General features: G+C 35.6%; 2 protein-coding genes and 1 pseudogene across 2 annotated transcripts; all 3 read left to right on the top strand.

The window, feature by feature from the left end:
* Window positions 1-16,003: 16,003 nt before the first annotated feature.
* On the top strand, window positions 16,004-18,965 carry LOC121268311 (multiple organellar RNA editing factor 9, chloroplastic-like). The gene is given in 5 exon segments (XM_041172525.1): window positions 16,004-16,441; window positions 17,167-17,264; window positions 18,372-18,437; window positions 18,562-18,666; window positions 18,669-18,965. Coding segments are annotated over 5 exon segments (702 nt in total). The 5' UTR covers window positions 16,004-16,073; the 3' UTR covers window positions 18,734-18,965.
* A 16,882-nt stretch (window positions 18,966-35,847) lies between these two features.
* On the top strand, window positions 35,848-37,079 carry LOC121266751. The gene is made up of 2 exons (XM_041170559.1): window positions 35,848-36,351; window positions 36,825-37,079. Exons 1-2 carry the CDS (start codon window positions 35,946-35,948, stop codon window positions 36,878-36,880), a joined length of 462 nt encoding a protein of 153 aa, XP_041026493.1. The 5' UTR covers window positions 35,848-35,945; the 3' UTR covers window positions 36,881-37,079.
* Window positions 37,080-61,641: 24,562 nt separating this feature from the next.
* LOC121266715 lies at window positions 61,642-63,027 on the top strand (annotated as a pseudogene).
* Window positions 63,028-72,089: the final 9,062 nt, after the last annotated feature.

Here is a 72,089-nt window from a genome sequence, read left to right as displayed (position 1 = left end):
TGAGTCTCGAATAAGAATTTCGAATAGTATATTTTATTTTTTTTATTTTTTTCATGTATTTTTTTAATCATCATAAATGTTTTTAAAAAAATAAAAAATTTACTATATCATTAAAAAATACTTTCTTAATCACTAAACATTTCTCTTACTATATACACATTCAATTGATTAGAAACGATATTTAAAATAATAATAATAATAATAATAATAAACAACTTTCGCGTTAGTTACACGAAATCCACAAACTTCTTTGCAACAAAGAGCTATAGAGCCTAAAATATTGTGCAAAATTTGGTAGACTTGTATATATATAGATGCAAGTCAAAAGGCAGGTTAGGTCAGAGCTAGGCCATGAATTACTAATAATTTCCTTGAAAATGCAAGGAAGACAGCTACGTTTTCTCTTTCAACGTTGCAAAGCTGATCACTAATATTACACCTAATGGCCATAGCCAACTTATGTTTTCCAACCTATAATTAATACAAGAATTTTATCAGCAACCCACGTGTGGGAAATACTAGTTATATGTATTCATCATATAAAATTAATTTGCATGTGTACATGTATATAGCTCGTCTTAATTAGACCTTGTTTGTCATGTATTGTCAGATTATATTATTTTCTCAAATATTATTTAAATACAAAATATTTTTCAATTTTAAATCTTCAATTTTTTCATATAATCATTACTTAATCATTATAATTTTTTCAAACTTCCAAACAAACAACAAAAAATAGTACAACTTTTTCAATTTTTTAAATAAAAATAATATTATAAAATTGTATTCAAATAATAATTTTTGAACTTTATAATATTTTTATTCATCTCTTTTTTTAAAACCCAATAAAATATTTTAATTTAAATTATTTTACTACTATTCACAGATATTCTAAGATATTACAAGTGTCCAAACGAGTCCTTAATTCGTTGGTGCTGTTTGTGATATTTTACATAATAATTTATATGGACCACCACCTAATATATATATATATATATATATATATATATATATATATTCTACAATAGTCCTAGCTAGGGTCTAATTGGTCAAATGATAAAATGCAACATATATGTGACATATATATGTTTCTTTTGCTTTTTCATACTTTTTATCCGTTTTAATGCTTATTTGTGTCAAAGAAATAAGTTACTATAACAAAATAATATTGGTCAAGGCATAAATCTAAACATGCAGTTATGTACATATACATTTACATGTAACATATATGTGACCATGTCATTTTGTAAATATCTATATATATATATATATATATACACACACACACACACACACATATATTCATTAAAAGAAAATTTTTTAAGGTTCTTGGGAATTTTAAATGACTGCTTGTTTGGTAACATTTGATCAATAAATTTTTGGTACGTTTGGGTAATGAGATGAGAAGAAAAACTATCAAAACCTCTAACAATTTATTTGCCAAACATAACTCAAACGTAAAATACTTTTCAATTTTAAATTTTTAAATTTTTCATCTAATTATTACAATTTTTATGAACTTCAAAATAAAATACAAAAATCAATTCAATTTTTTCAAGCTTCAAAACAAAAATTATATTCAAATAATTTTTTAACTTCATAATAATTTTATTCAACTTTGACTCAATAAAACATTTTATTTAACTTTGACTCAATAATTTTACAATTTTTATTCAACTCTCACATTTCCCAATACCTAATAAAACATTTTAACTCAAATTATTTCACTGTTATTCACAAATTAATCATTTCACTACTATTCATAATTTCACTAAATTTTGATATATATAGTACTCCAAGTGTCCAAACAATCCCTAAATCTACATATCGGCAAGAAGAAGATATTTTGGAACGCATGATAAGGAATTCTTACATAATGCACATGATGAATAAATCAACTATGAGAATCTCAAATTAACTAATGGAAATTCAATATATTATATTAATATCTTAGTTATTTTCAAACGTCCGTTTAGTCATGAGCTTGAAAATTTTACGTCATTGAGAATGTGAAAAATAGGGACATTTTAGATTCTCCAAAGTACACGTTATGTTAATGGATCACAAATATATATATGTATATATATTATATGCTATATAATATGCACATAAAACTAAAAAGGAATTCATTTTGAGTACCCTTTCGTTTATTCTGTTGCAAAGACCATGAGAAGAAAAGGCCATGCTTATGACCTTAATTTATGTGTTAGCATGAGTAGTCAACATAGGACTCACATGGCACGCACGCATGTAAGACATGTTGGAGCTCCGCGGCTGAGAAGATCAACCAAAAGCATATTTTCTTAAAAAAAATGTTATTCTTCATTTTAATTGTACGTAAGTACGTATCTTTATATATCTCTCATGTAAATATGAGCAGCCCTTAAAATGTTATATGGAGGCGAGATGAAAAAATCTAACATGCATGAAGTACAACATTTTTTGTCCTCCAAATCTTTTGGCATGGCAAAAAGAATAATGCACCAGCACATATCATCTACATGTTGGTCACAAAGACATCCAAGTCTTCTTTATGCATTTTCAATGCCATGATCAATGCTCCTAACCCTCAATACTAAGATCAGTATTGGCATTGGACTCATCAAATGAGTGTTATATTCAAAATTTAATGAACTTGTGTTTAAAATCACTGCATGCGATTTAACATACACTAGAATCTTCAACTTTGAGCTACAGTATATATAAGTTAATCTCCAAATTTGAAGACTAAGGCTGCGTTTGGTTGCAAAACTCAATTGAGCTCAGCTGAGTTTAGTCTAATTTTAAGGTAAGTCTTACATCCAAACATCCAACTCTCAAATTACTAAACTCATCTCAACTCAAAATTTCCTTACACGTAGGACCTATAACTTTTTTTTTTCAACTTAACACATTTTTATACGTGAGGTCTACAACTTTTTTTAACTTCTCATAAAAAGTATTAAACTCATTTTAATATCTAAACACACTTTAAATTCATTTTAGATGGGCCCCACATAACTCTCTCTACTACTCAACTCACTATTATTCATAAATAATTGAGTTCAGCTTAACATCCAAACGCAGCCTAACCGTTCATACTCTATAACCATTATTTTATTTACTTAAATTATTATTTCTCAGTTTTGAGCCACAATATATTTAAGTTAGGAAACAATAATTTAAGTATCAAATTAGATTATTAATTAATATATAGTTAGTATAATTGTAAAATATGAAAAAAAATTAAAAAAATTATTTTTTAAAAAATAATATTATATTATTATTTTAACTAATCCAATAGTTAATCCAATGTGAGGTTATCATACCTAGGGATATTTTTTATTTATGAAAAATATGTATTTTTCATCAAATTTATTTATAAATTTGATGAAACCAACGTCAATACTCTAACGGCGTTGACATATACTCGACTTCTTCAAAACAACCATCTAGTGGGCTGCAGGGGGGCCAGATGATGACAGAGGATCGAGGTACAACTAGACCAATTAACGGTTCTATGAACATGACGTTAGCTTAATTTTTAAATATTCAAATCCCCAACACTAGAAAAGTCATAAATTATATATATATATATATATATATATATATATATAATCTGCAAGAAAGGAAGATTTGGTTGAGATTATATATAAATATGTTAAGTACGTGGTTAGGATAAGGCTAGGTAGGCTTCCAATGATTTTCCTAATACATTTTAAACTATACAATATGAATTCCTGCAAGAACAAATTATTATGTGAAATAATCCCGAAATTGATTAAATAAGTCCGGTATTATAATTTACTCCCGAATAGATGCAAGTCCAATATGATCAATGTAGATGGAAATTTGCCAATATTTTTACAGGAAAAACAGCAGTACCATCGTTAATGGAGTATTTGAATTTGAATAATGATACAATAACTATTTTAAGGACTGATTCTTTGTTTGAAGTAGTACTTAATTAGAGCAATGCAGAGAGATGATCAGAGAGAGAGAGCAGATTGACCTGCCTAATGATCTTTAGTACCAAATTATATCTGTGTCAAAATGGTCTTTTTCTCTCTATATTAGCACACGTAGCTAAGAGCTAGGTCACTCCTATCCACCCTTGGATGTTCTTCTTGTCCTCTTTTACATTTCGAATATTTCTTGCTGGACAAAAATGACTGCTTTATTATTGGACCCTACTCCTTATGTAATTTGTAATGACTTAATTTCTACGGCCATCATGCACCCGGGAGTTGTTCGAGCTTATCAATATCACTATATATATAAGGTGTATATATATGGTCATGTGTAAAATGTGGAGACCATAAATTAACCGGCCACCTAGCTAGCTGCAGCTAACATGCATTTACCAGCTTTGCTTTGCAATCTGATAAGTTTTTGTTGTAATATTAATGCACGCTTGCTGCCCTACATCATATATATGCACGTACATTAACGTCCATTAACCTTATATATATATATATATAAATATATATATATATATATTCCATGATACGTCGAAGAATTATACGTTAGTGATGTCATCCTTAGGTACTGATATTGAGGTGTGAAAAGAATTAAGGAAAGGAAAAAAAGGGAGCACTAATAAGCTAGTAATTAGAGTTAGAGAGTATGGCTACTGTAGAAAAATGGACAATAAAAATGGACAAAAATTGAACAAAATTTCGGTAATATGGTGACACTCTCTTGAGAGTATTTGTCCCACAAATTGGTGCTAGATAAAAGGGAATTAAGTGCTTTCATTGTACACCAATGACCCCTATTTATAGGCCATGAGACACTGGTTGGCAAGGGGCACAACCATTGGTAATACAATAGTTGACAAAGGACACAACCATTAACAAGTGACACAACATTTTGACTAAATCAAAAGGTTGAGTCTCTTGTTAGTCAAAATGTTGTGTCTCTTGAAACTTAATGTTGTGTCTCTTGAAACTTCCTCAACCATCACCCCATGGGAACATCACCATGGAGATAGTGTCATTCCAAGGGGTACAGTGTTTGGTAATCACACCCCTTAGAATTATATCTCCCACTTGATGAGATAAAACAGTAGTGATCCAGTTGAGTATTTTACTTTGGTACCAATGTAAGCTTTCCACTACTCCACTCTCATCAGCATACTCTTGCAAATCGGCGTCAGATTATGACAAGCCTCTACGTGCGCACGTTTTTGTCATTACCTTATCTGATCGCACCCTCCAACATATGTACTTCCACTGACCACATATAAAGGGTGACTTCATTTCACTAAAAAATATTTAGTGAACGACATCAATTCTCCATGACTAGATCACTAATCAATATTCCTATCACAATTGATGACTTCAGCCAAATACATAACACATGTATTGACTTGCGCTGAATTTTTATAAAATGCTTTCTCTAAAGATTATTCACGAGGTTTTCCCTAATTACCTTATCAGTGATTTTACAAATGATCAATCAATTAATTGGTTAATCAACCTACACTGAAATTTTATTAAGTATTCACTCTAAGATCATTCCTGAGGTTTTCCTTAATCACCTTATCAATAACTTTACAAATGACCAAAATTTTCATTTGAGTATCACCATAACTTCAATTTTCTAGGCGTCTCCAAAATTTTCCGAGTTATACATGTCGTCCATGAGGTTGCTTCAACTAGGTTTCTTTTAACCCCATTCTAATCACATGTTCTCTGAATTTCTCTAGAGATAATCCTTTGGTCATCGGATATGCATCCATCTCGGTCGAGGAAATAAAATTAACATTGACTTCACTTCTCTCCACTATATCTAAAATATAATGATAATGCACATCAATGTGTTTTCCCTTAAAAATTTGTGTTCCATTTTTTATTAATGAGATGATAGACTGATTATCACAAAATACATTGATTGGTTTTGTGGATGTACCCAAACTTAAGCTTTCAACAAAGTATTTCATCCACACCGCATTACTCATTATAATACTACAAGCAATATATTCTGCTTCCATTGTAGACTTAGTCACACAGTCCCTTTTCTTACTTAACTAAGAAACTATTGTTCAACCAAATAGAAATATATATCTAGTTGTAGATTTTCTATCATCTACATCACTTCCAAAATCAACATCACTATAGTCAATTAATTCTAGATCACTGATCTCAAAGCACAATTTCAAATTTTTGGTACCTCGTAAATACCTTAATATACGCTTCACTGCTTGCCAATGTTCCTTACCTGGATTGGATTGATATTTGCTTACCAATTCTACTGCATGAAAAATATCTGGTCTGGTACTTGTCATTGCATACATGAGTCTTCCCACAGCTTGAGTATAGGGAACTTTAAGCATTTCGCTTATTTCCTCCTCGTCTTTTGGGTACATACTTTTATTTAAAGCATGACCGTTTCAAAAATGTGTATTTAAGGATCTACAATTTTCCATACCAAATCTTTTAAATATTTTTTCTAGATATTTTTCTTGATCTAAATGCAACATTTTTGAATTTCTATCTCTAGAAATTCTTATACCAAGAACATAGACAGCTTCACTCATGTTTTTCATTTCAAATTTTGACTTCCAGAATTCTTTTGTTTAATTCATCATATCTAGACAATTACTTGGCAGTAATATATCATCAACATATAATAATAATAATGTTAATTTATTATCATTTTTCTATATGTATGCAGAGTGGTCTAGTGGACTCATTTCATATCCCATTTTCAAAATGGCTTGGTGAAACTTCAAGTACCAATGTCTTGAAGATTGCTAAGTCTATACAGTGACTTTTTCAACCTGTAGACTTGTTCTTCATGTCCTTTAATTTGGAATCATTCTGGTTAAATCATAAAGATACCCTCCTTTAATTCACCATTAAGAAAAGTTACCTTTACATCTAATTGATGTAATTTCAAATTCATCATATTAACAATAGACATGATAATCCTTACAGATGTGAACTTCGTCATAGGCGAATACGTATCCACAAAGTCTACACCTGGTTGTTGGGTATATCCTTTGGCCACTAACCTTGTTTTATACATTTCCAAACTACTATCAACTTTAAACTTTATTCTGAGAACCCATTTATAACCAATAACTTTTATCTTTTGGAAGATCTGTTAACTCTTAAATATTATTTTTGTTTATCAATTCTATTTGATCTTTCATGGCCTCAAGCCATTTATCTAAATCGATACTATTGATTGACTCAGAAAAAGTTTTAGGATAATTTTCTAAATTTTTCAAACTGGTATTTAGTGCAAAATGGTCTTGAAATAATATCGATGTTCATCTGGTTCTTTTACTCCCACTGTCTCCAACATCAATGCCAGAAGATTGATTTTCATCTGACTTTCTTTTATTTTTATTATTTTCTATCTGAATAATATCAGAATTTTCATTGTCACACTCTATGGAGATATGTTGATTCTCTAAATCATTTAATAAATCTATCAGATCAACTAAAGTAATAAGATTTATATTTTTCAAGAAAATGGCATCTCTACTTTATATTAATCATTTATCAGAATGATAAAATCTGTAACTAATTCCATTTTCTACATATCCAATAAACCTATATTCCTAGATTTTACTTTTCAATTTATTCCTTAGTGGCATTGAGATAAGTATTTATGCCTTACAACCCCAGACTTTGAGTTTACGTAAGTTTGGTTTATGTCTCGTCCATATCTCGTAAGGTGTAAGAGTTTTACTTTAGTTTCAACTCTATTTAATATATATGCCGAAGTCGATAATGCTTCACCCCAAAAATATGTCGGTAGATCATCATATGCCATCATCGATCTCTTCATATACAATAGAGTTCTATATCTTCTTTATGCAATGTCATTTTGTTAAAGTTTATATAGCATTAGTATAAATGTGTCTTATACCATTCAATTTACAGAAATCATCTAAAGTTTCAAATTCACCTCATCTATCACTATTCAAACATTTAATGGGCCTACCCAACTAGGTTTCTACTTCTACTTTATATTATTTAAATTTCTCAATTGCCTCATAGTTTGTTTGAGTAAATAGATATGCCCATGTTTTTGTTTGAGCTTTGTCCACAACATCAAAATGTATAATTTCAAGTAAATCTATGAATTTTTATCTTTTTGAAAAATATTTACTACTCATTTTTCCTTTGATACATGGTTTACATATATCAAAATTATATGAGTTTATTTGTGGTATTAATTCACTTTTACACATTATGATCATCCTATTTTTATTTATATGACTTAATCTTAAATGTCATAAATATGCACAATCAGTAGACACGTTCAAATAATCATGAGAAATAGATACTTCATTAATATAAACATTCAGTGCATACATATCGTGATCTTTCACACCTTTTACTTATACATTACCCTTACTTATTACAACGGTTTCGAACTTAAATTCAACTGTGTAGCCTTTCTGATCTAGTATAGGCACTGATATTAAATTCATACAAATACTAGGTACATATAATATCACTAAGTAAAATAACGAAATTATTCACTTTAAGTTTACATATAAATTGCCCCAAGACATCGCAATATATATTGTTGACCATATACACTCTATGCTCTCCTGTTTGTTTATCTTCAAAGATCTTTGTTCCTGCATATATGTCTTGTTGCTGCAGAGTCAACCCACCATAAAACTGACTCTGGTTCCACGAGCATTACTTCTGAGACTATCATTACAATTTCTTTGTTTTCTTATGTTTTTCCCTTATTCGAATATTGTGATTTGTAATGCCACTTCCTCCCACACTTAAAACAGTTTTCAGTAAATAGTTTACTTTGTTTCTTTTTCAACTATTTCTTTTTCTTAAACTATTTTGGCTTCATCTTGTTCTGTATAGAACGCATGTCCTGAGCCATCAAAAAATGGATGATTCACTATCTCTATTCCTCATTTTCATCATCTCTCATTCAAGTACTAAAAGTACTGGAAGCGATGTTATTATTATTTCATTTCCACTATGTGTTAAAGAAGTAACAATGTGATCCTAAGATGAAAAAAGACTATTTAGTTTGGTTAACTTGCATTTTATCAGTGGGAGGATGACCAGCATCATATAATTCTTTTGCAGTTAACTCCATTTGTAGTACATGATTGCCAATGTCATCATTCTCTTTCATACAAGTTCGGTTATACTTATTAAATAATAACTGTATATAAGTATCCAACCTTAAACCATACTTTCCCTCAGCTGCATCTATAATTTCTTTAGCAGTTTTATCATCTTCAGATAAAGGAATGATGTTATCATTCATACATTGAAAATTAAAGCTTTTGCCCCTGCATTGTGTTCTTCCCATTTATCTTCACTTGGTTCGTTGCTCCCACCTCCATTCAGCCCATTTTCTAAACTTTCTAATGGCTTTGATGTTGTTAATATGTATAAGGTCTTTTCATATGTTAGAAGAAAAGTTAGATACCTTTTCCAATCCCGAAAATTTCTTTCATTCAGTTTTTCTATCCCCTAGGGATCAATATTTTTCTTCGGTGTCATAAATATTAAACCTTAAAAATTAACAACAAAAAGAATATAGAAATAATAAATGTGCTCTATTGTAAATAAATTAAATACAATAGTTCAATGTGAAAAATTCAAATTATTACAAACTCAATAGTAATAATAATCCTTGGATTTAATCTAAGGTGGCAGCCTCGAAATTCTCATATTATATTTTAAATAAGAAGAATAATGGAAGTGACATCCCGATCAAATATTTCCACGAGCTTTCCTTGATATTTCTCCCTTTTCAAAAAGGCTTTGGCAAGAATCTCAACCAACAGGTGCTCTGTATTGATTTGACACAAAATTTGGAGCACAACGACTGTTGAATGGACCAAATCGGACTTGAAATGACCCCGAATGACCCAAAATATCAAATTTGGCCCAAACCGGTCCAGAAAACCGAGTCAACCAGTTCAAATAAGGTCCAGGAGAAGAAAATTGGTCGTTTGTGGCTTGGTCAAGACCTGGTCAACGGCTTGGAGGGTGGCTCTGTCTTTGGCTCTGTGCACGGCTTGCAATGATGGGTTGACTTGTGGGCTGACAACTTGGGCTTGGGCTTGATACCAACTCTCTATGAGCCCACGAGCTTTTGTAAAATGAGCTGGAGGCCAGATCCGAATTCTAGCCATTTGAAGTGAGTCTATTCCAAGTGAAAAGATGTCGTTCGATTTGGCTGAAACGATGTAGTGTTACTTTTTACGGGCCTCTTCAAACTTTCTCGGAATAGCATCGTTTGGACACTTGCTCAAAACATCATCATTTGATGTAATCTTTTAAACCTCAAATGTAGCCATTACGTTGTTTTGGTCATTTTGTTCCTCACTTGGATAGCCCAGAATAGTTTGAATTCTCCTGACTGTTTGTCGAGAGTCGAAACGGCATCGTTTCGACCAAAGACCTTGTATTCTTCTTCCTCGAGCACGGACGTTGTAGACTCAGAAAATGTCTTATCCTGGCTTCCTTCTAGTGAATTGGTCGTCGATGACCAAGGTTCCGACGTGTCCTCGACTATATTATTATTATTAGGTAATTCTAGGCCAGTTGGTTGTGGTCAACCACTAATTTTTCTTGCTTTTTGGGTATGGGTACTAACATTTTTGGTGAATTGTCGACTTTGAAAGTTCGTTTAACATTGTGCTATAAGCTGAGTATCACTTATTTTATTATTGAGATCGATTCTCTCATTGTGGTTAATTGGTTTAATAAAAGTTTTTTCCCCTAGTTTCACTCAAACATTAATTGTGATGGGACATACTGTAGGTTTTTCATCTCTTCTTCAACTCCTTATGCGTATTGTTACTTTGTTCTCTCTCGGTTGTTTATAAACTCTTTCTATTCGGCAATAACCTTTATAGGTTATTTCATATTCTCTTTGTAATCTGTTTTATTATGTCTTTATTTTTTAGGAACTTTGTTTTAGGACTTTATTTTTCTAACTTTGTACGTAACCTCTAAGTCCTTTATTTTGTATAAAATATTCATTCGCCATAAGTGAGCTGTGTATTCAATAAAATTAAGATACCGTCAGCCTCTTCTTTAAAAAAAATATATATATATATTGTGGGCAATTATAGTATAAAGAGTAATTCGGTTTTCTTTCAAACTTCCCCCGACTCTCAAATTCAAATTAGTGTGTAATTGGGTATCATACATACATCCAAAGTGATATATGTGTGTATTTATATATGCGATCATGTCATTTGTCGTTTGCTTTGTGTACTTGTGGGAAATCATGTCACCAGCAAAATTAGTCTACCCGGTGTGACATGCCAATGGCTCTCGTTGATCACAAAAACATTCTTTTAGTCATAATCATTGTTCCTTATGTCCCACGTTTCTTGAATTCTTAGAAGATATATAGGTGTTTGCATGGGACGATCGACATTGATTGACTGAAATATGCTATTTTACAATAAGCATGGATCTTTTAGTAGTACTCTATTAATTATCTAAGGAGTGATGTTATTATGTCTATAATTTATATCATTTACTTAGTCTCTTTGATGTATGATGTCACGTAGTTTATAAAAAAAATAAAAATATATATATTTAAAACAAATTAAATGACTCCTGAAAATATAAAAAGTGGAAGACTAAAATTTTAGATTCCTTCTACATATCCTATTATGTTTGTGTTTTGAATTTTTTGAATAAGTCACGTGGTTCCACATCGAGGAAGCATAGTGAGTGGTATAAATTTGGAGATATATATATATATATAGTAGCATTTTCCTTATCTTAGTCTTACTGTAGTTAGAACAAAAAATTGTTTTAATAATTTTATTTGAATTGCTCTAATAAGACTTGTCGCAAATCACCACGGATTGAATTGATCTAACCAAATAAATATAGATTTAGGCTACATTTGGAATATGGAAGCAGCTGAGTTCATTTGAGTTGAGTTTAAATTTAAGTCTAGTCCAATATCCAAACACACGGCTTTCAAATTAATCACTAAACATCGCTCAACTCAAGATGTTTTTACATGTGTGGCCCACAATCTTTTTTAACTCAAAACCTTTTTACATACGAGACCCACTAACTTTTTCAACTTTTCATAAATACATCTAAACTCATCTTAACATCCATACACATCTAAAATTATCTTGGCTAGGTGTGCCCTATAAAACTTACTCCATCATCTCAATTCACAATTATTTATAAAGAATTCAATTCATCTCAACTTAACTTCCAAATGTAACCTTACAAGAACCGGGGGCATCAATTACAGCTAGCCATGAGGCATTAGTGTCAGCTTGCAGTTAGTACTACTAATTAATGCTCCATTAATGTCGAACATTTCATGAGTCATTATTAAACAATGAAAACTGTTGCATGCACGTTTGATTAATCCACTCATACTCCTAATTAATTAATGTCGGACATTAATAATTACTAAATATTGCATGTTTTAACATGCGGCATTACATAAGGAAAGTGCTACATATCATACGTACGTACGAGGGTAGGGTCATTGCATGACATCGTTTTGACATCATACGATCGAGAGCCATTTTCTCTAATGTCGACTCCTCCCTACTGATCTCACCCTCACTCGGACAGAGATTGGAGTTGTACGGACAATTTGGTGAAGGAGTTGGAATGGTTAAGTAATTATTAGTACTTGCCAACCTAAGCTTTTGTATTATCTGATCAGTTTGGAGAGAGAGAGAGAGAATGGACTATGGAGAACATATAGGAACAAGATTAGATAACTTGTCAAGTATGATATACATACCAGTTCAAGTTTAAAAAATAAAAATAAAAAATAAGTGAGATCACAGCCTGATATTATACATACTGCTCTCCTAGCTCCAACAACTACGTTACCCAAAATCTAATATATATAAATATATATATATATATATATATAGGAAGTTTAAACTGCTCCTCATGTTTAGTACGTACAGTCATATATTAAATTTGTATATTTTTTATTATGAAATTTGTATATAAATTTATATCTTAAGGCTTATTATATGTAACAGCTAGCTTGGAGTTTTAACGAATTTAGAGTAGGAAAGATATAGACACGTACCTAATAAATGTCTTACAATGTTTTTTTAACAATATTTAATGTTGTAGGATCTACTTAATTATTTATGTGTCTATCTCTCTGCAACAAAAACAAAGTCTTAGCTAGAATTGAAGTGGAAATTAACTTTATATAAAGAAGATCCAAATCCATATGAATATAGACATGTAAATGGAAAGAGTGATCCATATATATATATATATATGTGTGTGTGTGTGTGTGTCAAAGTTCTCATAAAAACTAGTGGTTCAATTAAATGATTTGGTCTTTTAGCATGCAATAAAGTTCTCCATATGCACCTGATGGCTGATACCAAATGCTAACCAAATATACATAAAGTACTAATGCAAAACCCCTCAAGCTTAAGAATATCCAAAGGTTGGACTCTACAGTACTAATTAAGAATAAGGTATAGATATGCTTGGATTATATATATTTAAAAAGGACGGTGCTACACTCACCGACAAATTCGATCTATCGAGAATTTATTTAGATAAGGTTATTTGGCTTTTTTTCATATATACTTTTTAATATTCTTAATATTTAAAAAAAATTAAAATATCATTAAAAATTACTTCTTTTAAGTTAAAAAAAAAATATCGAGATCCACTATCGGAGCATATCGTCGGGACACCAAGCATTTTCCTATACGTAAACGATCCCAGATTGCAAATGCAAAGGCGAAAAAAAAAAAAAAAAATTGCAAATGCAAAGTCTCGACTCAGCCCAATTGAGCCCACCAAAAAATGGACCACAAGCACCTTTCCAGCTTCTCCCACCACCATATCAGTCTACATAACAAAATTTGCTTCTCCCAACTAAGCATCTGCCATTGAGTTTCCATTCGCCCCAAAGAGTCCCAACTCTAAACAAGTTTTGACTTTCAAAACATAGAAATCCAAAGTCTTTTCAAAAGGAAAAAGTGTATTTACAACCGGCTAGGAGAACTGCAGGACACCGCATCCCACGTGGCCAAATTAAAGTTGTTCATACATTTACCCTCTTTTCGTCTGCTCCTTCAATTCCAAGACAAATAAAACTCTTTCCGTCTATTCCTTCGTACCAAGATCTCGAGGTTTTGCACGGAATCGGCTTGCAATGAAAAGTGTTGGCAACACCACAGTTGCTACTTTTTCTTCTTTACCAACCTTTCGATCTTGGTCTATATCTTCCCTATCTATTTCTCCTACCGGATCCATTTTTAGACTCGGCCTCTGGATCATTGGTCTACAATTTTTGTTATGAGTCTGTAATTGTTAATAATGATTGGCAATGTAGGGGGGATTATAGGATTGATGGATACAAGTGAGAGAAGAAGAATGGAGAAATATTAGCTGGGATTTTTCACCCATCAAACTGAGAGGATGCTTATATTGTGTTTATGGCAAATATCGAAATGGAAGAAAGATTTTGAAGGGAAAGAGATTAGTGTACGCGATCTCTTCTTCCAGACCCAAAGACACGACGCAGAGATCTACGTTTTTTTTTCTTTTGGCTTCTGAAATCTAAATTCTTCTCTCTCATCTGTGTTTTCCTCTTTTTCCTTTTTTTATTTTTTATTTTTTATTTTTATGGGTTGACATGGCATGCCGAATCCCCCTCGATTTTGCAGGGCGGTTGCCTGTAGCAGGGCTGTTTCAAAAGACAATTAATTTGAATATTTTAGAGTATCTTTGGTTTATCAGAAATTTTGATATTTGTAAATATTTTTTTAAGATTATATTTTAGATTGAAGTTTGTAAAAGTGTTCATAAGAATGGGATTTAATTTTAAAAACGAAAATCGTCATCTGATGTTTCACAATGAAGTCAAGTATTATCAAATTTTTAATTTTTGGTAAATCTCTGGTGATGGCTAAAAGAAACCCCTAACTATGTCACATCATCAAATATAGTTAAAATTAATAAAATATAAGATTAAAAAAAAAGTAACATTAATTGCCACTCCGATGTTTCTCGGAAAAGATTTGTTTGGATAGCAAGATGGTATAAGATGAAATGTTTTTTAAATAAAATATTATTTTTTAATATTATTATTATTTTAAGATTTAAAAAAATTAAATTTTTTATTATATTTTATGTGAGAATTTAAAAAGTTGTAATGATAAGATAAGATGAGATGAGATGGTTTTTGTATCTAAACTAGCCCTAAAGAGACATTTTTTTGTTGGATTTTATATCTTTTATTATTTGGAGGCATTTACACCACACAATTTATATGACATGATTTAATTTGTAAAATTCAAATTTAAAATTTATCTTCTAAATTAAATTATGTTGCGTGATTGATGTGTGGCATAAAAGCATTCAAATATAATTATTCATATCTTTAAAATCCAAAATGACGTGGTTTCATAGATGTTAGTCAAAAGAACAACGCCATTTCAATTAGACCCCGCCCCAAACTAAGATTGTGTTTGAATGTTAATTTGAATTGAGATGAGTTAAGTTCTTTATGAATAATAGTGAATTGAGATGGTGGAATAAGTTTTATGGGGGCCACTTAATATGAGTTTAAATATATTTGAATGTTAAAATGAGTTTAGATATATTTATGAGAATTTGAAAAAGGTTGTGGGTCTCCCGTGTAAAGAAATGTTGAGTTGAAAAAATTGTAGGTCTCACTTGTAAGAAAGTTTTGACTTGAGATGAATTTGTTACTTTGAGAGTTGGATGTAAATGTTAGATTCAATTTAAAATTAAACTCAATTTAGACTGATTTTAGTGCAGTTCAATAACCAAACGAGCCTAAAGGCTCATTTATTTTCGCAGATGAAAGGAGATGAGTTGGGATTAAAGTTAAAAAGTTGAATAAAGTATTGTTAGAATATATTTTTTAATATTATTTTTATTTTAAGATTTGAAAAAATTGAATTATTTATTTTATTTTGTATTAAAAATTAATAAAATTGTAATGATAAAATAAAATATTTTTTTGTAAACAAACAAGGCCTAAATCTACTTCTTCGCCTTATCCTCCGAAACCCCAAAAATCTTATTACCATTTCTCAGGAGAGAATAGTGTGCCCCAAAACCTTCTTTTCAATGGCGACTTTTACCCTCTCTCTCCTTCCTAAGACCCTAACCCCTCTTTCTCTGCCCAAAACCTCCAGTTCCACTTCGACTTCCACTCCCACCCCGCTGTCTCGTGTCCACTTCGGTTACCCTAGCCCGCTCTTGAACCTCTCCACAAAATCTCGGCCGTCTTCAAGCAGAGCAGCAGCAGTTGGTGGGGACTACTCGGCCAAGAGAAGCAGTGGTAGTAGCAGCAGCGAGCCCAGGGAGACCATCATGCTCCCCGGATGCGATTACAATCATTGGCTGATTGTGATGGAGTTCCCCAAGGACCCTGCGCCCACTAGGGAGCAGATGATTGATACTTACCTCAATACCCTCGCCACTGTCTTGGGCAGGTCCATTCTGTTTTCTTGCTTTTCTTCTTGCTGATTTTCTGTGTTTTTCAGTTTGGTTGTTGAGAAAACGTAGGGAGAGTAAATAAAAGTGGAGGGGAAACTTGGTTTATTTTTGTGTTCACTCCAATTTGAGCAGAGGTCTTTGATTTCTAGGGTTCAATTGAAGAATATGTGCGCTTTCAAACGGAGTTTATGAGTATGGTTGAGGTTTGTTTGATGGGTGCTCTTTGCATGTGACTAAAATTCAAATACTAGTAAAAGTTACATTGGGTATATATTCAGAAAAAAGGTGTTACTGAAATTATGGATGATTGGATGAGTGATGTAGTTTTATTTCCAAGTGATCATCTTGAAGGTAATTTTCTGTTCTGAAATTAATTTTCTGATTTGTAATATGTATAGAGAATGTTACTTCTCAAAAAAAAAAAAAAAATGTAGAGGGAATGTTGCTTTTGAAATTCTATTGATCTTCGTATTGGTGGTCCGTTTGGTTTTTCCTTAAATTATTTAGTTGCTTTCCTACACCTAAAAGTCCCAACTTTTTTTGGTTTTGCATCGAAGGAAGATCATTATAGTCATGCCATTAAGATGCACATTCTAAATAGGGCTATTGGTACATAAAAGTTATTATATTGTTAGTGGTAATTTTATACTTGCAGATGTAGTATTTGGCATCTATTCCATTTCCATTCTCTTATTAACATGGCATTTTCTTCTTGTGTCAGCATGGAAGAAGCAAAGAAGAATATGTATGCTTTCAGTACCACCACCTACACTGGATTCCAGTGCACAGTTGATGAAGAAACATCTGAGAAATTCAAGGGTAGAGATCTTTTAAATATTTTATTTTAGAGATATCAGGAGGCTTGAGATCTTTTAAATCAATGGGTGAATGTGATTTGAGAATTATGGAAGCTTTAAATTGTCCGTTGGTGCCCATTCGAATAAAGCCACCAACGTTAATTGCTTGGAATCCTCCTTCAAGGGGGTTTGCCAAACTTAATGTGGATGGTTGCTCTCTTGGCAATCCTGGGATGGCTGGTTGTGGTGTGAGGGGGGGTGATATGGAATGTGCAAGGGAGGGTGCTTGGAGGTTTTGCCCATTGCTATGGTCAAGCAACAAATACCATTGCTGAATGTAGAGCCTTTGTGGATGGCCTTCATCTTTGTCAACAATTGGGACTGCGAGATGTGTTGGTGGAGTCGGATTCTAGTGTAGTGGTGGGTTGGTTTATCACAGGAACATGTAAATATTGGTATTTGTGGGATTTTTGGGAGGAAGCACAAGCTATTATTTCTTCTCTTAATGTTCAGTTTAAACATGTGTTTAGGGAAGCGAATATGGTTGCTAATTTTTTATCGAAACATGGAGCTAGTGGCGTAACTTGGGATTTTGTTGGAGAAGAGGTGGGTCCGGGGAGACTTAAGGGGGTTTATACGTACGGATAGATTAGGTTTACCTTATGTTAGGCGTTAGGAGTTTTGGTGGTTTTTTTTGGGGTTTTATTGGTTGTAATTATGGTTATTCCTCCACCTTAGTGAGGGTTTTTTAATAAAGTATGGAGGTGCTGTCCTCCTTTCTTTAAAAAAAAAAAAAAAAAAAAGAAAGAAAAAGAAAAAGCACTTCTTCATGTTTACACTTTTTTTTTTTAATTAGCACCAGGTGTCCAAAACAAAGTCTTGAATAATCCTGGGGGTGCACGTGCCCCCAGCGTGAAGTTTCCCTCAAGTGCAACTTGGGTGGGTAATTCAAGGGAAATTCACCCTATCCGATAAGCCTCTAGAAATTGTTTGCGCCCAAGGGTTTGAACCTTTGACCTAGAGAGAGCATACCACCAAGAACAAGACTTTTACCACTTGGGTCAACCACTTTCTCGGTTCGTTTGTTTGCATTCTTTATTCTAATATATCTTCGACTTCATCATTGTAGGATTGCCTGGGGTGCTCTGGGTGTTGCCAGATTCATACATAGACGTCAAAAATAAAGACTATGGAGGTGATTCATGTGCTTCATTCCTGGACTGAAAAATAGTTTTTTCTACTTCTATTTATCCTATTGATGCCAGGATGATGTCTCCCATCTTTTTTTTGACTGTATTCTTTCTTCTGGTTCCTTTTAGGGGATAAGTATATCAATGGAGAGATAATTCCCTGCAAATACCCTACTTATCAACCAAAACGTAGCGGATCAAAATATGAAAGTAGAAGGTACGAAAGGAAGAGGGATGGCCCCCTCCTGAAAGAAGAAGACCCAGACAAGAGGTGTCTACTTCTGATTCAGCCTCTGGATGAGGTACTGGGATTTTGTGTCATACTATGTCTTTTTTTTTAGATTTATTCCAGACTTTAGATTTCTTACTGCTGGATGAGCTATCAGAATTTCATTCTCCATAAAAGATTTACCTGTAGGAGTATATTTTTGTACTTGATTTTGAGTTCTCCCCACACGTGATCAATCTTATTGCGTCGAACTGGATTAGTTTATCTTTTTTAACTGTTAATTTAAAGATTCCTTTCATGATTATCTATTTATACTATTTTTTAAAGCTATTGTTGTCACATGTTTTTAATGTTAGGTTTTAATGTTGGGTAAGAGCCTGATGGGGTAGTGCTGGTCTATATAATCTTTTACCGCATATCTGTGAACAGTACATCATGGATAGTTCAACATGAGGCGAGCAAAACATGCTTATGAAGTGTCTGGTCAGACGCATTGTTGCTGTATCTGTCTGCAAGATTGTCATCGTCATCTCAAGGAAGATGTAGCTTTGACGTATGAGTATGTTACAGAAAAGGGAATTTTAGTTAACTTTTACATGCTTCATATGAATTTGCTTATTGGAACTATGCGGTTGGAACTTTTTTTTGTGACATTAAATTTTCTCTCCTTTCTTTTATCTTTTTAACCTTATGAGCAATCCTTTCTGATAATCGCATGGGGTATCCTTGATATCTTGTAGGAATGGATCATTCTTGCATTCTTGACTATTTTCGGACATTTAATAGAGATGAAGTGATTTTATATTTGTTTTCAAATGTGCCGTAGGTAAGTACTAATCCCATAAATGCGGTTGTCACTCTCTGTTCATAATTAAGTCTTATAAGCACAGACAGATTCCTTTGTTGCAGCAGTTTACTTGTGAGGGTTGCAACTTATTAGAAACATTTTGTACTGGTACAAGATCTGACATGGACTATAAGTTGGATTCCGGATGAGTCTATTCAGGTTATGATGCTCAATTACCAAAGGGCATTTGCGATCTCTGTGACAGAGTCCATTACCTGTAGGGGTGGGCAAAACTCCCGACTGCTTTGACTCCAGCTGACGCCCCTCGGACTCTAACTTTGAATCTGGCGGAGTTGGAAAATTGGAGTTCGAAGTCGGAGTTACTCTGAAAAATATGGTTGAAGTCGGAGTTGAAGCTGCTATCGGCTCCGACTTCTGAACTCCGAATCCAACAACTAATTCTGAAAATGATAACATATTTAATAATCTAAACAAGGACAAGTTTAGGGCTGTGTCTGTTGACTTGGCCTTCGACTTTGATTGGAGTCAAGGTCAGAATTGGGCTTTTTGACTCCGTAGGAGTTGAAGTCCAACCCTAATTACCTACTCTAAATCGTCCAAGGGTGCAACTGACCTGACCAATCTGAGTTAAAGGCTTTGATTCGAACCAAACCATTTATATATGAACTTGCAAAGTTGAACCAGCCCTACCAAATACAAAGATGCATAGAACGGTTTTGGTTGGATGCATGGTTGGGTCGGGATGTGGCAGATTGGAATAAAAGGCTATAGAGAAGGTGATGGTTGAGTATGGTCGTGGCGGATGGGAATGGAAGGCAGGAGCTGCAAATCGGGCTGAGAAGATCAAAAGATGTAAGGGGGGCTTAGCTTGGTATTGGCTAGGGTTTGAGATTTGAAATTGAATTATAAAAAGTGGGTTGAGAATCTCGTTTTAAATTCTATTCCGGTGGTTATTTTGATTCAAGTACTGGAACGGAATATTTCAGTACCGTTGCATTCCGGTGTACTGTTTGGAGCTATATACATATTCTATATATAAGATTTCTAAAATGAATATGCATTGAAAGAATTAAAAAAAAAATAGAGATATTGGTGTCAAATTATAATATTAAAAATATTACAAACTTGAGTTGAGACACAAGAAAAAATGAAGAAAAAAAATGAAGAGCATAGAAATGATTAAATTAGAAATAATGAGATTAAAAAAAACAAAGAGAATGAGGGGACATATTTAAAGTTACAAAAGAATTTAAATTATATAAATCCCTTTTAGATTTAGAAATTACATTAATGCCATCTAGATTTAGAATTTACAAATTTACATAAATGCCATCCAAACTCAAAAGAATTACAAAATTGCCATTAAAACAGTCTAGAATAGAATGCAGTTTGGAATTTGTTGGAATGAATCAGAATTTGGAATGAAACGAAAGAAGAATGTAGAGTATACCAAATCCTACACTAGAACAGAAAGTTTTGAATAGAACATTATGGAATTCAAAACTATGGCCGAGATAGTTGGTTTAAGGAAATACATAATCTAGGTTCTTGAAATCTTTTGATGAGTTCTTCTATATGGCCTCCTGCGTGTCATATTTTTTTATTATTATTATTATTATTAAAACGTGCATTTTGGTGTTATTCTAGCCCCCTTTCAAAATTTTCTCCGACCCTCCTTCCGGTGAGTGCCAACACCCACCTTTGCTAGGCGGGCCAGATTGGGCTTAAGCAAGCGACCCGGATTTCTGAAGGCCAATACATTTTACCAACCTACCCATATTTCGCAGGTTTTGTGTGTGTGTGTGTGTGTGTGTGTGTGTGTGTGTGTGTGGGGGGGGGGGGGGGGGGGGAAATAACACTTAATTGTAATTGAAATTTTGGAGTTTGCAAACCTGGATCATTTTGATGGGGTGTGATGGGAGTTCAAGGCGCTTGCTTAGTTGTCGTTTCTTCATTGGGGGAGATGCCCGGGAGTTGAAGTCAGGTAGTTGAGATACTGGACCCGCACTCTTTAGGAGAGAGATCAGGATGCCTTAGGCTAACTCGCCTCTTTGGTTCCCCTAGAGAGGTAAATTGTCGAATAGCTGAAGAGCTAGTCCGCTCTTCGCCATGACGGGGGTTAAGGTGAGTCGTCCTCTTCCGCGAGAGGGAGAACTCGATCCAAGTTGGACTCTCCATTTAGTTCCTTACGGGGAGATAAGTCGAGCAGTCTGACACTCGACCTGCTCCTGCCTATTGACATCACAGGAAAGATAAGTGTTGGGTAGATTAACGCTAATTCACTCTTCACCGGCAGAGGTTAGGGTAAGTTGCCGAATAGTTTAAGATTGGATCTGCTCTTGCCTGTTGACACCCAGAGGGAAGGTAAGTGTCGGGTAGCTAAAGGCTAGACCTGCTCCTACTTGTTGACTCTCAAGGGAAGTTAAGTGTCGGATAGCCAAAGGTTGGACCCGCATGAGGAATAAAGCAGCCTTTGGGTCCCACAGAGAGGTAAGTTGTCGGATAGCTAAGGAGTTGGGTCTGCTCTTCGTCGTGATGGGGTGGTGCCCCCACCGGCGAACCCTCTTGCAATGGTTTTGATCTCGCCCCAACGGGGTGATTTCTTGGGGTGGTGTTCAGGGGCGACCGTGAGGTAGCCTCCATTCGGCTGCTCTTCGTCTCGGGCTTCCTTCCCTCCTTGGCTTTTTGGGCCTTTCTACACTCCTCTACTATGACCTTCTTTTATGCTCCTGCTCTAGTTTCTGGCTAGGAGGGTATTGGAGTCGCGATCGTTCAATCTCCTATCTCCCCTCCTTCAAGGAAATGCAATCTTCTGTGTTGTGGGTGGTGGACTGGTGATAGGTGAAATGACAACGATTATTGCTCCTATAGCCCACTTTTCGAGCGGTGCGCCGGTCTTCTTTAGATAGTGAGTGCTTCCCGGTCGAATCAAAACCTCAGGCCTCTCGTGGGGGCTTCTTCTCTTCTATTGTCATGTAGTCTTTTTTTCGTCTTCTTATGGGCCTTGTTCTTGCCCCACGCCTTCCGTTTTCTATCTGCCTGCACCAGTTCTTTCTTTCTACGCTAGGTCAAGGCCCTGAGCGTGTCCTCGGCATTGATAAAATTGTTGGCCTGATCCATAAACTCTTGCAGCGTGGCAGGAGTTTTCTTGGCTAATTCTGCCATGAACTGGGACCAAGGCCATACTCCCCCTAATAGTGCTGCCAAAGTTATGTTATCATCTTGGTCATCTGTTGTCATGCGTTCCTTGTTGAACCTACTCAGGTACGCCTTTAGGCCCTCATCTTCCCCCTACTTGATGGTGAGGAGATACATCGCGGGGCGTCTCCTCCTTCAACTTGCCATAAACTGTGTAAGGAACAGGCAGGCCGACTCCCCGAAGTTGTCTATGGATCCGAGTGTTAAAGACCCAAACCATACTCTTACTGGTCCCTCAGAATTAGCGAGAAGGCCCTGCAAGCTACTTCCCCTGGGAAACACCATGTAGAGTCATGTGGGCTTGGAATATCTCCAAGTGTTCAAGGGGGTCCTTGGTCCCGTCGTACATGTCCATGAGGAGAACTCGGAATTTGGGTGGTAGCTGCACGAACATCATCTCCGTGATGTAGGGCAGGCAGTGTTGGTGAGCAACTTGTCCATTGACGATGACGTACCCATCCTTTTCTCCATCTCTTCGTACTTCCCTTTGAGGTTACGCAACTCACTCTGCATATTCCTCTTTTCTTCCTCTGTGTCACCTCCTCCTCCGTTTCTGGACTGCACATGTTTGCTATTGTTGGGTTCCGCGTGGTTTTTCGGTCCATTGGTGGCTACTCTGAGTGTTCCATTCTCTTTTCGGAAGGTCTCTACTTCGGTAGTTAACTTTCCCACCAGTTGCTCCATCGCCGTGAGTCTCACTTCCATGTTCACTGATGTTGTTTCTTCTTGTTTTCGAGTTGTCTAAAAATAGGTTGTCCCAGGCATATGAAGGACACGTGAAGTCTATAGAGATCCCACAGACGGCGCCACTGTTAACATCGTGTTTCGTACGCCTTTGGGTCGGATTCCAGCAACTCGGGTCTAGGTCTTTATACCTGCACACTCATGAAAGCAGGGAAAGTGGGAGCCGGGGAGAAGCCGGAGAGTCTCAGATACTTAAGTCAGTATATCTCCTTAGTAGCTTGTACGAGAGTGCGAAAGCTTAGAGTCTTCTTCATACCTAGGGGTCGGTTTTTATACGAGGTTTCTAGGGGAGATATCTTGTAGCTTGCCTTAAGGGGCTCATGTCACTTTGACTATTATTTGGTCAGAATCATTGAATGTGGCATGGCTCATGGGGTGGCACCATTAATGTGGCATGGAGGGTGGCACCATTAATGTGGCATGGAGTCTGAGGAGTGGCGCCATTAATGCAGTGCGGTTCCCTGACTAGACTTTAACCTACGAGTGATCATTGTCGAGTCTCTCCATACCTTATGTTAGGAGATCGAGAGTCCTTTGCATTTCTCGCCCACCTGTCTGTACAGGTTTTCGAGGGCTAGGTGTCCATTGGGAAGTGTCAAGATGGCGAGTCTCATTTGTCCCTACCATTCGTCTTTCTCACGTGAGGGTTACTTCACGGGTTGGTTTTGCTTACGGATCGAGTATTCGTAGAAGTCCAATGACTTATTTTTAGAGGAGGGTTGTTAGGCCGGGTTGGGCTATCCCCCTTCTCCCGAGATCCCCCATGGGCTTGTTACACGTACCTGGGGGAGAGAAAATCCCCTCACATTGGGTGCTGGGGTCTAAATTTATTTGCAATGATACATAGAAGGGAGGAAAAAAAGGTAAGATGCCTCCAGTACTGCAAATTTGAAGTGCAACATAGAGAATCTAGTTCATTGTCCAAAATGTTAAACAAGCTGTAGTTGGGAGAATCTGTAGCTGAAGCACAGTAATAAAAATCTTAAAAAACAAAGTAGATAAATGTCTATGATGAAATAAAAAATTATATACCATGATTAGAAAAAAAAAAAAAATTATATACCGACATCAAGGAAGCTTACTCCAGGCAAAAGAAAGAATCAACACTTTATTATTATTATTATTTTTTTAAGAGAATCTTTGTTTGGATAGTCATTTCATCGCATCATTATAATTTTCTTAAATTCTCATATAAAATATAATAAAAAATTTAACTTCTTCAAATATCAAAATAATGATAATATTAAAAAATAATATACTAACAATATTTTATTTAACTTTCAATTTTTATATCAAATCATTTCATCTCATTTTACTATCTAAACTGCACTTAAATATTTTTAAGTGTTTGCAAGTGCCTTTGCCAGAGTTTCTTGATATATCTCCGAACCTATAAAAATTCAATTAAAATTGTCTCATCCACAGGATCAGGAAGGGAAAAACAACAAAACGCCCAAAAATTGGATTTATATAGATCCAATTAATTCATTGTTGCACGATGCTGCTGACGAAAGCTTGGGTGACTCGGAAGATTTTTCAAAAGAGGAGAAGATAGCTAAGGGGAAGTCGAAGGTTGATCGGTAAGTGAAACTCGGGTTGATCGCAAGAATCGGGATCGCTAAACCGATTAGCCACGTCAGGTGTGCGGTGCAAATCCTTGAACCGGATGCTAACTAGATTCTCACTAACATTACTCTTTGAGTAAATCCGATATTTGTTGGGTTGGATCGTATCAGCATTGATTTTTTTATTTTTTTGCACACTGCTTCTAAATTTCAAAGATAGTACTAAATCTATAAATAGATTATATAAAATAAAATTTATAAACCGACCTACGTGGAAGAATCCAGGAGGGCGAGAGGCCCTTCGCCCCAAATTCTGACATTTTCATTAATTTATTCAAAAGTTATGTAAAAATAAATAAAAAATAAGTGTGTAAAATACCACGACACACGTGGCTAATTATTACTTTGCCACTCGGTTGTATATAGTTAGTTAAGATGATATAGTTTTATGAGTTAAATAAATTATTATTATATTATTATTTTTTAATATTATTATTATTTTTAAATTTAAAAAATTGAATTATTTATTATATTTTGTATGAGAATTTAAAAAAATTTTAATGATAAGATAAAATGTATTAAAAGTATTTTTATATCCAAACGATACTAAATTTCATATCAACCTGTAAAGCCGTAACCCATTACATTTTACCGACTTACCCATATTCTAGAGTTTGCAAGCCTGGATCATTTTGATAGGGTGCAATGGGAGTTCGAGGCGCTTGCTTAGTTGTTGTCTCTTCGTTGGGGGAGACACGCCCGGGAGTTGAAGTCAGGTAGTTGAGATATTGGACCCGCACTCTTCAGAGGAGAGATCTGGATGCCTTAGGCTAACTTGCCTCTTTGGTTTCCCTAGAGAGGTAAATTGTCGGACAGCTAAAGAGCTAGTCTGCTCTTTGCCATGACGGGGGTTAAGGTGAGTCGTCCTCTTCCGCGAGAGGGAGAACTCGATCCAAGTTGGACTCTCCATTTGGTTCCTTACGGGGAGATAAGTCGGGCAATCTGATACTGGTCCTGCTCCTGCTCCTACCCATTGACATCACAGGAAAGATATGTGTTGGATAGATTAACGCTAATTCACTCTTCACCATGGCGGAGGTTAGGGTAAGTTGCCGAGTAGCAGAGAGGCTAAACCTGCTCTCCATTGTGGGAGGGATAAAGCAACCTTAAGGTTACTCATCTCTTTGTGTCCCGTGAGGAGGTAAGTTTCCGGATAGTTTGAGATTGGATCTGGTCTTGCCTGTTGACGCCAGAGGGAAGGTAAGTGTCGGGTAGCCAAAGGCTAGACCTGCTCCTGCTTGTTGATTCTCAAGGGAAGGTAAGTGTCGGATAGCTAAAGGTTGGATACGCGGGAGGAATAAAGCAGCCTTTGGGTCCCACAGAGAGGTAAGTTGTCGGACAGCTAAGGAGTTGGGTCCGCTCTTCGTCGTGATGGGGTGGTGCCCCCACCTGCGAACCCTCCCGCAATGGTTTTGATCTCGCCCCAACGGGGTGCTTTCTTGGGGTGGTGTTCAGGGGCGACCGTGAGATGGCCTCCATTCAGCTACTTTTCGTCTCGGGCTTCCTTCCCTCTTGAGCTTGTTGGGTCTTTCTACACTCCTCATCTGCGACCTTCTTTTATGCTCCTGCTCTAGTTGGCTACGAGGGTACTGGAGTTGCGATCGTTCAATCTCCTCTCTCCCCTCCTTCAAGGAAATGCAATCTTCTGTGTTGTGGGTGGTGGACTGGTGATAGGTGAAATAACAGCGATTATTACTCCTGTAGCCCACTTTTCGAGCGGCGCGCCGGTCTTCTTTAGATAGTGACTGCTGCCCAGTCGAATCAAAACCCCAGGCCTTTCGTGGGGACTTCTTCTCTTTTGTTTTCATGTAGTCTTTTTTTCGTCTTCTTATGGGTCTTGCTCTTGCCCCGCTCCTTCCGTTTTCTATCTGCCTGCACTAGTTCTTTCTTTCTACACTCGGTCAAGGCACTGAGCGTGTCCTCGGCATTGATAAAATTGTTGGCCTGATCCATAAACTCTCACAGCATGGCGGGAGTTTTCTTGGCTAATTCTACCATGAACTGGGATCGAGGCCATACTCCCCCTAATAGTACTGCCAAAGTTATTTTATCATCTTGGTCATCTGTTGTCATGCGTTCCTTGTTGAACCTAGTCAGGTACGCCTTTATGCCCTCATCGTCCCCCTACTTGATGGTGAGGAGATACATCGCGGGGTGTCTCCTCCTTCAGCTTGCCATAAACTGTGTAAGGAATAGGCAGGCCGGCTCCCCAAAGTTGTCTATGGATCCGAGTGTTAGAGACCCAAACCATACTCTTACTGGTCCCTTAGAATTAGCGGGAAGGCCCTACAAGCTACTTCCCCTGGGAAACACCATGTAGAGCCATGTGGGCTTGGAATGTCTCCAAGTATTCAAGGGGGTCCTTGGTCTCGTTGTACATGTCCATGAGGGGAACTCAGAATTTGGGTGGTAGCAGCACGAACATCATCTCTGTGATGTAGGGTAGGCCAGTGTTGGTGAGCAATTTGTCCACTGACAATGACGTACCCATCCTTTTCTTCATCTCTTCGTACTTCCCTTTGAGGTTACGCAACTCACTTTGCATATTCCTCTTTTCTTCCTCTGTGTCACCTCCTCCTCCTCCGTTTCTGGACTGCACATGTTTGCTGTTGTTGGGTTCCGCGTGGTTTTTCGGTCCATTGGTGGCTACTTTGAGTGTCTCATTCTCTTTTCGAAAGGTCTCTACTTTGGTAGTCAACTTTCCCACCAGTTGCTCTATCGTTGTGAGTCTCACTTCCATGTTCACTGATGTTGTTTCTTCTTGTTCCCGAGTTGTCTAAAAATAGGTTGTCCCAGGCATATGAAGGACACGTGAAGTCTATAGGGATCCCACAGACGGCGCCACTATTAACATCATGTTTCGTACGCTTTTGGGTCGGATTCCAGTAACTCGGGTCTAGGTCTTTATACCTACACACTCACGAAAGCAGGGAAAGTGGGAGTCGGGGAGAAGTCGGAGAGTTTCCGATACTTAAGTCAATATATCTCCTTAGTAGCTTGTGCGAGAGTGCGAAAGCTTAGAGTCTTCTTCATACCTGGGAGTCGGCTTTTATATGAGGTTTCTTGGGGAGATATCTTGTACCTTGCCTTAGGGGGCTCATGTCACTTTGACTGTTATTTGGTCAGAATCATTGAATGCGGCATGGCTCATGGGGTGGCACCATTAATGTGGCGTGGAGTCCGAGGAGTGGCGCCATTAATGCAGTGTAGTTCCTTGACTAGACTTTAACCTGCGAGTGATCATTATCGAATCTCTCCATATCTTATGTTAGGAGATCAAGAGTCCTCCGCATTTCTCGCCCACTTATCTGTACAGGTTTTCGAGGACTAGGTGTCCATTGGGGAGTGTCAAGATGACAAGAGTCATTTGTCCCTACCATTCATCTTTCTCACATGAGGGTTACTTTATGGGTTGGTTTTGCTTACGGGTCGAGTACTCGTAGAAGCCTAGTGACTTATTTTTAGAGGAGGGTTGTTAGGCCAAGTTGGGCTCTCCCCCTTCTCCCGAGGTCCCTCATGGGCTTGTTACACGTTCCTGGAGGAGAGAAAATCTCCTCACATTGGGTGCTGGGGTCTAAATTTATTTGCAATGATACATAAAAGGGAGGAAAAAAAGGTAAGATGCCTCCAGTACTGCAGATTTGAAGTTCAACATAGAGAATCTAATTCATTGTCCAAAATGTCAAACAAGCTGTAGTTGGGAGAATTTGTAGCTGAAACACAGTAATAAAAATCTTAAAAAACAAAGTAGATAAATGTCTATGATGAAATAAAAAATTATATACCGACATCAAGGAAGCTTACTCCAGGCAAAAGAAAGAATCAATACTTTTTTTTTTATTATTTTTTTTAAGAGAATCTTTGTTTGGATAGTCATTTCATCACATCATTATAATTTTCTTAATTTCTTATATAAAATATAATAAAAAATTTAACTTCTTCAAATATCAAAATAATAATATTATTAAAAAATAATATACTAATAATATTTTATTTAATTTTTAATTTTTATATCAAATCATTTCATTTCACTATCTAAACTGCACTTAAATGATTTTAAGTGTTTGCAAGTGCCTTTACCAGAGTTTCTTGATATATCTCCGAACCTATAAAAATTCAATTAAAAATGTCTCATCCACAGGATCAGGAAGGGAAAAACAACAAAACGCCCAAAAATTGGATTTATATAGATCCAATTAATTCATTGTTGCACGAGGCTGCTGACGAAAGCTTGGGTGACTCGGAAGATTTTTCAAAAGAGGAGGAGATATGCTAAGGGGAAGTCGAAGGTTGATCGGTAAGTGAAACTCGGGTTGATCGCAAGAATCGGGATCGCTAAACCGATTAGCCACGTCAGGTGTGCGGTGCAAATCCTTGAACCGGATGCTAACTAGATTCTCTCTTACATTACTCTTTGAGTAAATCCGATATTTGTTGGGTTGGATCGTATCAGCATTGATTTTTTTATTTTTTTGCACACTGCTTCTAAATTTCAAAGATAGTACTAAATCTATAAATAGATTATATAAAATAAAATTTATAAACCGACCTACGTGGAAGAATCCAGGAGGGCGAGAGGCCCTTCGCCCCAAATTCTGACATTTTCATTAATTTATTCAAAAGTTATGTAAAAATAAATAAAAAATAAGTGTGTAAAATACCACGACACACGTGGCTAATTATTGCTTTGCGACTCGGTTGTATAGTTAGTTAAGATGATATAATTTTATATGAGTTAAATAAATTATTATTATAATATTAATTTTTAATATTATTATTATTTTTAAATTTAAAAATTAAATTATTTATTATATTTTATATAAAAATTTAAAAAAATTATAATAATAAAATAAGACGTATTGAAAGTGATTTTATATCCAAATGTTACTACATTTCATATCAACCCGTAAAGCCGTAAGCCCATTACAATGGTTCCTCTGTGTGAAAATTTAAGAGAAATAGCGCAATACTTACTTCTTCTATCTAATTCTTTCCAAAACTTGTTAAGAATTTCAAGATTTTTTAATAATAAAATATAAATTTGTCGGCTCTTAAACTATCGAAAAAAGAATGAGAAGATTTTTGTAATAAAAGAGATTAGATGTAAAATATTTTCAATATCAAATATTGAGAAGGAATGCGATAATTAATAGCCTTTATTTGTTGAATGAACGTTGAGATCAATTGTATATTAATTATTTTTATTTTTTATTCTACATTTAAACTTGAAACTTACTGTACATATATGCATGCTTTTAAGTAATCTTTAATTTTTGTTACCTACAAACTTTTATGTATCCTTTGCCTCCCCCCTCTCCCCCACATAAATCTGGGCTTAAGCCAGTTATAAATGAACAAAACGGTTCGGGAATAGCTTGAGCTCGGCTTGTGTATATTTGGTTCAAATTCGTTTTTTTAAATAAATGAAATATTTGTAAATACTAATATAAATTTAAATATTAAACGAACAAAACTCGTAAAATTCAACTCGACACAATTTAGACTCGTGAATAAAGTTCGTATAAGTTCGATTTGGCTTGTTTGAACTCGTTTTGAAGCTCATAATATGTTATATATGTATTTGTTTTATATTTTATATACTTAATTATATATTATTAATTTATTTATAGTTTACGTTAGTTAATATATTTATTATGTTCCCAAAGTGTGAATAGGATAATTTGTATAATAATATATCATACAACTAAAACTTTTGACTTATTATATTATCTATATATATTAAATAGTTTAATTTATTACATTTATCTTATGTATTATTATTTTTTAATTATAACTATAAGTTAATTTATTTTATAGAAAGATATACCATATCAGAACTATTTGGTTGAATAGTTAAATGGTTAAAGTTTTTTTTTTTTTTTTATAAAATTTATTTTTTTTATCAATCAAAAGGTAAGATTCAAAATTCTTTTTTCTTAAAAAAATAAAGTTCGAGCTCGAGCTCAAATCGTTTGTTTATTTTTAGTCAAGCTCAAACTGAATTCGAATAACATTAATAGTTAACAAGCTGAGTTCGAACAAAAATATTCGAGTTCAAGCCGAGTTTAAACGAGTAAACATGCTAATTGAGCTCGATTGCGCTTGTTTGAATTCGACTCGACTTAGTTCGTTTGCAGCCCTGGACTTGGCTTATTCTATATTGACTTAGGCTTTGTTTGGATCTTGAACTACTCTCAACTCATCTCAACTCATCATTACAACTTTTTTAAATTCCAACACAAAATATAATAAACAATTCAACTTTTTCAAATACTAAAATAATAATAATATTAAAAAATAATATTCTAACAATATTTTATCATCTCAACTCAACTCAACTCAACTAACTTCAACATTCAAACACACTCTTAATTTAATGTAATACACAGGTCTACTTTGTAATAAAAAGAATTTTATAATCTAACGTACCATAACAAATTATATTAATTTATAAACTTCATTTTATAAGATCTTTTGTATACCAAGCATTTTTCACTTCCTCATGCTAAATATTAAAAAACTGTAGGTGGCCCTTGCTTGTTTGGTAGAAAATTGGAGTTAAAGAGTTTTCTAATTTTGCATTGTGATCTATGAAAGCGGGTAGTGAGAATGAAAAAATTTTTGGATAAAAGTTTTTTAGATATCTTTTGTATAAGAAAACTACTTATTTGTGACCAGTTAATTCCAGTAAAATAATTATTTACAACTAAAATTAGTTACAAATAATCTTTTAGTTGCAATAAATTAGTTACGAAAATCCGTTTTTCTTGTAGTTAATTAATTAATTGGGTTTTGTAAATGTAGACTATGTTGAATGCAAAAGTTTTTTTTTTTATTTTATATATATATATATATATATAATCAAATTGTTTTGTATTGGATTTTATAAAACTTGTTTCTCTTTTTATGTTTTTATTTCCAAAAAAAAAAAAATCGAGAAAACACAGACAAATGATGAGATGAATGAGGAAAATTTTGTCAAGTGTTCAAAAGTTATTTATAAATAAATAATAAATATATGTGATTATTTCAGGACTTGAAGATCGAGTTCCTTTGTAGCTACGTATTACTTATTGTTATGCAGGCATGCTATTAGTACTCTATTATATAGGTGTAATCAATTAAGCAGGTTTTATGACTAAGATGCCCTTACTTAGTGGCTGATCGTGATGGCTGAATTCATTCAGAGTGGCTTAATTTGTAATTCCAGCTTAAAAGATGTTCTCTGATTTTTCCAAAGAAAAGATTACTAAGACATGAATTTATGATTGTCTTGGATCCCACTGATTTGCAAGCATCTGCATACTAAATACAGAATTAAAAAAACAGTTATTTTATGTGATTTATTTTTTACTATATCAATAAATAAAAAAACTAATATTAATTCATATCTACATATTCCAATAACTTATTCTGTTCTTTAGGTTTACAAATTTCAATTCTGACCCCAAACAAAAGTTCAAACTGAATTACTTATGTTGACGAGGTAGTACCACGTCAACCCATTACAAGAAAATTGCTTAACTGTTATCAGTTATTTCTTGTCAAAATGATTATTTTCTATCAAAATGAGTCTATTTCCGTCGTAAATAATCTGTCATAAATATACGTATTTCTTGTAGTGACCCGTGTAAGACTTCGTGTATATAGCAGAAATCATATTAAAATTGACTCAATCCTATCCTATTTTTACCAATTGCTCCCTATCCGACATTGGTGTCTAATTTGGAATCAAGAAAAGAATCAAACTCTTTCTTGAACCGAGTCGATTAAACCCTTAGATACTAATCTTTACACAATTTCTATTTTAGGTTTGTAAATAAATTAGAGTAGTATTTGAAAAAATAAGGGATGAAATGGGAAAAGCGAGCTGAGAAAGTAAGGTCAAAGACAAGATGAATTGATTCCAATTAATATTTGTACGGAAAATGACATTGGGGGAAGCAGAAAAAGTCATAAAGATAAGTGGTTGTCCACGACATGCCTAAGTAATGTATAATGTTGTTCACTGTCATGTTGATGGATCAATTTATATGTTGATTAAGATACAAGTATGAGCTTTACCAAAAATTTAAAAAGTATTTGATGCTTTCATGAGGATCCACATGCCCGCAATTTAAGGGTTTCTAAATTTAGGTAAAGACAAAAAAACATACAGAAAAAAAAAATGACTAAGGTTATTGTTCGGATAATGAGTTGAGATGAGAAGAAAAATTAAATAAAATATTGTTAGAATATTATTTTTTAATATTATTATTGTTTTGAGATTTAAAAATATTAAATTATTTATTATATTTTGTGTGGGATTTAAAAAATTACAATGATGAGATGGATTGAAATGGAGCGTTATCATATTAAACAAAAAAAAAACAAAGATAAAATAAACAAAACATATATTGAAAATTTTTTTATAAAAAAAGTGGATCTTATATTGAAAAAGTGTAAAAAATCATTATTTTTTAGTGAGGCTTACTTTTGTACAAATGGCCTACACATGACGTATCTAGTTGGAGCTTGCACTACTCTAAAAGAATTTAGGAAGAAAAGATGTTGGTTTTAACATAATTTACCTTATGCAAAAACTTAAAAAATAATTTTTAATGATTTCTTGAGATTTTAGAGGGCTCTCAATATTAAAATGTTCAAATGCCATGGTAGGTCACATAAATTGAATATAAGATGATGTTTGAGCAAATTTATATATTTTAGAGCTGTTGCATTCTTAAATCAGTATATACAGGATATCATTTATAATATTTGAATATTAAAATTTAAATTTAAAAATTTATTTTTTAAATCAAATTATAATATGTAAGTATTTTGTTAAATATGTTCTACATAATGACTTAAAAATATAATTATTCTATATTTTATAATAAAATATAAGAGTCGAATTTAAATAATTGAAAACTTACAATGGAAAATTACCAATACAAATAGATCGTTGCACCAAAATGTTGTTTGATGATGTCTTTGAGAGTGAAAGGTCCGTATTCGAGGTATTCTTTATAATAGATAATATATATATATATATATTTTTTATTATAATATGTGGTTATTTAATTGTGAATAATAAATTTTATTATTTTTTCGTTAATTTTATTTTTATTTTTCTGTTAAGTCATATTTTACCAAAATACTTTTAAAACTCTTGACCATTTGACGTGTAATTCTCTTGTAAAATTTAATAAGGATTCTGTTTTACCAAAAGATTCTTAAGACCATTGACCATTTGACGTATAGCTTTATTGTAAAATTTAGTGAAAAATCATGTTTTAACAAAATTCCCTAATAACGTCTCTTTTTCATATCTTTTTGTTCTGGTAATGTATTCATTTTTCTTTATTTTTATTTCAATTTTTTTTAAATAAAAAAATTAATAATATTTTATTATTATATAGAGAGTAAATAGATAATCAATATGGATGCAGATCAATACTTATACTTTGTTAAAGTTTGTATTTTTTTATCTTAATTTTTTATCTTTCTATAATTTTATTTTATTTTTTCAGATAAATAAGTTACTGAATTTTTTATTTATTTTTATTTAAATCATTATATCTTATGTACTCTGCAATTAATGCATCCCGAGCTGTTTCTTAGTGTGTATATATATATATATATATATTAAAAGAAAAAGAAAAAAAAAGAAAATGATGAATTGATTTAATTTTAAATGGAAATTAAAGTTGCAGGGCTGGTGGTTTTTCAGTTCACACGAGACGAGCAGCTTCCCTTCCTGTATTATTCTGACACACTACTGTTTAGCTCGTGACATTCATGGGATTCCCTTTCGGCCTTTTCACTTCAGTTCTCATGCACAGCGTAACCAATTGTCTCGCACGAAATCAGCAGGGTTTTGTCTCGTCCTTACTCATTACTATCCTCCTCTCTTCATAACTTATCAATATGCAAAACAAGTGATTAATATATAAATTAATATGATTTGAAATAATATGTTAGGTTCTAAAATTATTTTATTTTAAAATAAATTTATAATATCATGTAATTTATATAAATTTATTTTTATAAAAAAAATTTATAATTACATCACTTCTCCCGTCATTCTAGTTTACGATTTACTCATAATTACCCATAATTTTGTGATACAAATATCTTTTATATTTTGAAAATTGATATATATATATATATATATATTTTAGTACATTAATTATTGTTTATAGATAATATAGATTTTAGGATTTAATACAGTGTGATTCATGTATTGTGCCTATCTCTTTTCAAATTATAGAATATATTTAGATAAAAAATGATCATGCTGCCATATCGCCCAACGTATGTTCCTAATGTAAATTGTAATTTTTTAAAAATATTTAAAAAATCAATTCACCAATAATCAATTCTTTAACTTTTTTTAAAAAAAAGTACTACAACCATAAAGAGATTATATAAAAATAATCATATAAATTGATGTGGCTTTTTGTGATCTGTCAGATTTACTTTACAATAAAAATAATTTTATAATCTAATAAACTATATCAAATTATATCAATTTGTGAGATTAATTTTATATAATTATTTTATGATTAGAATATTTCTCTTAAAAAAATATACGAAATATCAAAATGAAAAAATAAAATCACGGGACGTACTATCATTTTCCAAAAAAGAAAGAAAAAATTACATGGTAAATTGCTATAAACTCGTAAGACATTTCGGTGGTGGAAACATCATTTTCTTGAACATTTTATAAAGGTAATTTGGTGTCCGAGGTGGGTTGCCAACCTATAATACATACATTCCATTCAATTATGGCCCCCACTTCACATAATAACCTTCGAAAAACATAAACATAAAATCACTTTTAAAAATACCTAAACCTAAAGCCTACTCCAAGGGCCAAAATCATACCCCAACTCTGTGATCAGTACAATTGCCTCTGACCGTCATGTCTTTCCTCACTCTCTTTCTTCTCCTCCTCCTTCCTCCCACGGCCATCTCTTCCCTCCACGACCTCCTCCAAAGCCAAGGCCTCCCACCTGGTCTCTTCCCAGAAAACGTCAAAACATACAGTCTTGACCAAACTGGTCTTCTGGAGGTGCACCTGGAGCAGCCATGCTTGGCTAAGTTCGAGACTAGAGTGTTCTTTGAAAGCATAGTTCGGGCTAACCTCAGCTTTCGTGGGCTTAAAGGGTTGGAGGGCTTGTCTCAGGAAGAACTCTTTCTATGGCTTCCGGTTAAGGATATCATTGTTAACGATCCATCTTCAGGGCTCATTTTGTTTGATATTGGTGTTGCTCATAAACAGCTCTCCCTTTCTCTCTTTGAAAAACCTCCAGTTTGTAAACCTCAAGGTACTCATTCATCCTCTGATTTTAATTGGTTTTTTTTTATTTGTTATTGATTCTGGTTCTGGGTTCTTCACTGTTGGGCAACCTTCTTCTGGGTTTCTTCTGATTTGTTGTTCTCCTCTGTTTGGCTACTGCAAAACCAGAGGTTTAAAGAATTGGAAAATGAAGGGTTATACTGTTGATTATTGTTTGGGGCCTTGAACAGAGGAAATTGATTAGATAGCCTGTTCGAATTTCTGTCAAATTATTTTTGCTCTACAGTTATTTGTTCCCTTCATTTAATTTGCTTTTTAAATATTTATATATAATGAAAGCATAAATAAGCTTTAAATTTTTCAGTTTTATTTATTTATTTATTTTTTGCAGCCAGACAGTGATTACTATTGCAATTTTCTTATTTGTGAATCTTCGTCTTCTTTCTGAAAATATTATACATTGAGGATTCTGTGACTAACACCTATAAATTTGGAGTGCAGACCTGGTATTGGAGAGGGATGGGAAGAACAAGATGGGATTTCAAGCTCAGAGATGAAAGATGAGTCTTCATTTGAGAGATGGTGTCCTCTTTCTTTTTGTTTGTTTGTTTTTTTCTCTCGGGAAAGAAAATTTGGAGTAAATTTCATACCTGAAGTTAGGGCTGTAAAAATTGAGAAATGAGTGTAAGATTTTGGAATCGAAAGGCAGAGTTTTCGGAATTTTGAAGAAGTTATTGATTGTGATCGTGTTTGTAACTTGTCTTCTTATCTATAGGGTGGCATGCCATTCTCTCATTTTTTTTTTTTCTTTTGTTAATTTGTTCCTGAAGGCATGTTATTAAATATATCCGTTATCAATTATAGTAACCATGTTTGTTTATTATGATGAATCGATGTAGTTTTAGAAAAGAGAAATGCCTTGACTATAAAGAAATCGATAAGATTTGATCTGATACGTGAGATTATAAATTTATTTTTATTATAAAATAGATTTAATATATCCCATAAAGCTATATCAATTTGTGAGTTTACTTTTATAAAATTCTTTTATAGTTACGGTACTTTTCTTCACAAAATCAAAAATAAAATTAAATCGGTTGCATTAATTTCTTTCCGAAACTGGGGATGAAGTTCTTTATACAGCAGTTTGGTTTGGGACGTGGCATTTGGAAACCTTAAAAAAGACAAACAAAGAAAAAAGTTATGCAAGAAGGAATTGGAATGCCTAGAATGTTATTGGAACAAAAAATTCTTAGAATGTCTGAATTTCAACAAGCAGTTAATTTAGGAGGAAATATAGAGAGGGCAACATAAGAAACAATATTGACACTCCCATTTGTTCTAGATACCATTAATGATCTCTTAAATCAACTCCCTAGCTAGTATCCTGGACTGCAGGTTTTTCACCATAAACTCCCTGAAATTACAAAAAGAGTATACAATAAATAGATGAAAGGAGTAATATCTAGATACAATCATGAATTATGTAAGAATTGCATTCTTATTTTGAAAAGAGTGGAGCTCACTTTAAAAAAAAATACTTTTTTCATGTAGACCTCATTTTTATTCATTTTTTTAAAAATAATGTGAAGCGCTTGCATTACAAATATCATTTCTCATGTTATAGATATCTGTTAAAACTTGTGAAAGTACATGTACAGATTGAGGAAAATTGCAGGACAAGTACTCATATATAGTGAGTGGGATTACATTCTGCCATATTGAGCAATCCTCCAATTGTACATTGTTTGGGTTGTTGATTCTATGTCTGTTTACATAACATAGCTGTAATACTCTGATGCTGTAGTTGTTTATGAGTTTGTTTTGATCATATCATTGATAGTTGTACCGAGGAATTAGAAACATGTTACCTTATCCAAGTTTTATAGCAAGAGTTATGTGAGATACTATACTCACATCCTACTTTAATTATATCGTGCTAATGTGACATTACCACATCCTTTTTTAAAGCCTCGTTTGTTTTCAGGGATAAAATCTAAAACTATCAAAACTTTTCTAAGTTTTCATAAGGTTAGATAGTTTCTGAAAACAAACACTCATTATATCTCCGGAAGTTTTCATCTCACTCGGTCTCTCCTTTCTTCAACATTGTTGACTAATTTTCAAACCCTACCGGCAGAGCTAGCCGTGCGAATCTCCCCTGTTCTTCTACCCATCACTCAACGATTGCAGCTGCTTCCTCTTCTCCCCTATCATTGCTCCAAACTCCCTACATATAAGACATGTTGAAAGCCAGGAAAAACCACCTAGAGACCACTACGGTTAAGTGCAGCAACCGTCGTTTATCTCTCAAAAAAGACTACCATAAATGCTCCCTCACCAATTCGACAAGCACCACGGGTTCGAGAACGAGGTCATACCAGGTATTCCATGGTACCCTCTAAGGTGGTTTTTTTTTTTTTATATATATATATCAATAATTTGTGCAAATATGTTTTTATTGTTGATATATATATGCACATTGAGACTGATTTGTTTGTGGCTGTGGATCGATTAGTGGAGTTCTTTGTGTGTTTGAATGAGATGTTTCCTTAAGTTAAAAGGATTTGCTTACTGTAGTTGGCCAGCCTTTAGATGAATTAATAAATAGCTACTTAAGTTTGGATTTTGATGGTCTTTGCATTTTTTGTTTCCTGTTCATTCTCTTTCTAGAACGCTTTGAGGCACATTTTAGAACATAAGCGCTTAAATTGATAGACATAAAATGCATATTGGTTATAATCAAATCAGTTGTACTATATTTGTGAGGTTAATTTTTGCATCCCTATCTCGATTTCAATCCTTAGTGTGGCGCCCGCGACCCCCATGTATAGAAACTCGAGAATCGAGAGGTCCGGATGATGACAATACGGTCACGTATTTCAATGATAGTGCCAAGTGTGTGTACATGCAACAGTGTACAATAAACAACGCAACGGATAATTTAAGTAAGTCGACTAAGTATCAAAATTTTTAATACAAATTTACATAAGTAAAACATTTAAAAAGAGTTATATAGTTATCCCGAAAAATATAATACAAGTCCAAATACATAAACGAGTGGTCCTATATCATTCTTCCGGCAGAGCCGAAGCCTCATGCTCACCCTCAGCATCATCTGCATCAAAATTTGCATTACCATAAAATGGTACTGCATGTAAATATAATCCAAACAACCCTCGAGAATAAAAATGCATTAATGTAACCAACAATTATGCATGCATATATGATGAAATATGTATTAGATCCAAAATCTCATTTTCTTCGAAAATGAATATTTTCTAATGCACATCAAAATCCCATTTGATCCAAAATATTTCCATAAAAACATTTGTCCGCCATTTATCCAGAAAATGGCCCAAATCAACAATCTACAATTTTTCCAGAAAATGACCCAAACAAATAATCCATTTTAACCGTATGCACCATGATCTCCCATAGGGATCATCCGCACACCCTGGCTCCCTTCTTCACACCACGGGTAACGATCTTGCGAGTGACTTCGTAATGAGCGATGCCCAATTCTGCGCACAACGCGTTTATGGCCAAGCATCCTCTAACCCCCGCAGCAGAGGGGCCACGGAGTCGGCACGAGAGCGTTACCATCCTGTCCGATCCCGTTGTCACCCAATGACAACCCAGAGGACGTCACTTAGTATATTCCTCTCACGAGTGAACAGAGGAGCTCCACCGAGATAATGATCCATCTCGACTTGGGGTCGTGATATACACGCATCCAAAAATCATTTCTCACATGAAAATCCAGTTTTCAAAAATACACATGAACATGTATGCAATCATATTTTATTTACAAACATAAACGTGCGTGCAAATATACAATGTACATGATACGATACAATATCTAACAACCAACAATTCACAACACAATCCAATCACACAAACAACTCCATCCTCCAGTCCATCTAACTCCCGTATTCCTCGAACTCAGTCCGGCACAACTAACCAGATCACAATAAAAATGGGTTAGTGCAAAAATACATTTAAATCATGAAAGTTTGTGGGAAAATACTTATAGTGTTATAATATAATTTTTGAAGGATCACGGAGGTGCTAGAAGTGGCGGCACAACAACGTAACATTGAAAAATGTACTATGGCCGTGGGTCTCAAAATGCTAGATTTTGAACGGAGACAAACGAAGACTTAGGATTACAAGGAAATGACAGGGGAATGTTAGTGAAGCTAATGGTTGTGGTGGTTGGCCGTGGGTGGCGGCGTAGAGGGCAGTTGAAGTCCAAAAAGTCCAAAACGGAAATGGAGTTGGATGGACTTCATCTGTGGTGGAACGGAGATGAGGATGGATGGGTTAGGTAGCTGGGAGATCGATGGTGGTGTGGTGAAAAGATGACGGCCAATGGGTTAGGTGCGTGGAGGAGATTGGTGGCGCGAGAGAGGCTGGGAACGGAGGGGGTGGTCGCCGGCTAGAGGGGAAGAGATTGGGAGGGGCGGTGATGACCACGATGGCACGACAGCACTGGGTGGAGGATGACGCAATGGACGGGGGAGAGAGAGACTCGTGTGCGGGAGAGAAGAGAGAGAGAGGAGAAAAAGAAAATGAGGAGAAAAGAAAAGAAGAAAAAAAGAAAAAGAGGAAAAAAAAAGAAAAAAAAAAGTGAGGGAAAGAAATGAGGTATAATCATCACATCTTGGATCACACAAATGATCCAACGAAAAAGATTTCAAAACAAAATGAAAATAAAATAATTAAATCCAACAATAAATTAATTTAAAATGATGAGCAATTTAAATGCATAACAATAATTAATATTAAGAAAGCATATCAAAATAATTTTCATAAATTAAAAATCATAAAAATAAACCAACTAAAAATCTGATAAACTTAAAACAAGAGAACTAATATTTAAATTAATAAAAATAGTCATTCAATTAAAAATACACTAAAATACAGGGTGTTACACTTAGTACAAACGAGGCCTTAGTACTTTTGATGTATCCACAACTCGGTGGAAATTATGGTCTTCAATAATTAGGGCCTGTTTAGCATAGTGCGTATATATTGCAAAAATGCATGCGATGCCCAATATAGTTTCAAAGGTTGTTGAATTGAAGGGAATATTTTGAGACAAGAACTTCTTGGTTCTTTTTCAAGCAAAAGACAGAGAGAATACTATCATTTAGAGATAGTATTGGTTACTAGAAAGAGATGGATCAAGCATCTTCTGCCTTAGTATAGAAAAACAGACCAAAAAAAAAAAAAGCTATATGGTCAAGAGAACGCTATGGAAAAAAAGGCAAATAAGAGGAACTTGTCTTGAGAGGAGCAACTCCTCCCTCCCCCTGGTCAAAAAATTGGATGAATGACTTGATTTTTTAGAGATCAGGCAGATAAAAAGTTTTATTTTTTAGAGATCAGGCATATAAAAAGTTTTTAGAGTGAGGGCGTGTAGCTTTGCCTTTTCAAATGGCACTAGGTGTCTGTTAGTAAGAGTGTTTTCATCATCAACAATGGCATATGAGTTATTAACAACAATGCTTATTGAAAAATGTTATTTGTCATCATCTTTCATTATCATCTCTTACGTCATATTAAGTGACTGGAATATAAGTAGGAGATGATAAATAACTTTTTAATAATTTAATATCACATTAAAAGATGACAGTTAAATGGATGGTTCAATGCTTAGAGTATTGATGCATCGGACCGATAACAAAAAACAAAAAAGAAGTACACTATCCCAATTAAACAGTTGCCTTTCCTTCTCTTCATATTGTATTTATTATGTGATCAGTTGACATGTATCAACTCAGGAAAGGGAGATAGCTGTTGCATGCTCTATTTGCTCCTTTTTGGTTTTTTTCTCTACATTGTAAGCGTGTAATTTCATAAAATGCAGGCACCAAGCAATATTTTTCTGAATCTTATGACCTTGACCTCTGACCTATGTTTTAGCAAATAATTCAGGCAGATAACTAAGCATTTAAAAGAATTTTTTCTATCTCTTTTGTTGAGTCTAAATATAATCTAATTTCACTCCTCGTCTCAAATCATCTCCTCTCTTGATAAATTTTGTTAATAAAGTTTAATATAACACAAGCAAATAAATGTAGATGGTTTATTTCAGGGTAATTAACAAAACCTACATCTATGACTTTCCTCTATTGGTTATTATTATACTTTTATCTCTGGTACTATTCAAACTTCCAATCCTTTTTTTAACTTGCTAGTTAGGGTAATTCACCGTTTCATTTTAAGTTGGGAAGAGATTTATAAATGCATCCAAACAAAATAAAACATTCTATTCCTTCAGTTTTTTAATTCCAAAAAATCGGATTCACCCAAAATTTATTTATTAAAAAAAATCATTCTTTTTTTTTAACTATTAATAATTTGTTTACTAATATATAATAACATTTTTCATTTGTTAGCATTATTACCTACGCTCCTCTTGACTATATCACCCTTGTCAGGTATGGCTCACTTCTCCAAAAAATAGTTTGGATTTCATTTATCATTTATGTTACCACGTATGATATACATGCCTTTTGCATACATATTTCATATCATATTATTAGCATTTTCACATGAATCCTGTTTTCGACATTTTACATGTTTATCGTGAAATATGGGCGGATGGAATGTAGGACGTCTTCATTGACATGATGTTAGCTGATGCCCTTAATGGTGCACTGAGGGCTAGCAAGATCACTTCTAGGGACCACGCTTCCCCATGCTACACGCCTTACTGCTTTGGGCGTAAGGACATATGATCTTCCCAAGTTAAGGGAAAAATACATAGGCTCAAGATGATGCAAAGACTTTTCACCAACCTAATGCACCAACCCGGTATGGGATGCGACCCCGATACAAAAACAATTCTAGGGAATGACAAACATTGGGGAAATGCCATTAGGGTAACGAAGCTTTAACTACACCATTTATAATATTATACAATATTCCCTTTCTCTATCTCATTTTTCACCTTAATCCCTCTCTAATATATATATATTAAAATCTTGACCAGGCCAAACCACAACTGAAGAAGTTTTGTACCTTGGGCTGCCCACGATATGCAGACCTATGTACTATTTTTAGCACTTTTGTTGCCACGGGCACATTGCACCACTCATCCACCGAACCACCACCATCTTCAGACGAGGAGGAGTGTCTTGATGTTGAGATGCAGCGTCGGGGCCTGGCACTTGGCACCCAAGCCGATCGGGATTTTGTTTATGATGGCCTGTCGTAGTTTTCCATGGACATGGGGTCACCATCGACTCGCTCATCCCGACGTTGTCAGAAGGGAGGGCAAAACAACTAGTATGATGAGGAGATATTGAACATGGTTGCAACGATCACGCGTTCCTATGAGGCACGCCGAAAGTGTTGTGAGGGTAGAGGGGAAGCATCAAGGGTAAAGTGTAGTAGAAGACCCACACATGGCCTGGACAGTGATGACGCTTGGCATCCTTTTTCACACTGTGTGGCCTTGTTACAGGCACTTCAGCCCCTACTACTGGACGATATTTTCTCCTGTGCGTTTGATCGATTAATGAATCCCCTAGCTCAACGAGGATTTCTGACGATGGATGATGTCCATAGGTGAGCGTGGGCTATGCATAGTTGATTAATGACTAGCTTGTGCATTAGGTTATGCATAGTTGCTATGTTGAGTTGTAACTTTTCATTGGTGGTGTTATGTATTTTTATATCTTATGTGTGCTTTGTTGTTGTTAATATTTGTTGGTTTGGAGACATCTTTGGAATTGAAGGGTATGTTATTATTTAAAAATAGTTTGGTATGTTGCTTTTACATCTCTTTGGACCTAGTCGTATTATGTTATGCTTTTACTGTTTGCTCTAAGTTTTCTACTACATTGTGGGTATTATTTATTTTTTGTTCTTGTAACTGTTATTAGAGTTTGTGGAGTCCTCCACTAAATTTAGAGATTACGAAGTCATGCCTCTTGAATTGATAATTTGTTAGATAGTGACAACTTGTCTTGTGTCGTATTTAAATTTTATATTCTTATTTCTCTATTTATTGGCCAATGGGCAGCTGTAGGTTTTGATCAAAATCCAGAGGGCATCAAAGGCATCAAATTCTATCAAAGGTAGTTGATGTAACAATAAGGTTATTCTATTATTCTCCTTCCATTCTATCATTTTTGTTTATTTTTCTGCATATATATCCACTACAACAACATTGTGCTTGCTAAAGTTGGTGCTATCTGGTTGCTGCTCGAGATGCCTTAAGAATTTTTTAAGCTTTGATGTTTGCTGTTTTGAATCATTGTTATGCTGCTATCTTTGGTCTAAACTAGAAACATATTGCTGTCTTTGGTTGTTGTTGTTGTCATTTCTTACCCAGGTACTATTACTACTTGAGTTGTTCTTGGTTTCTACTTGCTGCTACTAGAGTGGGATTTTTCTGAAGCTTGCTAAGGTAACCAACTGAATTTGCTACCCGAGATGCTGCTTGTGCTAGCCAGCCATCTTATATTTTCTTCTAGGCTTCCCATTTACACTACTAATTACTTTTTATCAGCATATTTCTTTAATTTGAATAAAGAGAATAAAGACTGTTAATGTAAAAATGAGTGTGTTGGCATATTCTGCTGAAAACCTTTGTAAAATTGTGTTGTAACAAGTGTTGAAGTGTGTCAAAGTGAAAAAGGGGTCAAATGAGCTCAACGAGGATCGAGCAGAACACATACAGGAAATTCGTTCGACATATGCACTCGACACAGTGCTAGAGCGGAAGACAAATAGAGAGTTCACTCGACACACGCTCGACATGGCACTTGAGCGCATGTCACACAGAGAGTTTACTCAATAGACGCTCAATACACGGCTCGAGCAGAACTTATCTAGAGAGTTCGCTCAATAGGCGCTCGACATGGTGCTCGAGCGAAGGTCATCCAGAGAGTTCCCTCAAGCCTTGCTCGACCTGGCGCTCGAGTAGCTTTAGAAGTGAAACGTGCGCTCGACATCTGCTCGAGCCAATGTTCAGAAAACCTAATTTTTCCTAGGGTTGGAGCGTTTCAAATTTCTTGGGAGGTATAAATAGAACATTTTGTTCTACCCTTTAGCAGTGGTTAGAGAGCCAATAACAGAGCCTCCTTCCAAGAGCACTTGAGAGAAACTCCCCTCCATATTCAAAGTTGAATATCTCTTGGAAAATATACCTCCACCATATCACCCTTAGATTAAACACAGTTGAGTCCATTGGAGTGGACATGTTAGTTGGCCGGAAGGTTTCCCTCATCATCCATTTAGCTTGACTAATCCCTCATCAAGTATAGAAAGGATGATTACCCACTAACGAATCAAGAAAAGAAGAGTAAGGAAACTACTTTGTTTGGAAGACCTTGTAAAACAAAGATCCTGATTACCCATTTAACTGTTTAAAGCAACTCATAGAATAAGCTAGAATGAATTGTGCTTGTGCTAGCTAGCCATCTTATATTTTGAATCTTGCCTATACTTATAGTATAGTTCATCTTCCTGTGTTAGAGAATGGATTATAACAATCTTTAGAGTGAAGAGAGTGATAGTGATGATCCGATGGAGGTGATGGATATCATGAATGTAATTAGGATACTGTCCTGCCGATGGAGGATAAATCACCCAATGCCACAACATAATATAGGCTTCCGAGGGCATGAATATATTTTAAGAATTTTAAATGGCCATCCACATAACTGCAGGGATATGTTTCTTCTGGAGGTACCTACATTTCGTTGTTTATGCGCATTGTTACATAACAATCACTTGTTACATGATTCTAGAAGAGAAGTGATGGTGGAGGAATCTGTGGCTATGTTTTGCCTTCTTGTGGCCCACACAGAAGGCCAGCAAATTGTTGGGGACACGTTTCAACATTTGACACAAACAATTAATAAACACGTCAGAAATGTGACTAACGCATTATGTGAGGTTGGAAGAGATTTGGTTGTGCCAACACATAGGGACAACGTGCACCCTTATATTTCAAGCAACCGTCATAATTATCCTTGGTTTAAGGTAAGAAATAAAATTCAAACTTTGTTTACAAAATAAAATGTAAGAATCATTTCATCTAAGAGGTAGTTGTTTATTGACGGATTTATTTATGACTTGACAGGGATGCACTGGTACGATGGACGGTACGATGATACCAACTGTTGTCTCAGTTGAGTTGCATGAGGTATATCGAAATAGATTGGGGCGAGTTGCCCAGAATGTGCTGGCTATAGTTGACTTCGATATGATGTTTATATTTATTTACATTGGATGGGAGGGATCCGCGTATGACGTATGTGTCTTCCACCTTGATGGCAGTGATCCACGAGCCCCTTTTCCATGGCCACCAGAGGGTAAACATTTTTTTTTTGGAAACTTTTTCAAATATTTTAAAGTTGGAAATGATATTGTTTTTCCCGTTATTTTAAATGAACTGTGTGCTTTGAAAATAAATGGACTCTTAGGTTAGTATTATCTTGTGGATTTAGCTTATCCATGCACCACGGGATTGCTACCCCCTATCCAAGAGAACGTTATCACATGAGTGATCGTCACAACCAGAGGCAATTTCAGGAGTATAAAGATTATTTCAAATACCGTCATTTAATAATTCGTAATATTATAGAATGAACTTTTGGTGTTGTAAAAGAACGGTTCAAAATCCTCTCGTTAATGCCTGCATATTCGGTTGGGCGGCAATGACTCATTATTACTAGAACGGTCACCCCTGATGATTGAATATTTCAGAAGTGGAGTACGATGTAGCTACCAGTTATTGAGCCTGCAGTTGGTGATGGGGCATCCTCATCTCGTAATGTAGTCTTGACGACTAAAGCATAAAACAGTATGGCTACGATTAGAGATGAGATTGCCATTTCTATGTCATGAGAAGCAAGGGGTGGCCATTAATGGTGTAATTTAAGGATCAACGTGTATTTAATACTGCTATTTTATTGTTGGCATTGAAATTACCCTTATTTTGGACAACTAATGTATTTTATGTGAGCCATGAATTTAAATGTGTTACGATTGTCGCTGTGGATTGCTCAATATTTCATTATGCATCCTATTTGATTATTTATTTAATAAGAAATGGTAGATGAATTGAAATTTTGGATTCAATTATTTATTTATTTTTACTTGTTGGGTTTTAGAAATGTATTTTTTTAAATCAGGTTGTGTTTAATTTTTTTAACAAATATTTCTAATGGGTTGCAAGTTTTTTGATAAAAAGTAGGATATAATAACCATTTTTTGATAAATAAAGGGAAAAAAAAAAAAACGTTTCAACCAATTCCTAGGAAAAAGTCGAAAATGTTCAAAAAAATAATTGTTTTACTGTTCAACGGTATTTAGCGGCTTGGGCTTCAACGGTTTTAAGCAATTCTTTATTATAAAAAATAATATAATTATTTGTGGATCCTACTGGTATAAATACTTCAAAAATGGTGTAAAAAATGTGAATTCTGATCTAATTATTATAGCAAACTAATTGGTAAATATATTTTGCTTGATGGAAATACTTTTTTTATTCTATCTAATTTCATATTATTTAAAGATTAATACACGTTGATGTTATGTAAAAAACTGATTGGTATTTACAATTTTTTTAAAATTAAAATAGGTTTCACGATAATTGGTGTCTTAACACATTAATTTATGTATAACAAAACTCTAAAATCTCACAAGAACAATATTAAATATTAAAAAAAAAAATTATTCATCATTCCTACATGACACACTTATTTATTTTTTCTTAACAAGTGTATGGTGTAGTAATAATGAGTAGCAAAAATCATTACAAAATATTAGGAGTGACTTTGTAAAATATTTGATAAAAAGAATATATTTTAGGAATATATTTTAGGAATATTTTAGCATAATATTTTTTAAATGGGTTGTGTTTTTTTTTTTCTTACAAATATTTTTAATGACTCAAGCAAAATATTTGATAAAAAGGAAAAATAATTACACATAATTGATAAATAAAGGAAGTAGAAAAAAAAAAGCAAAACGTTTCACATAAGCGCCCATGAAAACACTGAAAAGGTATGTCAAATCAGTTGTACTGTTCATGCACGGGCTTCAAGGGTTTCTGCATTTACTTGATATAAAAAATTAATATAATTATTTGTGGCTCCCACTATTATAAATACTTAAACAAAAGTCAAATTAATCTTATTTCATCTCTATAAACAAACACACATTTTATCTTATCTCATCTATACTCAATATATCTCAATACTATTTACACATCTCAAAAAATCTCATTTCATCTCAAAAAACAAACGAGGCCAAATTATATCGTCTAATGTGACATTACCCGTTAACTATAAATCAATTCTTAACTTTAAAAATAACAATTCAACAGTTGATGGATGATTAGACATCAACATAATAAGAGGAGAATGAGTAGGCGAGTGTAGTATATAACATTTTTCTCGTTAGAATGGTGCCACCAAAAAGCTTTTTCATGCTGACCTTAACACAGAATGAAACTAGCATTAATCCTTAAGAGGTAGTGACATTTGTGTTGACTAAATGCAATACCAAAAGGACTATGTACTTGATTTGCCCCGTCTCTCTTGAACCCTTTAAACCCCCGTCTCTCTTGAACCCTCTAAACCCCCGTCCCTCTCGAACCCTCATCACAGACCTGTCTCGAGGGGTTGGGAGCTTCGGCTCCTTCCCCTTCCCCCCATCCTCCACCGTCCCTGTTGCGTAGTGCTCTGTTTTTTCTTTTTTTTTTTTGTGTTTGTTGTGTTTGTAGGCTAAATAAGGGAGAATCTCGGATCTTGGATGTCCGGGGACTATAGATCAGTACGCGCCTCTCCATGGCGTTGCCCAGCCGCTGATCTTCAAGACTTCCAAAGGCGGCGCCAATCGGAGCGGTGAGTTGCTCGCACGAGTGGCCAAAAGATCTCAGAGACATTTGGCGAGTGGCTCTCTTGCGACGCTAGGAGGCCCTCTGCCGTCGTCACGCGCGGCGCCATTGGGGTTTATGAGTCCGGATCTTCCAAGATCAGTCGACGATTTTCTCTCAGGGTGGCGCGTATACTGCACGCGCCACCGTAGCCGCGTGGAGCATTGTTCTTTTCTGTTTGCTACAGTAGTTTTTCCATTGTATTTTATTTTCGTGTCCTGTTTTTCTTTTTTTGAAAAATAAAAAATCCAAAAATGTTGTCCCTTCGGACCTTGGTCCGAACGGTGTGATGTCCCCTCTCCGCTTAGGCGGTGTATGGGGTTGGTGCACCCTACTCCGCATAGTCGGAGTATGGGTTTTGTCGTTTGGTTACTATTTCTCTGTCGGGGACAGAGTTTGTGCACGACAGATCCTTTAGACCTGGTCTTTAGAGATCTGTCATCTGGACTAGACCATGTCAGCCACGGAAGTGTGCTGGGGAGCTATTAACGTTTGTAACTGACTTTTTTAAGTCAAAGTTGTATATTTTTTATGAATGAAATGTGATCCCTTTTATAAAAAAAAAAGAAAAAAAAAAGGACTACATACTACTCATGGGCTCCATCAGTCTAGGAAACCCATTTGTTTGCTTCTCAATGATTATCTTGACCTAATTTTAGCCAGCTCAACCTTTGCCTAGTGATATCAAATGAAACATCAAGCTCAAGTTATATGTATCAAATACTTTAATACCTTTCACAATCAATTAACCATTAATAAACCCGATTTCCACTTTTCTACATCTCTTTTGCATCTTCAACCTCAAATTTACTTCTTGCGGCTTTGCTACCTCTTCAGATGATGCTTCAGTTTTGCAAAGTTGTTCTTGAAGAATCTTCACATTCTTCTGCAGCTTTTGAATATATGTAGTTGCATCCTCGATCGATAATATTTGTTTTGTTAATCTAGAATTGAACAAAATAATCATCTTAGAACCTACATTGTACGTTGTTGGCAAACTGACGTGACTTGACTTGATCATGTGGTATACGTTAGATTCTAAACCTACTTTTACTTTAAAGTAAACTTAACATATCATATGAAGGTATGTCAGTTTACGGATTTACTTTTGTGAGATCTCTTTGTTACCGTAGCTCTCATCTAATAATAAACAACTACTCGTTAATACGAATTTCATACAAAATGTTGTTTTATTCATAACTTAGATTTATTACAAAATATTCCTTGGGACCTATTACAAAAGTGATTTCACTAGTAAAAAAATCCAGGTTAACTACTGGATCACTTAGGGGTGGGTAAAACTCAAAAACTATAACACGTATGAATTGTGGATTAAATAAGTCTTATATTAGTCTTGGGCCCATAATGGAATAAGCCGAAAAATATTAACACATGAGGAAATTCCTTCTTTTACACTAAAATAATAGAATTAGCCCATTGATTCTATCATTCCTGTTGTTAGAGCAAGGGGGAAGTCTCTCCTCTCTTAATAAAACCACCACTACCAACACCCCATTCGAGTGCACGACGAAGATGCATTCTTCTAGTCAACCATTTTACTTACACATGCTATGGACAAAATGAGCTAGTTTGAGTCGAATTTTCTAACTTAACAATCTTGATCTCCTTCTTCATACGTCATATTGAAGTCAACACTCAATGGAAGTCAACAATCAACAATATTCTTGTTGTTGCTATGGGCTTTATTATTGATTATGATTGGATATCTCTCGTATACTTGTAAGTTGTCCAGATGACAGGAGATCAACGTCAAATTATATATTCATGATGGCAGGAGGGGCTGTTACTTAGAAAAGTGTCAAGCAGACAATGACAACTTCCTCAACTATGGAGGCGGAGTATGTTGCTCGTGATGAGACTACATGCTAAGCTATATGGTTATGGAATTTTATCGCAAGATTCAGTATTGTGAATACCATTATGAGATCATTGAAGATATATTGTGATAATTCTAGAGTAGTTTCTTTCTCTCGAAATATTAGGAGCTCTTCACGCTCTAAGCATATTAACATAAAATACTTGTTTGTTAGAGGGAACGTAGACGAGTCTCATATTTTTGTTGAGCACATTTTCACAGAACACATGTTGGCTAATCCACTAACAAAATGTTTTGCCTAAAAGATATTTCAGGAGATGTGACCAATATGGGGTTGTTTTTATCTTTTGTTGTACTTCATTAGTGGGAGTTAATGTATATATGTGCATATCGTGAATATTGATTACGTTGCCATATATTATTGTGCGATCGTTTTATTTATGACATTATTATAGTTGTAACATGAGACATTCAAACTTAGTCTTGATGGGCTTCTTATGAAAACTAGTGTTTACCCTTCATGAGGAAGTCCATTTCTCTCACCCTAAAATAATAGAATCGGCCAATTGGATTATATGATCTTCTTGTTGCTAGGGCAAGATGGAAGTTTTTCCTCTTTCAGAAAAACCACCACTAACAATAGACCCATTCGAGTCCACAATGGAGATGGGTTTTTTCAAGTCGAGGAGTTAATTACACAAGCTATGGATGAAATGAGATAGTTTGAATCGAGATTTTCTAACATAACAATCTTCTCCTTCTTTCTCCCCATCGATGCCATTCTCAATGGCAGAAATGTTAGTCTATAGCTCAAAAAGTTACTTGCTATTGACCACTCTAATGATTAGAAGCTCTTATTGTAGTTATTCTCCCTTTAGCTTTACAAGTTAATGTAAAGTTATAAAAGTTGTATTCCAAAAGGGCCATCTGAAATGAAACCTACATATAATAACTTGATAGGTCTTTAATCTTGAATATATCATTAAGGAAGTCCCTCAAATAGTAATAGCTTCTATATAATTTCCTGCTACGCAATCACATCATCCAAATACACTAGAAGAATTTGTGAAAGTTTTGTTAGTTTATATGTAAATAAAAAATGGTCTGCTCGTGACTGTATTAATCCATACTCTAGTGAGTTAAAGAAAACATTGAAAACCACTACCTTGATTCCAGCTTTAAGCCATGTAATAACTTATTGCATCTGCAAACTAAGTTCTCCCCCTTGCGAGAGAATCCAAGAGGAATGTCTATATACACATCTTATAAATCACCATAAAAGAATGCATTATTCACATTCAATTGGTGAAGAAAACCAGTTTTGGGCTGCTGCCTTGGCTAAGGCACATCTCTCAATTAGGAGCTTAGCCACAAGTAAAAAGGTTTCTTGGAAGTCTAGTCCCTCAATTTGAGTGTATTCTTTGGCAACCAATCTAGCATGATAATTGTACAAAAGTGCACTCTAAATACCTTACTATTGAACTAAAATGCTAAAATGTGAATAGAAATAATAAGAATTAATGTGTATTCTTGAATTGAGTTTCTATTTACTTTGGGATATTCCTAAGGAAAATTTTATGTTTAATTTCACAGTTTATAAAAGAACAAGTCAAAACTCAGTCAAATTCAAATGAGGATTTTCAAGTGGGCAAGACGTTAAAACAACTTAAGAACTTTCAATGAGTGTAGGACTCTTCAAATAAGGATAATGATAAGGTTTGAGAGTAATTCGGATAAGAGTCCAAAATGCGTTAGGAGACAGCCTGGATATACCTTAGTGTTTTGATCATAACTTTCAACTTACACATTTGATGGATGTGATTCTTAATGCATTAGAAAGATATCTTAAAGGGTTACAAATTTGTCTCTAATAATTTCTAAATTCGAACTTCTGAAGCACGTATGTGGCTGCTAAGTTGAGTCCTAAAATTTAAGCGATTTTTTATGCAAGAATCATGAAGACATTATGATTTTTTTCCTACCCTATATAAGTATATCGTTAGCACGAAATTGAGAGTTTTTTAGAGAGAGATGGCTCAGTTCTAAAGAGAGGAGAAAAATACTATTTTTATTTATTTCTTAGTTCTATGGAGAACTAAATTTTGGGTAAAGTTTAGGGCGGAAAGTGATTGGTGAAAATACTTTGACTATATTTCAATTCATAGATTAAGTTTTATTGTTTAAGATTCTAGGATTCAATTCTCTATTTGTTTTAGATATTATAAGTTTGAGACAATTATATTAAATCTTGCTATGGTTTGATTTTTTTGAGCTATAGGATTATAAATATATGATTGTGACTTAAACAGGCTTTTCATGCCATTGATGTGATCTTTTGCTGCATTATTATTTGATAATATAGTGTCGTCTTTAGATATGATATTCACTTTTATATATGAAAACTGTGGTTTGTAAATGGAGAATAGATTATAGAATTCAATTTGAGAAAGTAAATGAATATAATGTCATATCTTCCAATTAGGAATTTGGTGCTATAATTCTTAATTGTGTATATAGTTTGGATTTAAAAAGTTAGAGTATTGGATCTGGTTGATAGAAGTTCAATGCTTTACTTGCCTTCTTATCCGTACTCTAATCTTATTTTAATTACGTGTTTTATGTATAATTTTCAGATTCTTGTCATATTATAATTTGATATTTTCTTTTAAGCTTGCATTTTGTTGTGTTTCTTCAGTCTCCCTATGGATCGACACCCTGAACTATACTATAACACCGCGTACTAGTTTGAGCGTAATTAAATTTTGGTGCTGTTGCCGGGGAGACAGTTAAAGAATCGATACAAGTAATTTATTTCAGCAAATTGTAAAGGTAGTAACTTCTTTCCCTCTTTAGTTTGCTACATTATTATTTTTTCTTTCTTTTCATAGTATTTCTAGTTTTTAGTATTTTGTTACCTTGCATGCACATATATAGAGATGCATTGGGTAGATTTGCTTGTAGGCCTGTGCTAGAGTCAGAATCAAATTAAGTTCTCCCCTTTGAGAGAGAATCCAAGAGGAATGTCAATATACACATCTTATAAATCACCATGAAAGAATTCATTATTCACATCCAATTGGTGAAGAAAACCAGTTTTGTGCTGCTGCTATGGCTAAGGCACATCTCTCAGTCAGGAGTTTAGCCACAAGTAAAAGGTTTCTTGGAAGTCTAGTCCCTCAATTTGAGTGTATTCTTTGGCAACCAATCTAGCCTTATAATACTCCATGCTTCCATCAAATTTATGTTTTATCTTATACACCCATTTGGAGCATATAGATATTTTCATATCAGTTAAGGAAGTTAAGGTTCAGATTTAGTTGTTTTCTAAGGCTTTGATTTTTGCAGCCATGCTTGATGCCATTGAGGAAACTTGACTGCGTGTTGGAAGTTTTTTGGTTCAAAATGAGAAGTGAAAGGAAAGACAAATGATTGATATGAATGAGATAAACAATGGTAAGAAAGATACAAAGAAAGAGGGTAAGATGGAGTACAGGACTTGCCATGTCCTATAGAAAGAAAACATTGGTAGAGGGCTAGACAGAGCACCAAGCTGACAACGGTAGTTGTTAGATTAGGCTAATTCAAATTACCTCAAGCGGAGTGGAATTTCCATAAGCCCGGATATTTGCTTATCTTACAGCCCACGTTAGGTTGTTGTGATTGCACCTCTACTTCGTTTAGAAGGCTATTAGAATCTCTTAAAACAATTCAATACTTCAAGACCAAGGGTTTAAAATGATTGATGTAGGAAATTGTAGGAAAAGAGAGGATATGACTTTTTTCGTACGTTAACTTTTTCCATACTCTTGAAAACTAACTTATGTAAAACTCTCATTTAAAGAGTTTCTTGATAGGATGGTTAGTTAACTTCCCTAAAAGTTAATTAGCTGTGAGTGGTAGGGACTTAATTAATTGCATGTAACTTGTGAGGCCTTACCTAATGCAAAAGGGGATAAACCATTCATGGAGTTTAAGGGAAGGCAAAGACGAGAAACGCTCCAATGGCCTTAGGAACCAAAAGCATGAGACATCGAGTGCAGCTAGTCCAACATCTGGGTGAGAAGACACCTCATGGGAATTTGGTTGACATGTCCCAGAGTGGGACAGAGATGAGGAAGTGGGCCATGGCAGATGAGCTAGAGAAGTCGTCTCCCGTAAGGACGAGAATAAGAAGCCAAAGGGACTGACGAGGTCGAGTGAGTTACAAGCTACTTGCTCAAGATGAGAAAGGATCACTTGCCAAAGAAGAGCTACGGACAATGACTAACACAACAAGACATGGGGAACTTTTTGGGATAACACAGAAGAGTTCAGAGAAGTGTTAGCAACGTATGCAAGAGCCCACACTCAATTTGAGAGGTCACATCTAGAGAGGCTACGCATTTAAAGGTGAAGGCGAGATAAATCATGTCGTCAGGACCCTGAATCATGGCCCGATGCCATGTGGAGGACCCTCATTCAAAGAAGAACTTAGGAGTTGGCAGACCGTTGGTTGTGCGGAGCATGCCCTGGTCACCTGTCTCTATCATCCTGCTGTATGACAAGACAAGGATGAAAGACTCTTATCCAAGCATATAAGGAGTTTGTGATACATTGGGGAAAACATATAACATTCCCACTCTATTTAAAGGACCTAGAAGTAGGACAAGACCTCACTTTTGATACCTTACTTACTAAAGAGCTTGAGAAGGCAACTGTTGTAGAAAACGAGAAGTAGAGAGGCAACGAGCAAACTTCCGACCTAGGAAGGTAGGTTAGCTTCTAATACAGTGCTGGGTAATGTGGGGTGAATGTTGTGTGTGAGAGACATTGCATTACTTCTGTAATCTTTTCCCCTATTTCTAAAAGCATAAATAAATGTTCCAAGAACTATGTTTCTAATTATATTTACTTGCTGATTTTTTATGCTTTCAATGTTTTCGATGCTTTTAATATTTTCTACAATTGATGATGAAACTCTGTGTGGGAGCCTTAGATACCAGTGTGTGTGAGTGTGTGCGTGTATTTCTTTGTCGAGTCAACGAGAGTCTATATTCATTGTACGGGATAAAGAATCCCTCGGGACCATTCTACGAAGCGTAGCCATGTACAATGCCTTTTGGGGTGTGGGGTGGAACGATGACGTACTTAGTCTCAACTGATAGTCGAGATGTGGTATTGCCTAGCGTATCATGTGCTAGTGTCTTCAAATTGGTTGTGACTGGGTAGTATAGCATCCCCGGGGCAACAAGTTTTATTGTGTGCCTATGAGCAAGTGTGTGTGCGCGCGCGCCTATGAGCAACTACGGAAATTTGTGCCTATGAGTAAAAAATTACAATTGACCCAATACTAGTTTTACAGGTTTCCTATTATATAGAGATGGGTAACTCCTTGCCATAATAGAACTATTGAGTTTTTGTCAATTTTGCATAAAGAAATGGCTACGTCCCAACAGGATGATTCCTCGCCATGCCTATATATATGTTTTCACTGAGAAGGTGATTGCTCATCAGGTTTTGAGGATATACATAGCTACAAGAGAGAGGGTGATACCTCCCCACGCACATGCCTGTTCTTCTAGTAGTTACATGAAACGTTTTAGTGCATATTCAATAGCATTGTCTTTCATTAATAGTCATGTCATAGTTGCCTAACCTATTTATGGTTTCATTCTCAGGACTATAGATTTTGATGTAGGTTCAGACCCTAGCATGACACCTGAGGAAGATGAGTCAATCCCACCTGAATCCTGACTAAGGAGACTAGGACCCGTCTTAGCACCAGTACCCACCGTAGCTACCATGTGCCTTTCGTAACATGTACATTGCTAAGCCAAGTGCTCTTTTGTAATTTAGTCAGCTGCTTACGATGACTAACTCTATGTATCCTGGATAATATAATGTTTTGAGGTTATGAAGGGCGAGAAACCCCTTTTTGTATGAAGCCTAGTTTCTGGTAGATACATGTTTACGTTGTTACTATGACGTGTTCTATTTATATTTTTGTTGCGTTATCATCAACCGAATTTGATACATGTGTACTTCCTTGGAGATTACTACACGTCTAACAATTTCTCTTGGTGTTGACCAGTTGACCAACATCCCTTTGGCAGCACGAAACCTCACCTAGTCTTTCATGAGAGACAAGGCGACAAAACTTGGTATCAGAGCTACGCTTTTATGCATGACTTTGGGCAACTCTTAGATGTATAAGATTGTACCAGAAAATATGGGTGGAATAGCATGATAGTTTGAACACTCTAGCAGTAAGCCTGATCTATGCTTAGGATGGTAAGGTGGGATAGTACATAATAGGCTTGGGTTATGTGTCAGTATTTAACGATGGTGCGACCAAAAGCAAACGTCAAGTGGTCATGAAGGAGGATTGTTTGATGGAGAAAGGGACGAAGTACTAATTAATGGCACTAAATCGGATATTGGATATGATGGAACAATAATATGAGATGTGTTCTTGACATATGCAAATCCAATTGGTAAGAAACCCCAGAGAAGAAGGAAGATGATGTACATACGAGTAATTTTTGGCTCATCGCTACCCAAGATTCTTAGAAAACAAGGGATTGACAAGAGCAAAAAGGTAGATATTTGACATAGAAAGGACATTTGAGGTGTGCGAGTGCACCGAGGACCAAAAGGTACTATATGTGAGCTACCTACTCCAGGGAGAAGTAGCTCTGTGGTGGAATACCCAGAGGCAACTCCTTACATTAGAACTAGGAGCCACCGGTAGGATCTCGTGGGAAAGGTTCAAGAAAGAATTTGATGACCGATATTTCTTGGAGAATATAAGGAAACAGTGATTGAAGGATTTTGTTGTATTGGTTTAAAGAAACATGACAGTGGAACAATATGAAAAAAATTCAATTTCAACACTGATCAGGCTGGTTTTGTAAGAAAATTGCAGATGTTTGAATTAGATGAGCTTAGAATGGATGCCTAAAATAATTCCAAGCTGTCCAAGGAGAGGATGAAGAAATTTCATGATAAACATATCCAATGCAAAAGCTTTGAGCCTAACCAACAATTGTTATTATACAATTCTTGGTTACACTTGTTTCTTGGCAAATTAAGGTCTCGGTGGAGTGGTCCATATGTGGTCAAAACTGTCCATATGTGGCAAATTAAGGTCTCGGTGCTGTGGAAATCATGAATCCTCAAAATGTAACATGTTCAAAGTTAATGGTCAAAGACTCAAATCTTTCATTTCTAATTTCTTATCTGAAGAGTCTATTCTACATTTGTTGGACCCAAATAATAATCCAGTTATAGAATCAATTGATTTGGTTTCTTGATCTATCACTTATGTTTTTCTTCTCTTATTTTTTTTTTTGTAGTCAGTTTTTTTTTGTTTTATTTCTTCCTTGGTTATTTTCTTCACAAGTTAATCAGGGACTCTCTCACAGCCTCTCTGCTACTTCTCTTTTCCTATAGACATTTCATTTTGTTGTTCAGTTTCTTTTAAGTGCTCTTTCTCTCATTCATCTTTAATTCCTTACTATCATTGAGGGCAATGCTACAATCTATCGGGGGGGGGGGGGGGGGAGGAGAGAGAACTTAATTTTTTTCCATGCCTTAGACACATTCTAATCCATTTTTGAAAGTGATGTGAATGAGTCAGTAGCAGCTTGGCACCCTTGTTTCTAAACATGTTGTGCTCTGAGTAGATTTGTTGAGGTTATAGAACATTTAAAATTCAGTCATATTCAGAAGTAAGGTCAAAAGGGAAGTTTATCCAATTTGTTTAGCTGCTTAAACCAAGGGATAGTGGTTAAAATCTTGTTGAGCGCGCACACACATACTCAGAAAAATTAGAAAGACTCCAATGTGCCATTACTTGTTGATTTACATTCCAGTTATGTGGGGGCTCCAATGAACCATATTCTAATGGCTTAGGAAGAAATCTGATAAATCAAATGAGAAAAGGGACAAACCAGGGATCAATAAAAAGAAAACAAAAAGAGGAAAAAGAAATAATCTTGTGTATTGGAAAAGACTGCCTATTACCGGGGCCCTGCACAAGAAGATGAGCCTTTTAAAGTGTAATAGCGTGAAAGCTAACAGTATAATGGTTTTGAATGAGAGTGAGACCATGTGGTCATCTCAGATCTTCTGTAGTGATTGAAACTTCTAATGTCTCTTGGTAGTTGATTCTGGAATTCTGACCTTTGCCCCATGCACTGAAAGAAATTTTACTGTGCTCATTCCTTTTGGCTGATTGACTAAACAGTGTATAAACCTTTTTGTTGGCACTAATTTTATGATCAATTTATTTCCAGTGTTCTTAAACTCAATGAGTTTTACTCCATGACATGAGTCTTTGAAGTTAGAGGAATAAATAGTTGGTAATCTCTTCTGTCTACGATGCCAATAATTTTGTTTGCTAGAGACTAGCAAAAAGTCAATTGGGGGTGTGATAAAAGGGAAATAATGTTGTTTTAAGTACTCTTATTACACTTGATTAAATAAGTTTTATTTGCAAAAAGAGTATTTATAAAGCAATGCATAATAGTTGGGCTGTTGACATGTGTAAAGACTGATTACACAATAAAAATAGACTTGGGCTTGGTTTTTATTTCTCATTGTGTGTATTGTAGGTTGGGGCCCACGTGCAATAAGGCTTACTTTATTCATAACATAGCAAAAATGAGGCTCACGTCCGCTAATAGGAGAAGAATGGAAGAATCTAGAACAATTTATTTTCTAGTGTTCTTAAACTCAGTTGGGGCCCACGTGCAATAAGGCTTACTTTATTCATAACATAGCAAAATTGAGGCCCACGTCTGCTAATAGGAGAAGAATGGAAGAATCTAGATGGAAGGATATGAAAAGCAGAAGAAAAAACAAAGAAAGAGAAAGGAAAAAGAAAAAGGTTACGAGAGCAACGAAGAAGGGAGAATCTAAGGCACAGAGAGAGAAATAGCAGCTGGAAATGGGTATAAAAAAGAGTAGAAATGCCAGGGAGAGGGTGTCAGTTAGCATACAATTTCTTTCCTTGATTTTATATTTCAGAAGTTTTCGAAAGTTTTTATGGTTTTTCATTTTGTTGAGATTTGATATTGATGATGGTAAACTTAGGCTAAATCTGTAGCTTGGGTTGCGGTAAAACTTTCTTTTGCTCCTTATGTTGGTTGGATCTCTATGGGCCTTGATTTACATACTTCACTGTATCTAAAATCAAGTTTATGTGAATGGGTTTTTGTTGAATGCTCTAGTTCTTATTCCTGTTCTGTTGTTGACACTAGGCACAACATAACCTTAAATCAATCGAGGTATCTCTCAGCCAAGTGTTAAAGTAAAAATAAAAAATAAAAAAAAATTGATTGATGATTAGTGATATATTCTTTTAAAGTCTTGGTACATGATCTCTTAGTTTATGTTCTTCAGATTTCATTTTAGTAATACCTTGATTGGTTTAATAAAAGAAGAGTAGTATCTAGAAATCTTGGTGACATGTGGAGTTAAAAGAAGTTATAAAATCGCAACCTTGGTGTTTGTCAAATTGTTTCTACAAAATCTGCAATTACTTTATTGTCCATTTAACTCTGTTTACGTTAGGGGTGAAGTTTAAATTTCAGTTGATTGTCATAAGTCGATTAGTTTATTTTCTTGAGTTTTGAATTACTCTGGTTTAGTCCATTTCCTTTTCCAAAATTTTCAAAACCAAAGCACTCTAAAAAAAGCAACCATACATGTCAATAACAACAGATCCTTCTTCGTGAATATAACATTTCCTGGTTTGTTTACTTATTTTCATACAAAATCTTTTTCCCACTTGACATATCATCCAAACTCTTTTCAAATCGGAATATTTGGAATTTCATACAATTAATTGGCTGGAACTCCTCTTGTCCTCGTGGATATGTCCTTGGGTGCTACCTTATATTATAACTAGTTCACTTCTGCACTTGGGAGTAATAGTTTGGAAGCCATCATGTTCTTCCATCGAGATTACTACACGCCTAACAATTCCTCTAGGTGTTGATCAGTTGGCCAACATCCTTGACATCATGAAACCTCACCTAATCTTTGATGAGAGACGGGGCGCCACATAACTCCCCACCCATGTGAACACTACTACATGGGTCATGGGGTACCCATTACTAACAATAACGAAATTGTTCTAGCTGCCTAACCTACATATGGTTTCATTATCGAGACCATAGATTTTGATATAAGTTCAGACCCTTGATGCCTGAGGAAGAATAGTCAATCTTGCCTGAGTCCTGACTAAGGAAATTGGGACCCATCTTAGCACTAGTTCCCATCGTAGTTACCATGTGCCTTGTTTAGTATACACATTCACCCAAAAAGGCTTGGAAACATATAGAATGAGGAGCTACATTTAATAAATGTCCGCGTTTGTTCTCAATCACACCATTTAGTTTTGGTGCCTCCACATAAGATTTTTATTATTTTATTATGCAGTCGTGAGTTAAAAACATGAAACATCATTTTTCTAATCGAATGATGCTGTAAACATATTTCCATCTTCCTTTATATGCTAAGAAGCATAACACCTTCGTAAAACCCAGCGACCTCACTCAACCAGTGTCTACCAGCACCGTCTTCTCATTTCTAGGCCCAAAACGATGTCCTTCTCTCACAGTCTCCGCCGCTCTTTCTCCATCTCCTTCCAGCGCAAGTCCCCATCTGTCGTCAAGTCCGTCGCCGTCGATATCTACAGTAACCGAAGCCTTAAACGCGTCGTCGAGAAGTTCAAGAAGTCCTCCGAGCACGAACGCTTCCGCACCCGAACCGGCTTATACGAAACCGTAGTCCGCCGCCTCGCTTCGGCGAAATGCTTCAACTGGATCGAAGAGATTCTTGAAGACCAGAAAAAAAAACAGGGATATCTCGAAAGAAGGCTTCTTTGGTCCGACTCGTTTATCTGTACGGAGAATAGGCATGTTCAAGCATGCCCAGAAAGTTTTCGACGAAATGGCGGAGAGGAACTGCAAGCGCACGGTTTTATCATTCAATGCCCTTTTGGGAGCTTGCGTGAACTCTAAGAGGTTTGATTTGGTTGATGGGATTTTCAGGGAGTTGCCTGAGAAGTTGTCGATTGAACCGGATTTGGTTTCCTATAATACGCTTATTAATTCATTTTGTCAGATGGGATCGTTAGATTCGGCCGTTTCAATGTTGGATGAGATGGAGAAGAAGGGCGTGGAGCCAGATTTGATTACATTCAATACCATTTTGAGTGGGTTTTATAGGAACGGTCTGTTGTCAGAAGACGAGAAAATATGGAAGCGAATGGAGGAGAAGAATGTTATTCCTGATATTAGAAGCTACAATGCTAAACTGGATGGCTTGGTCTTGGAGAAGAGAACCAAAGAGGCGGTTGATTTAGTTGAAGAAATGAAGAAGAAGTCAGTCAAGCCAGATGTGTTTTGCTTCAATGCTCCGATCAAAGGATATATTAATGAAGGGAGCTTGGAGGAAGCTAAGCGGTGTTATGAGGATATTGGGAAGAGCGATCTTTCCCCGTATAAAAGGACTTTCGAGCTGCTTCTTCCTTTTGTTTGTCAAAAGGGTGAAGTGGACCTTGCATTTGAGCTGTGCAAGGACGATTTTGAAGGGAAGCTGCTCGTTGATATTTCGTTATTGCAGCTTGCGGTGGATGCACTTGTTAAGGAATCTAAAATTGAGGAAGCAAAGGAGCTTGTGCTATATGGGAAGACCAATAGGTACTGTCGTTATAATCTGACATTGCCTTCGGATGAGTAGTACAATGTGCCTTTTCTTTCGCTATTTTGTTTGAATTAAGACTGTACTCCTATTATTAGATAATCTTCTTGTTTTTCCTATAGATTATGTTAGTCTATCGACTATGTTTTCTTGCTGATAGAACATCTGAACTCATGAAAAATCCATTGGGCAAGGTGCTGTTTGTAATAGATAATGCAGAATCACCATTTACATTGTGAAAAATAATATTTTGATAATTGTTGAAGAAACATTCGGACCACGTTGTCTAGGAGTGAGAAGGGATGTTTAAGGTACCTGAGGTCCTGAGCCACCTTGATGTGTCAGAGTTAGGCTAGTCTTTGGTAGTGAGCTTGGTGTTTATCCATGGACCTAGTTTCAGCTTCACATTATTACGATTTCTCGTAAATGTGCTTTTCAAAAAAAAAAAAAAAAAAAGATTTCTCATAAATGTATGCTCATTTGAACTCCTTTCACATTGTTCCTTCTTTCTCATTGTTTGAGTTGCAAGAGACACAAGATAGAATTATCTTGCACATTGGAGCGATCTTGTTATCGTTTGCCCAACGCATAATAACTAATGATTTTTGAACCCCCAAATGCCCAAATGCCATGGAAGCTAGGAAATGTAATAAAGGGAAACCAGCAAAAGAAGAAAAAAATGCCATTAGAATTTCATAATTAAAAAAAAAATCATAAATTGAGGAATGATCCAATCCGACGAATATGAGCAACTCCCAGGTATGTTGAACTGCATGTTTTCACCATAAATTTTCCTGAAATTACAAGCAAAGAGAAAATAAACTTTGCTTTGTTAAGGGGATGAAAGAACACACTACTTATTGACAGTTTATCTCCAGGCTTATTTTGCCACATACCTACTAATCCTTCCTATAACCCCAAAGCCTTCCCTTCTTTTTTGCTACCTTTGTTCTCATCCAACCGAGCAATATGACAATTGTTCACAAGCATTTTTTGCCTCGTCAAGTCCTCCGAGCTCAATTGGTTTCACACTTCAAATGGGATTTAAAGATCCTTTAAGACTGATATAAGACTCTGAGGATATATCCATAGACGGCTTCACGGTCTGTCTCAAATCTTTACATGGAAATGTGTAACATGCGCAAAAAGTTTTTGATGTAATGCCTCAACGGAGTTGCAGCCATAGTTTCTGTCTTATCATTCAATGCACTGTTGGGAGCTTGTATGAACTCCAAAGATTTTGATTTGGTTGATGAGACTTTATAGGACTTGCTGTAGAAATTGTCCTAAGAACTAGATTTGGTATTCTATAATACACAGTTATTGAGGAGGCATTTTGTGGTTGATTTCAACGGGTGGTCTCATTGTTTGATGAGTCGGAGAAGGGTTCTTTTCTGAATGGTGAAAAATTTCAGGAACGAATGAACAAGAAGAATGTTGTGCCTGCTACTAGGAGATACAATGCAAAGTGGACGGTAGTGTGGTGATTTAATTCTAGGATGCATGGGTGTTGGCAGTCCGTTGATTATGTGAATAGCAGTAACAAAAACATCTGCCAATATTGATTTGATGGTTGGTAGTTAGTAAGGAGAGTTAACATTGTCTTCAAGGATGTGTCTTAGCTTCCTTTCAGTCAGACCATTCTTTTAGGATATATGAGGGCAGGGCTTTGGATGGATTATACCACAATTTGCAAAAATGTTTGAACTTTTTTTAGGGCATTATACTCCCCTCACCCGATCAGATTGGAGCTGTCTAATGTAGTGGATGGATGATTGATTTTCAACCATTAGTTTGAATATGATGAATTGGTTAAAAGTCTCAGATTTAGTGCAAAGAAAAGAGTACTTAAAGCTACTGATAGATTGAATTTATTTTTTACTTTTAATGACGGGGAATCACCCCATGGCATGGCCCTTAGGACTCATCCATGGAACTTAAATCCCCATGGCACAACAATCCACCATTGGGACCTCCCACCTGATTCACAATTTGATCCCAAAAGGAATCGAACTTGTGCCATTGATAGTTTGAATTAATGAGGCCCAAATATCATTATGTATTAATTATAAGGATACTGTTGACACGATTGTAGTAATGAGGATTTTGTTATTTCCTGTTGACAAGATGGCAGATCTAACCTTTCATCATGAACAGAAGTAGGCAATTTTAACTCTTAACAGCTGAAGATATTACATTATAAGTTGAATATCCTAATCTAGAATGTCCTTATCTAGACTACCATCTTAAAGAGGAGATCCTTATCTTGAATGTCTTCATCTCTCTCTCTCTCTCACTCATCTTTTTTTTCTTCTAGCTGTTCAAGCTGCCCGCACTTCCAAGGGCCTTCATTTATGTCAAACCAAGCCGACCTGTCTACGTTTAAATGTTGAAATAAGTTGTAAATAGTAATGTTTTATGGATTCTATTTAGATGGGTTTAATTTTTTTAAGTTGGAATGGATTTAATTTTTTAAGTTGAAATGTATGAAATAAGTTGAGATGAATTTAACTTTTTTATGGAGAGTTGAAAAAATAATGGGTCTCATCAATAATTGGTTTGAAATGAGTTGAGATTCTAACTTATGTTCATTGGTCAACAACCAATTAAGCTTATTTTACTATACTTGAAAGGCTCTGTTGATCATATCTTCTTTCACTCCATAGGAACTCTTCATGAATTGTCTGCTTTTTGTAACCGTGATTAGGCCATCAATCCATAAGATTAGAGATCTCTTGGTTTTGTTGTATTCCTTGGTCCATATATAGTTTCCTGAAATGCTAAGAAATCGACACCGTCTTCATTTCAGCTGAACTCTATTGGTTAGGTTACAAAAATGATTAGAAAAGTTTCCCCCTTCTCTATAAAGAGAATGAACTATCGATATATATGCAACATCTGGCGTGCATGAATCATTATCAAAATTGATATATTTGGGAATTATTGAATTATATAAATTTCAAAAAAATACAAAATTTTATTTTACAATTTTAATATATTTATGGGTATTTTATTTAATAATTGATATTAGTTAATGAAAAATATATTCATAAATAATACTCAATTATTTCAAACACTTTCTAATAATTGATGGGACCCACCATTTTATCAAATCCCTATAAAAGGTTAAAATCATCTCATCTCGCTTTTACATCTAAATACATTTTTACAAACTAAGGCTCAGTTTGGATTGAGAAACACTCTCATCTCATCTCATCTCATCTTATTATTACAACTTTTACAATTTTTTTTTACATAAAATACAATAAACAATTCAATTTTTTCAAATCTCAAAACAATAATAATATTAAAAAATAATATTCTAACAGTATTTTATTCAACTTTTAACTTTCATCTCAACTCATCTCATCTCATTATTTAAACTTAACCTAACTCTTCTCATTTGAACTCAAAACATCTTATTAGTACTCACATATTTCTCATTTCATCTCATATGACTATCCAATTCAGCTCTTCTTCTTCTCGAACGAGATCCACTTCTTCTTGAAACTTTTGGATTGTGCTAATTTGTTCACCTTCTCCCAAGTCTTGTAAATCTACATTTCTCTTTTGTTTTGCTTAAATGACTATTTGATCATTTCTAGAAGTGGAAAAATTCCACCTCGTGGATTTGTTTGCAATTAAGAAGCTTGTCTCTAATTGAGCTTCCATTATCTCCTCTAGGAACCTTGCTTCATGCCTCCCTAATTAGCCTCGAGCAGCCATCCCTTAGTGTCCAAACAGCTTTATGTCTAAAAACAAATCTCCTTCTCCTGCAACTATTATTATTTGAAGAAAGAATGTGTGTGGCGCCCCCAATTCCCCTTATATAAATACACAGGGATCGAGACGCCAAGATGGTGACAACACGGCCACACATCCCAACGAAGTGCCAGTGTGTGTACATGCAACAGTGTTCAAATAAAATAACGCAGCGGATAGTCAACTAAGTACGAGAATTTATTTACAATCAAACATCAGTAAAGATTTAAATAGCAGTTATACAGTCATCCATAACATAATTTACAATAGTTTTAGATATACAAACGAGTGATCCCAGATCACTCCTCAGGCGGAGCCGTCTCCTCAGGCTCGCCCTCCTCCTCCTCATCAGCATCAAAATCTGCGATACCACAAAATGGACTCGCAGGTAAGTATAACCCAAACAACAATGTAATATAAAATGCATTAAATGCAACTAACATGCATGCACATGAAAACATGCATTTTTCCACAAACCATCATTTTTTTCCGAAAATGATAAATTTCCAACACACACCAAAATCTCATTTTGGTCCAAATTATCAGTAAAACATTTTCCCAGAAAATGATTTACCCAAAAATCAACTCGCACTATTTTTCTAGAAAATAGTGCATTAATCCCAAATGCACCATGCATTATTTCCATATGCACCATGGTCTCCCCTATGGACCATCCGCACGTCCTGGCTTCGCAGCGGTGCTCACAGTTCCGCGCCCAGCGCGTACATGGCTAAGCACTCACACTACGCAACGAGCGATGCCCAGTTCCGCGCCCAGCGCTTACGTGGCTAGACATCCTCTAGTCCCCGCCAGCAGAAGGACCACGGAGTCGGCACGAGACCATCTCGTCCGATCCCATTGTCGCCCGGCGACAATCCAGGGGACGTTACTCAGTATATTCCGCTCCCGAGTAACCAGAGGAGCTCCACCGAGTTAATACCCCATCTCGGCTTGGGGTCGTGATACACACGCACCAAAAATATCATCACATAAAATCATAGCTTTTCAAATCACATGAACATGAATGCAATACACGAAAACTCAGTTTTCTTTTACAAACATGATCATGCATGAAATAATGAAATGCACATGTACCAACACAATATCTAACATCCATCAATGAACAATACCAACAAATCCAACCAACCCATCAACAACCAATATCCAATTCAACCAAATCAACCAAACAACTCCAATCACAAATCCATCCGACCCCCGAACTCCTCGGACTCAGTCCGGCATGCCAAAAATACAGTGAAATGGGTTAGTGCAAAAATACATTTAAATTACGAAAGTTCTTTGGAGAAATACTTACAGTGCAATATAATAATTTTCCGAGGATCACGAAGTTGAAAAAGGCGACGTTTGAGCAACACCACAGTGTAAAATACACTGTGGCCGTGGGTCACAAATACCAACTTTTCAACGAGGACAAACGAAGACCCAAGATTGATAGGGTAGGGCCTAGGGAGGTCGGTGAAGCTAGTGGTGGTGGTGGTTTGCCGTGGGTGGCGGCGCAAGGGGTGGTTTTAGGCTAAAAAAGTGCAAATCGGAGATGGACTTGGTGGGGCTTCACCGGTGACGGATCGGAGCTGGGGTTGGGTCCAATGGGTTGCTAAGAGGCCGGGGATGAAGTGGTAGGAAGATGGTGGCCAATGGCGGTGCGACGGCGGCGCAATGGTGGAAAGTGTGCCGCGGCGTCGTGGGTTTCGTGGGATTCGTGGAGGCTAACGACGGCACGAACGGCGGTGATATTGGTGGGGTAGGACGGCCGGCGGCTGGAGAACGCAAAGGACCGGGCGGTGTCGACCACCGCCGACGGACGGCGGCGCTGGGAGGGGACGATGGAAACGGGCGGAGGAGAGGAGAGAGAGAGATCGCGCGGGAGAGGAAAAAAAACCGAAGGAAAAAAAAAATAAGGAGAAAAAGAAAAAAGGGAGGAAAAGAAAAGGAGAGGAAAGAAAAAGAGGGAAAAAGAAATGAGGTCCAATCCTCATAACTTGGGTCACAAAATGATCCAACGGAAACGATTTTAAAACCTCAAGTTAAATAAAATAATTTAAACGTAATGGTAAAGTCAAATTGAAATAATTAAATCCCACGGTAATTAATTTAAATATTAAAAGCAATTTAAATGCATAATAATAAATAAATATTAAGAAAGCATATAAAAATAATTTTCACCAAATAAAAATCATAGAAATAAACTCACTAAAAATTCAACCAATTTAAAATAAGAGAAATTATTTTAATTACATAAAAATAATTCCTTCAGTAAAAATACACTAAAATACGGGGTGTTACATCCTCCCCCTTAAAAAAAATTTCGTCCACGAAATTGGCAAGGTCAAATATTGCATCAAGCCAAGATCAAGATTCAACCAAGAGAATACTTAGAACATACCGTCAAAATCAATCAAACAAGTATGGATATTGCTCCCTCATGTCGGCCTCTCTCTCCCAAGAGAAATCTTGAGCCAACGGATCACCCCATGCCACTTTCACCATAGGTATTACCTTGGACCTTAACTCTTGCTCTTTCCAATCTACGATCTGGGTCGGGGCAACTTCATAAGTAAGGTTAGGCTGCAGTTGAATGCGTTCGGGATCCACAAAACGTGGCTCTTGCTGTCCAAAACTCTTCTTCAATGAGGACACATGAAACACATCATGAACATCTCCAAAATAATCTGGCAAGGCAACTCTATAAGCAACAAGTCCAACCTTTTCTACGATCTGAAAAGGGCCAATATATCTTGGACTAAGCTTTCCTTTCTTACCAAAGCGCTTAACGCCTTTCATAGGAGAGACTTTAAGATAAACCCAATCTCCTTCTTCAAAGGATAAGTCTCTTCTTCTTGTATCTGCGTAACTTTTTTGGCGACTTTGCGCTTCAGCCATCTTCTTCCTGATAAACTGAACTTGATCCTTCATTTCTTGAATTAACTCAGGCCCAAGCAATTTGTTCTCGCCAACTTCATCCCAACATAAAGGCGATCTGCACTTCCGTCCATATAAGGCTTCATACGGGGCCATCTGAATGGAGGAATGAAAACTGTTATTATAAGAGAACTCAATAAGTGGTAAGTGATTCTCCCAACTTCCCTGGAATTCCATGACACAAGACCGCAACATATCCTCCAGAGTCTGAATAGTACGCTCTGATTGGCCGTCCGTTTGGGGGTGATACGCCGAACTAAACTTCAATTTAGTGCCTAATGCCGCCTGCAAACTCTTCCAGAAATGAGACGTGAATCGCGGGTCCCGATCTGACACAATACTCTTGGGTATTCCATGCAAACGCACTATCTCCTTGACATATAACCGAGTCAACTTACCCAACGAGTCAGTATTATTAACAGGCAAGAAATGGGCACTCTTGGTCAACCGATCCACAATCACCCAAATGGAGTTCTTCCCACTAGGAGTCCTTGGCAACCCTACCACAAAATCCATAGAAATATCATCCCACTTCCATTCCGGAATAGGGAGAGGTTGGAGTCTACCAGCAGGTCTCTGATGTTCAGCCTTCACCTGTCGGCATGTGTCACATTTCTCAATAAACAGGGCGATGTCCGACTTCATTCCTTCCACCAGAAATTCTTCTTTAAATCCCTATACATCTTTGTGCTTCCTGGATGAACCGAATAAGGAGCTGCATGAGCTTCTGCTAAAATTCGCTCTTTAAATTCAGAGTCTCGGGGAATCACTCTACGATCCCGAAACCTAAGAATGCCATCCTTATCCAAGCTGTAATGCAAGGGTCCTCTAGACTTTCTGACTCTTTTCCTGATAGCCAACAGATTAGGGTCCTTTCTTTGAAGAGTCTTTAATTCATCAAAATCCACTACTCGGACATCCAAGACTGAAGATAATAATTCTTCTTGCTGTGAACTCTCGATAAGAAGTCTCCTCATTCCACAAAGGAGAGAGTCCACATCTGAAGATTCCGCTTCATCCACTTGTTGTGACTTCCTACTCAAGGCATCAGCGACTAAATTTGCCTTTCCTGGATGATACTTGATTTCACACTGATAGTCGCTAATTAGCTCTAACCACCGTCTCTGCCTCATGTTTAGATTCTTCTGAGTAAACAGATGCTTCAAGCTCTTGTGATCAGTATAAACTTCATAGGCTTCGCCATACAGATAATGCCGCCAGATCTTAAGCGCAAAAACTATTGCCGCCAACTCCAAATCATGCGTGGGATAATTCCTTTCATGAATCTTCAGCTGACGAGATGCATAAGCAACAACCCGTCCCTCTTGCATAAGAACGCATCCCAACCCGAATTTGGATGCATCACTGAAAATCACAAATGGCTTGTGTGGCTCCGGAAGTGCCAAAATAGGTGCCGTTGTCAATCTTCTCTTCAACTCTTGAAAACTTCTCTCACATTTGTCAGACCATACAAACTCAGTATTCTTCCTAGTCAAGGCAGTGAGAGGTCCTGATAGCCGAGAAAAACCTTCCACAAATCTTCGATAGTAACCGGCAAGTCCCAAGAAACTTCGTATCTCACGAACTGTCGAAGGGCGAGGCCACGACAAAACAGCTTCTACTTACTAGGATCTACAGCCACCCCTTCTTGAGAAATCACATGTCCAAGAAACTTAACTTCTTCTAACCAGAATTCACACTTGCTCAGCTTAGCGTACAATTGATGTTCTCTTAATTTCCCAAGTGCCAGGCGAAGGTGACAAGCATGCTCTTCCAAATCTCGAGAATAAATCAAAATGTCGTCGAGAAACACCACCACAAAAGAATCTAAGAAAGGCCGAAACACCCTATTCATTAAATCCATAAAAGCAGCAGGGGCATTAGCTAACCCGAAAGACATCACCTTAAATTCATAATGCCCATACCTCGTCCTGAAAGCAGTCTTGGCCACGTCCTTATCTCTTATTCTCAACTGATAGTACCCTGACCTCAAATCAATCTTCGAAAAGATAGCCACTCCCTGAAGTTGGTCAAACAAATCATCAATTCTTGGTAGAGGATACTTGTTCTTAATAGTCACTTTGTTAAGCTCCCGATAATCTATACACATTCGGAGAGTACCATCTTTCTTCTTGACAAACAACACGGGCGCTCCCCACGGTGAAGTACTAGGCTGAATAAATCCCTTGTCGACCAGTTCTTGCAATTGAGTCTTCAACTCTTTTAATTCAGCCGGTGCCATGCGATAAGGTGCTTTATGCACAGGAGCCGCACCAGGTTCCAAATCAGTAACAAATTCCATATCGCGAACGGGAGGTAATCCGGGCAAATCATCTACAAACACATCAGGAAACTCGCCCACAACTGGAATATCTACTAACGACTTCTTCTCAGATGGCGTAGACTCAACTTGGACCAAAAAAGCATCTGCTCCACGAGCTATGTCTCTCCTAGCTTGAATTGCTGATATAATTGTTGGTTTTGCCTTCAACTTACTTCCGGCGAATTCCACATAATCATCATCCGAGAGTTGAAAACCAATTACCCGACTTCTACAATCAATATTTGCTGAATATCGATATAGCCAGTCCATTCCAAAATTATATCAAATCCTAGCAACTTGAATACA

This window comes from Juglans microcarpa x Juglans regia, chromosome 5S, assembly GCF_004785595.1.
Source record: "Juglans microcarpa x Juglans regia isolate MS1-56 chromosome 5S, Jm3101_v1.0, whole genome shotgun sequence".
NCBI classification, from domain to species: Eukaryota; Viridiplantae; Streptophyta; class Magnoliopsida; order Fagales; family Juglandaceae; genus Juglans; species Juglans microcarpa x Juglans regia.
Note: the sequence above shows the minus strand (reverse complement) of the source record. Positions and strands in the feature narration are given on the sequence as shown.

Excerpts from the sequence above, each read along its gene's own strand:
- LOC121266751 (XM_041170559.1), top strand. The coding sequence starts at position 35,946 with ATGTCTTTCCTCACTCTCTTTCTTCTCCTCCTCCTTCCTCCCACGGCC. Across the intron at positions 36,352-36,824 it reads TCCAGTTTGTAAACCTCAAG|ACCTGGTATTGGAGAGGGAT; the intron begins GTACTCATTCAT and ends TTTGGAGTGCAG.